The 72,089-nt window shown below is 34.8% G+C and overlaps 3 protein-coding genes across 4 annotated transcripts; all 3 read left to right on the forward strand.

The window, feature by feature from the left end:
• Window positions 1–12,632: 12,632 nt before the first annotated feature.
• On the forward strand, window positions 12,633–14,047 carry LOC132187979 (transcription factor MYB26-like). The gene is made up of 3 exons (XM_059602399.2): window positions 12,633–12,765; window positions 13,160–13,289; window positions 13,462–14,047. The coding sequence occupies exons 1-3, from the start codon at window positions 12,633–12,635 to the stop codon at window positions 14,045–14,047; spliced, it is 849 nt and encodes a 282-aa protein (XP_059458382.2).
• A 17,896-nt stretch (window positions 14,048–31,943) lies between these two features.
• Window positions 31,944–37,256, forward strand: LOC132188528 (uncharacterized). 2 transcript variants are annotated; one of them, XM_088517440.1, is made up of 8 exons: window positions 32,521–32,548; window positions 33,320–33,358; window positions 33,480–33,627; window positions 33,919–34,653; window positions 35,408–35,536; window positions 35,652–35,855; window positions 36,476–36,676; window positions 36,786–37,256. In XM_088517440.1, exons 3-8 carry the CDS (start codon window positions 33,511–33,513, stop codon window positions 36,906–36,908), a joined length of 1,509 nt encoding a protein of 502 aa, XP_088373566.1. In that variant the 5' UTR covers window positions 32,521–32,548; window positions 33,320–33,358; window positions 33,480–33,510; the 3' UTR covers window positions 36,909–37,256. The 2 variants fall into 2 exon arrangements, with proteins under 2 accessions (XP_059458995.2, XP_088373566.1); XM_059603012.2 differs by having other exon boundaries at window positions 31,944–32,548; window positions 33,320–33,627.
• A 24,530-nt stretch (window positions 37,257–61,786) lies between these two features.
• BOR4 (HCO3- transporter family) lies at window positions 61,787–67,171 on the forward strand. Its single transcript, XM_059601762.2, has 14 exons — window positions 61,787–61,853; window positions 62,921–63,027; window positions 63,147–63,229; window positions 63,430–63,622; window positions 63,698–63,836; window positions 63,917–64,082; window positions 64,166–64,332; window positions 64,453–64,626; window positions 64,724–64,819; window positions 64,916–65,032; window positions 65,168–65,490; window positions 65,966–66,245; window positions 66,325–66,462; window positions 66,608–67,171. Exons 2-14 carry the CDS (start codon window positions 62,924–62,926, stop codon window positions 66,635–66,637), a joined length of 2,010 nt encoding a protein of 669 aa, XP_059457745.2. The 5' UTR covers window positions 61,787–61,853; window positions 62,921–62,923; the 3' UTR covers window positions 66,638–67,171.
• Window positions 67,172–72,089: the final 4,918 nt, after the last annotated feature.

Below are 72,089 nucleotides of genomic sequence, written 5' to 3' on the forward strand. Positions count from 1 at the left end.
ACAGTTTTGAAACCACTCGCTTACCATGTTGACAAATATCCATATCTACCCATTTGAAAAACCCACATCCACGGTTGTCAGCATTCTACACAATCAAATCAACAAAAAATAAGATCTCTCACACAACTATTATGTACCATAAGCCACCAACACTATTTCTGGACAAAAATAGTGTATCTAACGTCAACCAAAAATGCTTCATTCTAAATCCTTCCTAGAGTTTCAAAATGAATCAAAATATATCACAACCAATTTCATGAATCAAATACCAAGCCAATCAAAAAAATTTCAGCAAATTCCCAGCTCAAATGCCTAGCGAAGTAAAAAAATTTCAGCAAATACCCAGCTCATTTACCCAGCCAACCAAAAAAATTTCAGCAAATACCCAGCTCATTTACTCGGCCAACCAAAAAAATTTCAGCAAATACCCAGCTCATTTATCCAGCCAACCAAAAAAATTTCACCAAATTCCCAACTCATTTACCCTAAACCAAAAAAAAATCAGCAACTACCCAGCGAACCAAAAAAATTGCAGCAAATCCCTAGCTCAAATACCCAGCGAAGCAAAAAAATCTCACCAATTTCATGAATCAAATACCCAACCAAGCAAAAAAATTCCACCAAATTCCGCTCAAATACCCAGCCAACCAAACCAAACAAATTTCAGCACAACACTCCGCTCACATTTTCGGCTAAGCAAAAAAATTGCACCAAATACACAGCTAAAAACTGTAACCATCCCCAACCGAATAAAAATGCCAAAATAAATCTTACCACGTAATTTGCACATGTATAAAACTTTTTACCGAAATTCGGTAGCGTGAATGCTGTTAAGATGCGTGATCTCCTCCCACATTTGCACATTGGATTGTTGGTTCCTATTCCTGTGTCGATCACTTCACTGACTTCACTCTTGGCTCGATCCATAATGGGTATCAAATGGGTATAACCAAGCAGAATGATGAAATGGTCAGCACGAAGAAGAAGAACAAGAAACGCGGGCCTGCTCGAAGAAGAAGAAAAATGTGGAACAAAAGTGGAACGAAAAAAGAAGAAGAAGATTTTGATTTAAATGGTGTAGAAACAAGGAAATAAAGAAGAGACTTCAGGGGTAAAACGGGGCTTTGAGTAATTTTTTCCCACGTGCACGGCACGTGCAACCCCTTCCGTTAGGACTTCACAGAAAATCCTAACGGAAGGGCCAAAGTGAACGAAACTCAAACTTTGATACATGATAAGCATCGAATGTTGCACATTCAAGCCCCTTAATTTGCATATGTTAATTCCTTAGCATTGTTATTTGTTTGATTTTGTTTTGTTTTTGTGTTTTCAGGTTATAAATCAAGATGCAATTAATTCCATTGATTTTGGCTTAAAAGCACACTCTGAGAAGACCTAGAAGATATGGTTAAACTTAACCAATCATGGTTAAGTTTAAATCAAATAAAGAAAATGATTAATTCGGAATTTCTCAAATTGGAGTCAAAATCGGATTGGATTCAAATTTGGATTCTGCATATGTCTCGGTATTTTAGCCATAACTTTCATTTCAAATATCCGATTGAGGTGATTCAAGCGGCACTAGAAAGCTAACTCAAATTGATACAAATCATTGTGAAATAGTATTTTCCTAATTCGGAGCGCCGCAATGCCAAAATCGCCCCGCAAGATAGGAATGCAATTTTGGGCGAATCCTATTCCGATTTGGACTTAGGTTTTCTTTATCCTAATTGGACTTGGACTTAAATCTCCGAAATTTCTAGGTTTCCTAGGGCTTCTAGGACTGGCTTGCTCCCTATAAATAGACCCTTAACCTTCAAGAGAAGGTGTGCTTAGTTTTAGATACAAAAATCTTCTTGGAGGCTTGACAAGTTGAAGAGGAGATAATCCATGGCAGGAGGCCATCCTAGCACCCCGATGAGCGGCTAATTCTGTAATAGGGTGTTGATGTAGCCCTTTCCAAGTAACAATGGTTTAATTGTATTTCTAGATTTTCAATTTATGCATGTTGATTGTATAACTGTGAGAATTGCTACCTTTTAATTATGTTCTTAATTATTAAATGCAATTGTTCTTAAATTCAAAAATCAATATTTGTGAAATTCTTCTCTTGTCTTAGAAAGTATTTTACTTTTATTGATCTCAAATCATTCTTATTTTCTGTGATCATGAGAATGACGGTTATACAATGGGTTTAATTGACATATGATCAATAAGAATTGATAGGCCATGCCTAGGGAAGACGGATTGTACTACACCCTAGTTTAGTGTAATTTAGGTAGACAGTCCGTGCCAACCGAAGATGAGTTACACTTATTCATTGATTGTATGTATCCTGTTATAGAATTTGATAATTCATACCTAGGAAATTTTAGCCATAACTTTCAGTTCAAATATCCGATTGAGGTAATTCAAGCGGCACTAGAAAGCTAACTCAAATTGCTACAAATCATTATGAAATAGTATTTTCCTAATTCGGAGCGCCGCAATGCCAAAATCGCCCCGCAAGATAGGAATGCAATTCTGGGCGAATCCTATTCCGATTTGAACTTAGGTTTTCTTTATCCTAATTGGATTTGGACTTAAATCTCCGAAATTTCTAGGTTTCCTAGGGCTTCTAGGACTGGCTTGCTCCCTATAAATAGACCCTTAACCTTCAAGAGAAGGTGTGCTTAGTTTTAGATACAAAAATCTTCTTGGAGGCTTGACAAGTTGAAAAGGAGATAATCCATGGCAGGAGGCCATCCTAGCACCCCGATGAGTGGCTAATTCTGTAATAGGGTGTTGATGTAACCCTATCCAAGCACAATGGTTTGATTGTATTTAATTTCTAGATTTTTAATTTATGCATGTTGATTGTATAACTATGAGGATTGCTACAATTGATTTATGTTCTTCATATTAAATGCAATTGTTCTTAAATTTCAATATCAATATTTGTGAAATTCTTCTCTTGTCTTAGAAAGTATTTTACTTTTATTGAAATCAAATCATTCTTGTTTTCTATGATTATGAGGATGATGGTTATACAATGGGTTTAATTGACATATGATCAATAGGATTTGATAGGCCATGCCTAGGGAAGACGGATTGTACTACACCCTAGTTTAGTGTAATTTAGGTAGACAATCTGTGCCAACCGAAGATGGGTTACACTTATTCATTGATTGTATGTATCCTGTTAATGAATTTGATAATTTATACCTAGGAAAGACGGGTCGTACCGCATCTTAGTGGTTAGGTGGACGATCCGTGCCAACCGAAGATAAATTATGCTTATTCTTTAATAAGGTAGTTTCTTGTTTATTTATAACATGCATAGAATGAATTTTTGGGATTAATTATCATTAACCATTGTTGTGCGGATAGAGGTAAAGTCAATACCCTACACTCTCTCTTATTTTAAATATCTTTTATTTTCATGCACTTTAGTTTTAAAGAAAATCAAATCAATTCTCTTTTCAAGTAAGTTAATTTTAATCTTTCGAATTTTGATAATAAAACCCCTGCAATCCTTGAGGTTCGACACCCTCAATATAGCCCTATCCTACAAGATTCGTCCTATTACGAGTGGTAATTTTTATTATTGATATTTTTTTGACACAAAAATATCAATTATAAAAATAACCACTCGCAATAAGACGAATCTTTGTAGGATACGACTATAAAGAGGGTGTCGAACCTCAAGGACTGCAGGGGTTTTGTTATCAAATTCGAAAGATTAAAATTAACTTAATTAAAAAGATAATTGATTTGATTTTCTTTAAAAGTACAGAGCATGAAAATAAAGATAAAAAGTATGAGAGATAGAATAGGGGATTGATTTCACCACTAACCGCATAACAATGGTCAATCAGATTTAATCCAAAAATTCATTCTATGCATGTTATAAATAAACAAGAAACTACCTTATTAAAGAATAAGTATAATCCATCTTCGGTTGGCACGAATCGTCCACCTAACCACTAAGATGCGGTACGACCCATCTTTCCTAGGTATGAATGATCAAATTCTATAACAGGATACATACAATCAATGAATAAGTGTAACCCATCTTCGGTTGGCACAGACTGTCTACCTAAATTACACTAAACTAGGGTGTAGTACAATCCGTCTTCCCTAGGCATGGCCTATCAAATCCTATTGATCATATGTCAATTAAACCCATTGTATAACGGTCATTCTCATGATCACAGAAAACAAGAATGATTTGAGATCAATAAAAGTAGAATACTTTCTAAGACAAGAGAAGAATTTCACAAATATTGATTTTTGAATTTAAGAACAATTGCATTTAATAATTAAGAACATAATCAAAAGGTAGCAATTCTCATAGTTATACAATCAACATGCATAAATTGAAAATCTAGAAATACAATTAAACCATTGTTACTTGGAAAGGGCTACATCAACACCCTATTACAGAATTAGCCACTCATCGGGGTGCTAGGATGGCCTCCTGCCATGGATTATCTCCTCTTCAACTTGTCAAGCCTCCAAGAAGATTTTTGTATCTAAAACTAAGCACACCTTCTCTTGAAGGTTAAGGGTCTATTTATAGGGAGCAAGCCAGTCCTAAAAGCCCTAGGAAACCTAGAAATTTCGGAGATTTAAGTCCAAGTCCAATTAGGATAAAGAAAACCTAAGTCCAAATCGGAATAGGATTCGCCCAGAATTGCATTCCTATGTTGCGGGGCGATTTTGGCATTGCGGCGCTCCGAATTAGGAAAATACTATTTCACAATGATTTGTAGCAATTTGAGTTAGCTTTCTAGTGCCACTTGAATCACCTCAATCGGATATTTGAACTGAAAGTTATGGCTAAAATACCGAGACATATGCAGAATCCAAATTTGAATCCAATCCGATTTTGACTCCAATTTGAGAAATTTCGAATTAATCATTTTCTTTATTTGATTTAAACTTAACCATGATTGGTTAAGTTTAACCATATCTTCTAGGTCTTCTCAGAGTGTGCTTTTAAGCCCAAAATCAATGGAATTAATTGCATCTTGATTTATAACCTGAAAACACAAAAACAAAACAAAATCAAACAAATAACAATGCTAAGGAATTAACATATGCAAATTAAGGGGCTTGAATGTGCAACATTCGACACTTATCAATACATCTAAGTAAGAGTTTTTGAACAATGGGGGGGTGTCTACAAAAAGCGCGAAAGTATTTGGGGTAAGTGAAGTTTCCCCTAAAAAAAATTTCTAAATTTTTTTTTTCAATTAAAAAATTTATTAATTTAAATTAATTTTCAATTATTATTATTTTTTTTTTTGGAATTCCTCTGCACGACAGCTCCCTCACGCTGCCATGCAAACCTGCGTTTCTCGATCTGCACCATGGTGCAGAGATCTCTGCACCATGAAACACATTTCTATGATGCAGAGATCTCAATTTTCTCTCTCTCTCTCTCTTCTTTTCTCCAGCTCTCACTTTTCTCTCTCTCTCTTCTAATCTTCTTATCTTCTCCTCTTCCTCTTCTTCTTCTCTTGTCCCTTTCTTTTTCTTCTGCAGCTTCTCTTCTTCTTCTCTTCTCCTTTTCTTTTTCTTCTCCTTCTTTTGCTTTCTTCAATCTGCCGTGAAGAGAAGGGAGATTGAGAGAGAAGAGAGAGAGAGAGTGGGAAAAAAAATGAGGAGGGAAGAATAAAAAGAGGAAAAAAGTTGAGGGAAAATAAGAAGAGGGAAAAATTTCAAAATTCCGGCCTTTTTTTTTTTTTTTTTTTTGACGCGCTATATTTAGCACGTCAGAATTTTCTGACGCGCCAGTTTGGCGCTTCAGAAATTTCGGACGCACCAGTTTAGAGATTCAGAATTTTCTGACGCGCCAAATTGGCGCGTTAGAAATTTCTGACGCCCCAATTTGGCGCGTCAGAAAATATTTTCTAACGTGGCATTTTTTGCCACGTCAAAAAATGCTGACGCGGCAAAAATCATGTATTGCCACGTCAGAAAATAGCAATTTGTTTTTTTGTAGTGGCAGTAGTGTGCATATGTGGGTGATGTGTGCTCGAGCGCGCACAAGGTGCGCTCGATCACACTAACAGATTGTACAAAGCCAAAAATTGATCACAGCGTTCAATCGCATACAGGTTGCAATTGATCGTAGTAATCGAATGTGAATTATTTTTTTTTTTTTAAACGCAAAATGTATAACAACACAAAAAATAAGTGAGAACACTACGAGTATGTCAGAAAAGTATGGAAATTGACATGATGGGAAACAAAGATGGCAAAGTGTACTGCCTTCAATGGCCTCAGTACCACTGTTCTGAGTAGATGCGCTTGAGCTCCTGAACCGCTCAATTGCTTCTACTTGTAGCTGTAGTGCTACTAGTGTGAAGAGCTGCACTTGAGCTCCACAAAATGTGGCTCAAGTGCCCTTGGTGGTGCACGGACAAGACTTTCTTTATAGGTCAACAATTTCAGTCCCCCATAGGACTCCTTCTTGACACGCTTTATGTGCTGATAGTCCTTGGGTCTTTTCTTGTAGAGCTTGGTGTCCTCATTTGCTTCATACCTCAATTTGTCCCGTTCATCCAGCTACAGCTTTCTCTTGGCACTTGAATATGGTGGGAAGGTTTTAAGGGGGTGTTTTGCTCCACTGATGTCTTCAGTAACATCTGCATAGACTGACCCAATGTCTTGCCTTGTGAACTTGTGAGTGAGGGAGGTCTTTACTGGATCTTTCTGTGGGTCCTGCAAAATTGGCTTACTAACACCTTGGATCATATAAACATCAAAACATTTAAAATCATCTTAAGGTAATTGCATTGTATCAAATATTTTGAACTCTTTTGTCTCACTATTCACCTTCATACTTACAGTACTCTTCTTCACACCTATTGTAGTATCAGCAGTTCTCATAAAGGGTCTTCCTAAGATGATAGGCAAAGGTGATGGCATAGGGGATTCTTCCACATCCAACACAATGAAATCAGCAGGTAAAATAAATGCACCTACCTTTACCAACACATTCTCAAGTATACATCTTGGTCTTTTGATGCTTCTGTCTGCCAATTGCAAGGTAATAGAGGTTGGTTAAAGATCCCCCAAATCCAGTTTTTCATATACCGTGTAAGGTAGTAAATTGACCCCTGCTCCTAGATCCAGTAATGCATGCTCAAAAAGATGGTCCCCTAACTTGCAAGGAATGATAAAACTACCTGGATTCGTTAGCTTTGGTGGTAATTTCCTTAACAAAACTACACTTACCTCCTCTGTTAGGGCCACTGTCTCATGCTCCTGAAACTTCATTTTGTTAGTGCAACAATCCTTTAAAAATTTAGCATATGAAGGAATCTATTTAATTGCATCTAATAAAGGAATGTTGATTTCTACTTTCCTCAAGGTCTCAAAAATATCCATAAGTTGCTTTTCTTTCTTTGGTTTGACTAACCTTTGAGGGAAGGGTGGTGCATTTACCTTCTCTATTTTGTTTACCTTGGAAGTTGATGCTTCATCTGGAGATGCTTGAGGTGGCTCTTCAGTTCCTATGACCTTGATATTTCAGAGAACTGTGACTGCTTTCAGCTGCTGATGACCCCTTGGATTGGGTATTGTTTGGGCTGGAAATTCTCCATGCTTTCTCTCATTCAGCTTTTTTGCCATTTGCCCCAATTGCACTTCCAGTCTTTGGATGGCTTGATCAGTTCTTTGGAACGCTTGATCTGCCCTTGTATTGAATTGTTTCTGATCAGTCATAAATTGTTGTTGTGTATTCACCAAGGTGTGTATCATATTCTCCAGTTGGTTCAACTTTTACTCTTGAGTTGGTTGGCTTACTTGTTGGGAACCCTTCTGCTGTCCTTGATTGTTACTCCATGAGAAATTGGGATGGTTGCACCATCCTGGATTGTAGGTGTTAGAGTACGGATTGTTCTTGTGGGGATAATTGTTTTGTCCCACATAATTCACCTCTTCTTGCTCTACAAATGGAGATAAAGGACATGTCTCAGTAGTGTGATCTAAATGGGAACATATAGCACATACCTGGACTTGTATGTCCTGTTGAAGGGGTGAAATTTTCTAAGCAGTCATGGCTTTGACAATCATATCTAACTTCTTTTCCACAGCAACCATCTGATTTGGAGATCCCCCATTGGAGTTCACTTCATACATGCCTTTGCTTTTTACTCCTCACCTTCCTCTAGAGCAGAATTGTCGGGAATGCTCACTTAACGTTTCAAAAAGCTCCACTGCTTCCTCACTACTCTTTTCCATAAGTGCTCCTCCACAAGCTGAATCAACCATCCCTTTGTTAGTATCATCTAGACCTTCATAGAAAATTTGTACCTGATAATCTTGAGGGATATTGTGATATGAGCACTTTATAAGCAGTGAATTGAAGTGATCTCATGCCTCAAAGAAGAGATCTTCACCTCTTTGTTGGAACATCTAAAGTTCCCTTTTAAGCTGTCTTGTCTTTTGAGCTGGGAAAATATTCTTCAGAAACTTGGTGGCTAATTCTTCCCAAGTATAGATAGAATCTGGAGGCAAAGAATTATTGCACAATTTAGCATTATCTTTCGAAGAGAATGGGAAGAGGACTAACCTGAGTCTCTCTAGAGTTAGGCCTTGGATGTGCTGCAACTTGCATAGATTAAAGAACTCCTTAAGATGCAAGTTATGATCCTCAATAGTTGTGCCCCTGAAATGAGTCAATGCATTGAAGATTTGAGAAGAAATATAATAGTTGTCTTCCACCTCCGGTTGATATGCAATACATGATGGTTGATTGAGGTTCGTTGGGACGAGTGCCTGCTTCATTGGTCTCTGCACCGGTGGAGAGTTTGCCTCTAGTGTTCTTGGCACTATTGGTGAATTTTCTTGCAAATCATCCATTGTATTCTCAAATTCTTCCTCTTCTTCTTTGTCTCTAGGTCTTTGTCGGATTGTCCGCCCAATTTTAGGATTGAGTGGAATGACGGTTGAATCTTGAAATCGACGACCTTGCATGAATTGAATTGCTTCTTCATTCAAAGCAGCTTCAATGCTGCTGGTCCAGATGCTCCCTGGAACTACGCTCAATCGCAATGCGCTCGATCGCATTTGGTTGACACTCGATCGCAGTAACAGAATGCTAGTCCGCAAACCTGAAACAGAAAACAGAAAAAGTTAAGAAAAAACGGAAAATATTTTTGATTTTTGATAAAAACAAAATTGAAAATTGAAAATTAAAATAACACAACTAAAGAAAAATAATTATAAACAAAATTCGCCGCAATCCCCGGCAACAGCGCCAAAAACTTGTTGTTACAAATATCTACCTAAATTAATAGGCAAATAATTGTATGTTTTACCCGCAAGTGCAAGAGGTCAACATAGTAGTATAGGGTGCAAGTACGAAGTCATTCCCACGAGTATTGCTAAATTTTGTCTAAAATAAATTTCCAAAAGTAAAACAAAACAAAGATTGGTTTTTTATTTGATAATAATAAAAAGGTAGGGCTTTGATATCCACCACTAATTATATTTAGATGATATATCGATATGCCAATGTTTTGATCATGTTATGTATATCTAATGCTTGTCAACCTAAGGGCATGGGTTTATACTCCTTAAGCTATTGATTTCCCTAAGCAACGAGTTAGGTATGGGTGTATACTAAGTTGTTCTTTAAGAAAGCATATATTCTGTGGAAATCGATAAACACATGAGGCCTAAGGCATGGGTGTATACTTCCGGTTCCCCATGTTGATTAACCCAAGAACCCGATGTGGATTTCTTTTGTTACTCTTATTAAACCCAGGAATCGGTCATCCAAATTGATTTAACTAACTAGTCCATACCACATGCATATATTGATTAGGTACACACATATGAGGAATTTATGGAAACAGGAATTAATCAAGTTAAATATCACAACATGATAATCACAAGGGCGCCAATATTGAATATTAACTAAACATGACTAGGGCTTCAATTTAGCCCTACTAAATACATTAGTTACATATAAGTTTGATGTTAAACATCTTCATAAAATAAAATAAAAGAAAGGAAAAGAATAAACCCGAAACTTGAACTTGAAGAGCTCAAATTCTTCTCCTTGGAAGTATATCTATTCTAGAGGCTTAATAGTCTATTTATAAGCCTTAGAAATACTCTAAAAACCCTAAAAATCATAGGGTTTGAGCCTTAGTTCGTACTAAGTTACAAAACCCTACAAGTTGCATTTTTCATAACAAGGCTGGCAGCTGACTTGGCCATCACGCACGGGTGCGCTCGATCACAGCCCGTGTGCGATCAATCGCAGGTCCTCTTTGTGCTGGCGCTCGATCGTAAGTGCCTTCCGCGTTGTGGTCCTCGCCTGTAGTGTGCTCGATCGCAGCTCCCCTGTGATTGATCACACTACCAGAGTCTTCCAATTTCCAAAATAGCTCTTTTTAAGTCCAAAACTTCTGAGATTGCTTCTTTTTCTTCCAATGACCTACAAAATCAAGGAAAACACAATAAGGAGCTAAAATGACATAAATTAACTAAAACTAAATAATTAAAACATGTAAGTTAAGGGCTAAAAATATGAATATTTTAGCACTTAATAGATCTCGTTATTATAAGGTGTGAAATAGCTTTAATGTAAGTTATTCATTTTATATTAATGACCCAAAAATTGCAACATGTTCTTAAAAAATTGTATATGAAAACATCACATCTCAGATCAAGGTAGCCTCGCCTTTTGCTCCTCCTCCATTTCCCTGCTATCGCTGAGCTCCTATCTTGTCAACTTCCTTATCGTCCTAAGTAATTTGGCTATCCCAACTAGGCTTTAGGGTGGCCGAACCATCCTCTTTGGCCCTTATGGTGGTTTAGTCAATCCCAACTAGCCTTTTCAGCTCCTCACTAACAATTGTCAACTCTATTGTATACTCGCCAACCTCGGAGCCATTTAGCAACCTCAACCTTTGAACCTCGAACACCTCAGACACACATCTAGCTGCCTCTACTCCTTCACCTCCTCCTCCTCCTCCTCATCCTCAACCACCTTTGAGCCCTTCACCTTGTACAACAAGGCAAAGAAAGACAAGTTAGAGGTGAACATGTCATAGTGGCCGTAGAACCCAGGGTAGTTGTTGCATATATTAATGGATTTTAGATTGAAGGCCTCAAAGGAGGTGCAAAATTGGTACGTGCGGTACTCATTAGTCGTGGATGGGGGACACAAGGAGGAAGAGGGCAAAGAAGGAGGAGACGAATTGGGAGATAAGAAACACGAACATAAAGAGGCAAATAGGCGAGCAGTAGTGAGAAGAGAACCACCCAAGTTAGAGGTGGCCAAACCATCCCACTGGCCAAAGTGGTTGGTTCAACCACACTCAAGGGCTAATTAGGGGTGGCAAGAACTTTCCCCTTTGACCACTAGGGTTAGTTCGGACAGCCTGCACGATGGGATGATGATGAGGGAGGTAGCCGGATAGAAGTTCAATGGTGGCGAGGAGGTGGCACTGTAGGTAAAGAAGAGGTTGGTTTGATAGCTCCTAAAGACTAGTTAAGGGTGGCAAAACTTCCTCCTTTGGCCACTGAGCGTGGTTTAATCACTTTGCACGACAAGATGACGATAAGAAAGGTGGAGCTATAGGAGCTCGATGGTGGGCGGAAAAGTGAGCTTTTCAAATATAAATTTTTTTTCTTAAATGACGTGACAATTTTTGAGTTGTTTATTTTAAATGAACAACTCATATTAGAACTATTGCGCCCCGTGTAATACCTTAGGTATTGCATGAGATTTTGAGCCTAAAAATTCACTCTTTAACCTGAAAAAGCCAATCGTGTGAACATTCGTGTATATATGTAAGAGTTAAAAGAAAAAAATTTGCATCACAGAACCACGCTTTATATATTGAACTTAAGTACTCTCATTATTATATCAAAATCTTATAAAACTAAATATTTTTGGCTGTCCTTGGAATTTTGGCAAATCATTTGTGAGCAATGACTAGGAACTATCATATGATAGTTACGTAAATTGTACAAAAGGTTGGCAAGTTAATAGTTGAATATCCAATCATGATTCTACAACATATTGCCAATTTCATGCAATCACAGCCATTGATCAGCTTTCTTTGCACTTAAATTCTCTCTATTGCCATGCATACTCGAAAAAAAGGAATAAGAAATGCATCCAAAAAATCATCATTGCCATCCTTAAAAAGCCTAGGCAAGGTGAAGTTGATGGTAAAGTATCGACAATAAACACTTCATCCAAAAAAGTTTGCTTGATCAATAATCCCAGAAATATGCAAATTGGGACCAGTCCGCACACATGGACCCACCATTCTACATGTGTGAAACGCTCACCGGCCACCCATCTCAGAGAAATAGGATCCATTATGAGCCATGCAGCTTCCACAGGAAGATGCTGAAACTTTTAGCTCTTTCCCACAAACCCTAATACAGCCACCAAGTAAAGACTTTACATATTATCCATTTCTCTGTTGTCTTCTCGTCACACTTTTCAAATTCTCTAAGTAGTACTCCTGTCCTAATTAGAGCTAGAGCTAGCCAGCCATCCTTTCTTTTATTCTCCCTTTCTCTATCTCTTTTTCGTTTTTGTAGATAATATCCAAAATTTAACTTGTTCCGCCGCTGGCTGGCTGCACTAGTGATTTTGGAGAAAGAAGATGGGGCATCACTCATGTTGCAACAAGCAAAAGGTTAAGAGGGGGCTCTGGTCACCAGAGGAGGATGAGAAACTCATCAACTACATTAAAACCAACGGCCATGGTAGTTGGAGCTCTGTTCCCAGACTTGCTGGTAACTAATTCACTTGCTCACTTATGATCTCTCTCTCTCTCTCTCTCTCTCTCAATATATATATATATATATATATATATATATATATATATATATATATATATATATATATATATATATATTTCTTTTGTCCTTTAGGCCTTTTAGAATATTTGCTTAGAAATTTTGTGTTTTTAATTTTAACCCTATGATACATACTTTTTCATGATTTGGTTATTGTTCATTTCCTTTTTGGGCTTTTCTCTCTTACCTTAATTTGCTGTCTTTGGGAGAATCAGCCTTAGGGTTGTTGAAACCCTAATTATTGATGATGATCTTCAGGGATCTCCCGAATTTCCTGACAACTTTTCCTTTTTTTCCTTTTACTTTTGGTTTGGAATTATGATGCATGCAGGTTTACAAAGATGTGGAAAGAGCTGCAGACTAAGATGGGTAAATTATCTGAGGCCAGATTTAAAACGTGGGAGCTTCTCCCCCCAAGAAGAAGCCTTAGTCATTGAGCTCCATAGCATTCTTGGTAACAGGTAAATTTTTATATATTCTTTATTGTTTTAGCCACCCTTTATCATGGTTACTGGTTTTTCATCCAAAAGCAACATTTTTGTTAAATTATCAATTATTCTAAAAGCTTAAGCCAATAAGAAGAGGTAATTAAATTTAATCACTTAATCATTAATTTGACAATTTTTTGAACAGATGGTCTCAGATAGCCAAGCACCTACCTGGAAGAACAGATAATGAGGTTAAGAACTTTTGGAACACAAGCATAAAGAAGAAGCTCATCATGTCCCATGATGCTGTTCCTGTTTTGTCAACCTTTCCTAGTACTGCTGGTTCAGAGGAAGGAAATTCAAACCCTAATTTGATCCTAAACTCTCAAGCACACCACCTACACCTCCCCCCTCCAATCACAATGCTGCAAGGTTTTGATCACACCACTCTAATCCCACCACCATCAGATTCATCTTCTTATGACACGCGGTCACTCGGCTATGATCAACCCCATCAACTTGAATATCCCAATCAACAAGTTCAAAATTACACCCAGCTGGGAGCAACTCCACATGATAATCAACTATTGGTGCCAAAAATGGCAGAACTCTATGAGATCATGATCAGTGGAAATGTTAGCAGCATGCTGCAGCAATATCCACCACCTCCTTTGCCAGAACTCTCATGCTGCTGGCCTTTTGGGTTTTATAATCCGCATTATTCACAAGTTCCAGCCATCCAAACAGATAACAGTGGCAACAATATCATATCATCACTGCCACCGCTATGAAGTGATCATCTAATCTTTCTTCAATCTGGGAACCCTAGACACGGTACCTAGCTTATATATAATATGTTAGGTATTATTGATGCAATTAAGCTTTCTTCAAATATATATGAATAAGAACCAAGTGGAATATGTATAGGAAAACTCAGCAATTTAACGAGTACTAGTACTGGTGCTCAAGTTCTATAATTGTGTCAAGGTTTTTTGACATATTTTTTTTACCGACATGGCTTATTTCCTAGTGATCATGTTACATAGCACCTGGTCCCCTATTCATGTTAGTTTCCTAGGGAGGGCCAAAAGGATACAATTTTTCAACGTTTCTGCTCTTTTTCTTTTTTTATAAATATAAATTTACTTGCCTACTTAAGGGAATTGAACCTCTTTATAAGCCGATCACCACATATTGCAGAAACTGGAGATGTCAATTTGCTAAAAGGCCATTGGAAAATATAGAAAGAATAACATAGGATGTTGAGATCGAGGTTTAAGCCATCACCACATGGTACATGCAAATGTATTAATGCATGTAATAGAATTAGTATTTTTGAAGTTTAAAAGATAGACAAGGTCCTGATGCTTAGGGTTTATGAATTGCTAGTGACTTTTTAAGAGAAGTATCAGTTTAACTTGTGAATTTCTATAATGGACAGCATTAGTATATATCTGTCATAATTTATAAGTCTGCTTCTTTGTCTTAATGTCATTCTACCTTTTTTGCGTCTTTTTGTGAAATATATTCTTCTTCTTCTCCTTTTTTTTTTTTTTTCTTCTTTATGGGCATATTGTACTGATAGAAGTGTTCAAAGAATGAAAATGATGAGATAAAGAAAAGAAAGAAAGAAAAAATGGTATAAAAGCCTTCAATCTCTCACGTACAAGAGCATTGAGTTGCTATGTAAATTCACTACAAAGAAAAATGGTCTTTAGTGACAACCAAAAGTGGTCGAAGGCCTATTAATGTTGCTACTAATAACTATTAGCTTGTTGCTAGGCTCGTCGCTGAAAAAAAAAAAAACTCATTAGCAACCGCAAATGTTGTCGCTGATAACATTACATGTCGTTGCTAAAAATGTCTCATCCTATTAACGACAATTCACAGATATTAATTCTTTTGGCAACAATGTTTTGTCCTCATTGATTATATACACACAAGATGATAATGATATCATGGTCGGCTAGACCACTAGGCGAGTGAGGTGCTCGCCTAGGACCCCCAGATTAATAAGGCCCAAAAAAATTTTTAACAATTTTTTTTTTTTAATTAGGCCTAAAAAAATTTTCTCATAAAAACTTAAGACCTCTAATCATGATAAGTAAGTAATTTAAAAAATGCTTCAATTTAATAAGGCTCCAATATAATAAGATCATGGTAAAATAAGACCAATTAACCCAGAAAAGCAAATATCATTATCTTAAAAATAGTCTATCTACATATGCATCTGAAATTATTTGATATTGAAAGATCATTTTAACACTACCTAACAGCCCACTTTATTTCCTTTCTTTTTCTTTCTCTCTTTTCTTCTCCCACTACCGACAGCCTCTTTTCTTATCTTCTTTTTTCGCTTTCCTTAATTTCACTCAAAACAGAATGTGATGGAGAGAGATGAAGCGAGAGAGAGAGAGAGAGAGAGAGAGAGGGTAGGCGAGAGAGAGAAACATTTGTATCAATGAGGTAATGATTCATAAAAAAAATTAAAATTAAAATTTTAAAATTTTTTTAAAAAAATGGTAATGTTTATTTCTGTGCTTGATTTTTCTTGTGAGTTTTGTATGAGTTTTTGTCAAATTTTTTTGTGGGTTTTGTTTGAAACAAGTGTATCAAAAAGGTAAGGATTCATGCAAAAAAAAAAAAAAAAATCTTTTGTAATGTTTATTTCTATACTTGATTTTTCTTGTGGGTTTTGTATTGGTTTTTGACAAAATTTTTGGTAAGTTTTGTTTAAAAGTTAAAACATAAGTGTATCAAAGAATCAAGTAAGGAAGTTACTGCGCAACAGTATATATATATAATTTTGTATGTGTTCTTGATATTATTTATGGTGGTTTTTTTTTTTTTTTGGGTTAGTTTGTTTTTGTGTGCTTCAGTTTTGGAATATGTGCTTAGCAGAGATTTGATGCAGTTCTTGGATTGATTCATTAAAAAAAAAAAAAAATTGATTTTTTTATTGTTGTGTTTATTGTTGTAAGGATTAATAAAAATAGAACTCTAAATATAATAAAAATATTAAAATAAATATTATTTAATTAATATATAAATATTGAAAGAAAAAAAAAAAGGCCCCATTTAAAAGTTTCCCCTAAGGCCCCAGAAAACATTGAGCCGGCCCTGAATGATGTATATGAACATCATTAGTGACGACTATACGTACGCAGTTGCCGCAAGTGATAACTATATATATATATATATATATATATATATATATATATCAATTGCTCTTTTTTCGGCCAATTCTTGTTTTATTTTGTTGGTATTAATTATCTAAATCACACTTAGGAAAAAAAAATCAACTACAATGAAATAAATAAAGCCAAAGCACTGAAAAAAGCATATAAATGGGAACAAGTGAGGCTAAGATTTAAGCAAAACAACCATTGTCTTAAGAAAGTTAGATAGGTAGAATCAACATCCCCTTTCCTCGGCACAAAAGAGAAGGATAAGCCGTGAAAAAACAAATGTGCTCACTTTTTTTCCTCAAATGTCCATTGATTCTCTCTGCAAACCTCCTTCTCTTCCTCTAGTGTGAAGTCAAATCGAGCAATCTCTTGAAGTAGTCACTGAAAATATAGAGGAAATAAAAACTTAAACAGCTAGCAACTTTATTGGTCCTTATTAAGACATTAGAAGATATTGTGCCACAATCCTCTCCTGCACTCACGATCACATCTGTCAAGGAGGACTCAACAAGGAAACATACAGCTGGAAGGAAATATCCAGCTCAAGTTATTGCGGCAGAAGCTTCTAAACATCATACAAGGAAACACACAGCTGGAGATTCATGCCAAGTCAAATACACCTTCATAAGGAAAACATTAAAAGACAAAACACTCCAGCAATTAACATAACACTCCTGTAATAAATTAGATTGTCAATCAGTAGAAATTTCCTTGTAAAAGTCATTCTCGTGGCTTGTATATAATGTACCACATACATTGGTTTTAAATCAACAAAGTGAGAAGATTATCTCCAAGAGAATTGTTTGTCATTATAGTCCTCCCCCGGGCCCATCCAACTCTTGCAAATCCACCAATAGCAATGCTCTTTGAGATAATAGTTTACTGTATAATATAAGCTAAAATAACATGCATTTCAAGACCTTTTTTATCAACACTTAAAACTTGAAAGGAAGCAAATTAAGCAAGAGCATTGTTACTACAACACAAACATAATGCCCCATGCACCAAACCATTTTGTCCTGTTTGCTAGAATCTTCAGTACAGAAACTAATAATTTCAAGAGCAGTAGTTTACAATCTAAAAAAAAACAAATTAAAGGAGAAAAGTTCAGGCTGGCACTGAAATAGCTAACATATTGTAAGGTATTTTTTCAATTGAAGAACAAAAAATGCCACATCACACATTTTGATATTAAAACCCCAACAGAAATATAACATATATATAAGTTATAAAACTGTGACGGGAACAAGAGGAAAATAAACTAATTAAACAGCAAAATAGCATTAAAGCATAAGAAAACATATCTAGAGAGAGAAGAAACGAGCAAAGAAATTCTCACTATATAGTCCAAACATATCTACGTACCACACAACCATCTTACCTGAAACATATAATCATTGTAAACGTGACCGTAGGAGATCGATCTGACACTTTGTTTCTTTCTGCATTTCCTCAAACCCAAGGGAATCTACTTCAATAAGTGCTGCCTCCTGCAATGATTACATAACACACATCAGCCCCCATAATTGATTAGCACTATATATATATATATATATATATATATATATAGAGAGAGAGAGAGAGAGAGAGAGAGAGAGAGCTTCAGATACTTATTCAGGTCCTTATTCCTTGTGTAAAGAACCACGTTTAGTATTCAACAGTTAAGAATACTTAAGCTCATTACATAATCCAGATTCATAACAATTTATTTACTAAGTCGTGGAGTCCTTTCTTCCACCCTGTCAAACATTTTGGCGTTTAATTATTAGGTAGCCAAGCTGTAGAGTGAAAAAAAATTGCTGGGATGAAGATGCCAAGTGAATGGCTCGCATTGCCAGGTTTGGTTGGATAAACGTGATTGATATCGTTATTATAATGTCTGTTTGGAAGCTCTGAGTCTATCTTAATAATGTAGGACACTACATCTGTTTCAACGTGACCCGAAGATGAAGATTTTATTTGATCTTTTTTTTTTTTTTTTTTCTACTATGATTATGTTTACTTTTACCATTAGGAGTATGTTTACTTTCTCTACAAGTATGTATTTTCTATATATATGTTAGTCTGTAATGTAAAAGACAACTTAATTGAATTATTATCAAATCTCTGAATTTTCTCAAAATGCTTTTCGAAGTTTATCGTTCTTTAATTCTGAGGCTTGTTTTATCTTTTTGGTCAGAAGATACAGAGACCTCGATCTGATTGTTGTTACCAAGTCTTCCACTACGCAATCACTTAATGACACATGATGTTATTTAAGGTTACTTGATAGTTGTCTCAAATCATTTGATTTCCGCTTTGGCATGTTCATACTATGATATAGAGTCCTACTTTGAGGAGCAGGGTGGATATTTAATTAAATTCAGAAAGGTTGCTGATCATGCAGGAAGAAGAATTAATTAGTTTTTAGATTTATTTAAGTTTTAGTGATCATTCAGGTTTTATATTGTAAGAGTTAAATGTATTTTGTAATTCAATAATGGGCTTGGCCGAGAGTCAGCAAAAATAGGGTTAGAGTTATTTTATAATTTATTAATGGGATTAGTCCAAAAGACAATCAAATTAAGATTAAGATTTTGTTAGTCTATTTAAGTAAACTCTTGTACTCCTATGGAGACAGATAATGATATTGAAAAAATGATGTTTTCTTCCTTCAGAGTTGTAATTGTTCTTTTTATGTGGTGAGACGCCAGTATTTTATCTTTATTTTATTTTTCATCCGTACTGCATCAATTGCTTAATTAGAGAGGGGCACAATCATATATCTATGAAGTCAGTAACCACCTCCTTAACCCCTTCACACACCAAGCACCAAAAGTGCTTTTTCAACTAATAAGGACATCAGAGCATTGATGCTATAACTACAATATACACATATAGTTCACTTAATTAAGACACGAACTTAATGAAGATAGAGAATCACAATGTGAAAAAAGTAACTTAAAGTACGCATGTAGTTCCATCAACTACAATAAAGGGCCTAAGCAATCCAGTCCAAAAGTAGAAACTACACATATAATTCCTTCAAATACGAAGAAAATGTCTCACACCCACCTCAGAATTAATGAGGGTAACTCGTAGCCTATAAGCTATACTAGTATAGTATAGCTTATAGGAAACAATTTTAATAAGAGCATTAGTACTAATGCTCTTATTATCTAGAAACGACTTTAATTTATACTATTCCTAACCATTCTAGTCGCCCTAAAAGAACTCCAAACACACCTAAACACACCTAAAAGAGGGGTTGAATAGGTGTTGATAATAAATGCGAAATATAAAAATTAACAACTATAACCAAACTCAATCATACAGCAAATTAGCTAGTAGAAAATTCTATAACAATGAAATAAAATCAAGCCACACAATATTTATCAATCACCACAAAATCAACACAGGAATTTTGGTGATGAAATGGAAACCTTTTGAAAAACTTTCAAAAGTAAAACCAATCTGAGGCAACTAAACCTAGGAAATCAATTCACTATAAAAGAATAATGATTACAAGAAGTTCATACTTACAAAACCTTTGAAGTTGACATTCTCTTGCACAAGACAAGTGACCAATTTGACTTCTATCGCAGTAGCTCTCCCATAACATCTAGAACAATTCTTCTACTTGGTCTCCTTTATCGGAACTCCGATAAACTTTAGTTGTTGTTGATAAATGTTTATGGTTTCCAACAAAGACGCTAAGAGAGAAACAATTGAAAGCATAAAAAACTAAACTTTATCTCTTAGCACATAAAGGAAAAAACTAATTTTTCTCGAAAAATATTGCCTCCCATCCTCACAAAATTCATGTTCTTAAAGTCCTTAAATATACTAAAGAAAGTAGCCCTAAATTCTGAAAGTTGGTGATCCAAATAGTGCAATTTCACGATTCTCATTCTAACTTGTAAGTGCCTCGTTCAAACCGAAGCATGTTTTTGCAATTCAGACTTGATCAGTCCTTTTCTTCACAGCTCGTTTTTACCCCTAAATTTTGGAATTGGAAAATTTTAATGAACTATCAAATTGTATAATTTTGGATTAGCTTTCCAAGGACACCAAGTTTTACTTCATGATTTTGAAATCAAAAAAAAAAAATTCAACCCTAGCTGTCCACTAGGTAGCTAGTAGGATTAACAATCTGACATTGCCGATCTATATCTCTTCTCTCTCCTACGAAACTGATAAATAAATAATTAAAGCATGTAACGCTTACAAAACACATCATCTCTACAGTTCTTTAGTTTATACTATAAACTACTCAATAATAAGTTTAAGTTTAGAAGAATAAGAGTAAAGTCTACACTCCTTGTTATTGTCATTAGTGAAAAGATCTGAATGTCTCATAATCTCTAATATCGCACATTCTTCACTAACGAGAAATGAGTAAATTAAATTTTGCCCAAAAGACATAGAGTGGTTGAATTCTTCAAGTAATTCTTGTTCAATAGTTTAATTTTAAATAGCATATTTCTTCACATGTTCTTCTTAAAGTTCGATCATGGTTTGAGAATCTTTATTTTTCGATGTGCAATCTTTGTTTTTGCAAACATATTTCCAGCAAGTGGTATCAAAGTGAACTTTATAGAAAACATGGTAAATAAAGTAGCTTATAGAAAACTGTACGTGTTTTCATGTTTTCTATTGATGTTGTTCGGGTTTGTACTGAACACCTTCAGCGACTCAAAAATTGTTCTGAAGCCCAAAACATGTTCATGTAGTGCTAGCTAGATCAGTTGTTTGTTTTTTATGAATATTATTTCTTTGAAAAAAAAATAGAAGAAGAGAGAAATGTGGTGGATTCAGACATAGAAATACAGGAAGAGAGAAAGAGAAGTGAATTGTTTTATTGAAAGATATAGTTTATGTTATTGAAATTTGTCTTCTTCTCTTTTTCTATTATTTTAGTGTGCTTTTTGTTTTTACTATGTTTGTGTTAAGTGCATGTGTCCTTGGTGTGTGAATAGTTTTGCAATAAGAAAATTGAAATAATGAAATTAATAAATTGTTCATAAATTCAAAACTTCTAACTTTATTATTTTATTTTGTATTTTTTTTCTTAGGACATCAACTAAGAAATTGAGTTTTCTCAAAAAAAAAAAAAAACAACCAAAATGTTTTTGTTGAAACAATTGAAACCTAATATGGATCTTTTTGAGCTAAGATAGTATCCTTCTTCTACTTCAACAATTTGAAGATTATTAATTAAGAAATGTACATATACTCCCGCTCACACTACGTACCACCTTATTTCCAATGTTCCTTCTAAACTATTGATTGAATCAATGTCTCTCCCAATAACAAAAATACCTCTCATAAAATTTAAATGTAAGAATTATATATAATAAAAAAATAAAAAATAAAAACACAAATTTTATTAAAAAAAAAAAATTGAAAAGTTAAGGAGGTAGTGGAACCACTTTCAAAGGCTATAAGGTTGGTTCGGTCATCTTATTTGGCCGAAAATGGAGATTAGTCCCCACCTAAACATTATGCAACATTAATGGTGTCCACTAGGATGCCTCCCCACCAGATGCTTTGGATTTTGACATTGAAAGGCCCAATGGTCAACAAAATAATTACCACTCCTTCAGAATCCAATTGTCCATCATTAACTTGCACCTACAAGACTAATAAATCATTTTCATCAAATCAAATCAAACAGGAAAAAAGAGCACAGAAAAGCTCTGGGCCACTCTTTTCTCAAAATAATGTATATACACTAACATTAAGTCTAATCTATAGATGTAATTGACATCTTATTGGAAATATTTTGTAATTTAATAATTCTATCTCAATCCAGTAAGACTGTTAATTAAAAAATTTAATTATGTTTAATAACTAAGAGGGGGTGAATGTGATGTCTTACATTGCCTAGGCATGAAAAATATGATGCGTTTATATGAAATATACTCTCTTTAAATGGTATGAGGCATTTTGGGAGTAAACCCAATAATAAAATCGTGCGGGTTTGATCCAAAGCGGACAATATCATACCACTTGAAGCAGGGGTGTTACACCTATTTTTGAGTAAATATGTTTCTTTCATTCCTTAGTCAAGAAAATAGAACAGATTGTTTGAATAAAACACAGATATAACTAGAATTCTTCCATCCAAACTTGATCTATGACTTGTTTTAGCCTTTGCTAAGCCATGTGCCGCAATATTTGCGACTATGCTAATATGACTAATCTCTCAGCTACACATCAAAGTTATAACCATGCGAGTTTCTTTCACTAGTTGTCTAAATTTACTCCAGTTCTGACTTGTAAAATTAACCACATTTACTGCTTGGAGCGCATCACCTTCCAAAATAATATGGACAGAAATTTCCTCCAAACTGATTTCCTTCAATCTAGTCTAATAATTGTCAAGTGTCATATGTCACATATGTTTTCTTTAATATTTTAACAGTCATTTATTGTCATTCCACCAATCTAGGAATCCAAACATTCAATTTTTTAGAAACTCAAAAATGTTGAATGACACTTGTGATCACTTATTAGAGTAGGTTGAAGGAAATTTTTTCTAAACTAATTCGGAAGAAATTTGTGTCCAAATAATATTTTGTAATCCAACTCTTTGCTAAAAGTAGGTGGCTGAAAAGCTACCAAAGCTTATGCCGCAACCGATTCTAAGTTTCCTAATCTGATGTTTGAAAAAAAAGAATCACTAAAAAAATTTTTAACTGTTCAAACGACACTAACAAAAATTTTAAAATTTGACGCTCAAAATTGCCCTAAGCGGGACATTTGATTCAAAAAAATTAAAAAATAGAGGTGGTCGCTGGCCACCTCCTCAGAGGAACTAACCACCCCCTCAAGGAAGCTAGCCACCCCAGAGGTGGCCGGGGGCCACCCCATATTTTTTTAATTTCGTTTGAATAGTATAAGTCACCTTATAAAAGGTGGCATATCATTGTTCTGGTGTCACCTTTTAGAAGGTGTTGTTTGAACAATGCAACTCACCATTTGGAAGGTGACGTGCGGCAAAAACCGACTTTAAATAGCATCGTTTGAACAGTAAACAACACTATTTAAAATTTCTCGACCCCATGTCTATGTTATTTAGCAATCATCATTATTCAAACGTCACTAAATGAATAATTACCTTTTTTGGGGGGCTTAAAACGTCATCTCTTGGGAGTCACTAATTGTGAATTGTTTTTGTAGTGAAGCACCCCAAACATCCATCACTGATGAACAACTCCATAGAATCTGATTGGTGCTTTCAACTTCTAATTCGCAAATTGGGCAATGAAGGTTCCTCGATTATACCTTGCTAAATTTTGGAATTTTATCCTTAGTTGGCAGTAAATTATGGCTCTCTCCACAAAACGTCTTCATGACATTAGGAATTTTCAATTTTTGTTTTGTTATCTACAGTAAATATTGGGTGTGTTTACTAACCCACTCTCTTTTTCCTTTCTCCTTTCTACTAAAGAAGTTAAAATATTACCAAACAACCTTTAACACAAAAAACTCAAAGCATCTTTCACATTTATATCACATTCTGTCAATCAAAATACAAAAATACCTCTTAAAAAGAGGTTATCAAATACACCCATCTATTCTTTGATAATGGAATTACTATAAAATTGACAGCCATCAATGCTCAGAAAGGAGGAAAAAAGAGAAAAGATCGTCATCACAATAAATGAAAGATTGATGATTAAGCTTCAATTGTCAAAATTTTCCCCTCTTTTCTCAATTTGTAGTAATCTTCACAATTGATGATATGAAAGTAGGTGAGAGAAAAAATGGTGAGATAGAAGAAAAAGCAGAAAGTGATTGCTCATTTTTCTTCAATCCGTAGCAATCTGTTTGTTCAAATGTTTTTGCTTGGGAAGGAACACAGAGGGCCCATGCAACATCAGCACCATTGTTGAATTGACAGGGGTGACTCACATTCCATGCTTTTCAGTTGCCTTTACGTCCCATTTTTCATGTTTTTGTCACCCTTTTCTGTCCAATAAACAAGCAGGGAAAAGTTTCCAGTTTTCCACTTTCCCAGCATACGCTGAACAATAAACAATTATTCAAGATCAAGAAAGAGACGACCACCACTGCCATACAAGATTTTCAATCAGCGGATTGAGATTCGATGCAATACTCTGTTTGGGCAAAGGCCAAAAATTGGTACGATACTATTACTAAAAAATTTATTTTTCACCATTTTTATTTTTTATTTTTTATATTATATTAATTACTATTTACTATTATTCAAATAAAAAAATTATTACAAAACAAAATTTTTTTCACTTTTTCATACCAAACATTTTTACTTTTTCTTGCATCATCAATCAATTTTTATACAGAAAAATGCAAAAAAAAAAAAAAAAAAAAAAAAACCTGAAGGCATTGCCAAACAGGGCCTAGGATATTGCACGTGTGCAATGCATTTTATCATTTTATTTATATCGTTCATTTTAAATAGCAAAATGTTAGATATTATAATTTTATTTAACATTCATTCAATTATACTGACATGACACTATTAATTAATTACTAAATTTTTTTATTTAATAAGAACTAATTCAATGATCAGTCAAAAGTGTCACATTAGCATTGTTGGATAAATGTTGGATATAATTCTAATATCTAGCATTACTCTTTTAAATAAACATTTCAAATCGTGACAAAAAAAAAACAAAAAAGTGATTTGGCTGACTGTTGAGGTGGCGACCGAACCACCTCTTTGGCCATGAGGGTAGTTCAAACCACCCACCAAATGGTTGGTTTTGGGGTGGCCGAGCCACTCGTTTGGACAAACGGGGTTGTTCTGCCATTCTTTTTTGGGTATTTATTGTCAAGACCTGAATTGTTTCTTTTTAAATAAATGGCCCATGTAATATATATTGTACCCGGTGCAATACCTATACCGGATCAAAATCCTCCCATCTCTACTCCTAAACTTCTATTCTCTATCTCTCTAGCTAATACATTTCTTGATTACTTTTTTTACTTTTTATGCTTCGAGTGGGCACATTCAAAGTCGTCAAATTGAATTTGCAACTTATTAGAATTAATTGATCTAATTCTATCACCACTTCTAATATCTCTACTAATAATTTATAAATGTAAAAGAGAAATGCTAAACATATTCTCAATTGCAAACTCATTGACTAAATAGTCAAAATAGGAATATATATATGTTTTACCCTCCGAGCTATTATTCATTTATCAATTACACCTCCAGACTTTAAAAAAGTGATATCGAGTCTCTAGTCTCCACATGTCAAATTAAATGCTTTTGCATTTTATTCTCTCCAAAATACGCTTAAAGTTATTAAAAAATAAAATTAAAAATATATAAAAATATCCATTTGAAAAGAAAAAATTGAGGAGGCTAAGATGAAAAGGATAACTCATTTTTGGTGTTTTCATTTTTTTTTTTTTTAATTTTTTAATAACTTTAAGGGTATTTTGGGTGAAAAATCTAATTTGACACGCCTTGGGCCACTTTTTAAAGTTAGGTATAAGTGCAAAAATGTCATAGTTAAAGGGGGTTAAAATGTATTTTTCTATAAATATTACCATTAGATTCAAAATCTAATTGTAATTTTCACTGTCATCTTAAAAAGAAAAATGTTTTGTTTGCATCTTTTGCCCGTCTTTTATCCATGTCCATACAAAAGATAAATAAATCTACTATTTAATCAATGAGACCTATATGTGTGGTCTTCCAGACTGAATGGTAAATTTGCAAAAAATAATAAGAGATGATTATATCACACTTCTCTTCTAAAATATATACACTTAAATTTACGATTAACCTATTTATAAGTTTAAACTATTAAAATAAAATCAAGAGATATGCTTTTTTTCAATCTACCCACCATCTCTTCTCTCTTTGCCTTTCTTTTTTTAAAAAAAGAAAAAAACAAAAAAAAATCAAGCCGATGAGGTGAAGAGATGGTGGGTAGAATACATTGTAAGCCAAATAAAGTATATATAACTATATTAATTTTTTTTTCCCTTGAAAATTGTCATAAGATGAGCGATTTTTCGAGGAAAGTCAAAAGCTACTATCCATATTCTGTATAAGTGTGCTACGGTCGCTGTCAACTGACATTTATTTACCTAATGCCTGAAAAAAAAATTCAGCCTCCTGTCTTCTGAAAATTGATGTGATATTATATTCTCAAAATTTCTTAAGAAAATATCTCTCAGGCCTCTGAAGAAGAACATGTCAATTTAAGCCCCCGTGATCTTGACTGACTTTTCATTACTACAGGCCCTTGCTCTACATAGTTTAATTACATTCTATAATATTTTCTAGGAAAATAAATTTTTGAAGGGGCAAAGTATTTTTGTTGATATTAAATTATAATAATTTGAAAATTAATAATAAAATAAATAGAGTATAAGAGATTAAAATTAAAGTAATAAAAGATTTCGTAATTCTATAGAATTATGTAAGAGCGTTATTTTTAAATGTTGATTTATATTTTCAGAGTATATAATTCGGTCTGAATAGATTTTTTGACATGCAATCTTTGAGAATTATACTATAATATTTATTTTTGTTGATGACGCACTTTCAAATACAAATATCAAAAGAATAACCCTTTTAATAAAGTGGATGATAAAATGCAATTGCAATAAAATTGTTGTTAGTGGGGTAAGAACAAAGAAAAATAATAGTTAAAAAAAAAACCTCAAAAACCGAATGTCTTTGGGCAAATACACCAAATGCATTTGAACCAAACGAGTGTTGATTAAAAAAATACTATTTTTGGTGACATTTATAAATAAACGTGTTGTACGTATAATAAGACAAAATAATGACCAAATGTCAACAGTCATAAAAGAATCAAAAGCCATCAACCAACCAACAGTCGTAAACGTAAAAAATAACTTGTTAAAAACGATTTTTTTTTTTTTTTTAATAACCAACGGCTAGGACGACATATATTTTTCGAATTATGATTTTTTTTAATTTATTTAAATTCGATAATATTTAGTTAGTTATATTTGAGGGATATTTTTGTTCATTTAAAAAGTGAAAAAACAAAAATAACCATAAGATATAACACTCTTTATAAAAAGTTATTCTCCATTTAAAATTGTATTATTTATTTATGATCAAAAGAATTATTTTTATTTTATTTATTAGTTTGTAAAATAATAATAATAATATTTTTTACACTTATTTCATATGGGCAGACTTTGGGTGTTTTAAGTAGAGTAAGGCTATATCTACAGGAACAGGATCCTTTCTAATCTATTATGGACTGAAGAATATTCAGTTTATGGTTAGGATTTCTTCTCAAAAATTCAATGACCATAAATAGAACACATATCTCACTAATAAAAATAATAATAAAATATTATTTTAAATTAAAAAACAAATTAATAAAAAAATAAAATAAAAGAAGGGGGTGGCTGGCCGATCACCCCCATTTTGGGTAGGGGGTGGCTCCCCCATAGGCCATGGGGGTGGTTCGGCCACCCCTGGCCGGCCATGGAGGTGGCCGAACCACCCCCTGGCCAGCAGCCACCCCCTACCCAAAATGTGGGTGGCCGGTCACCCCCTAGGGTGGCCAGCTACCCCCTTCTTTTTTCTTATTTTTTTATTAATTTGTTTTTTTTTTTTAATTTAAAATAATATTTTATTATTATTTTTATTAGTGGGATATGTGTCTTATTTGTGACTTTAAAAATCTTAACTATGAACTGGATATTCTCCAATTCATAATGGATTGGAGAGGATCCTGTTCCACATCTACAACTCTTTTACAAATTGTTCACACGTGTCAACATGTGAATAAAACCACATTAACCATTAATTTTTTTTAACATCATTTAAAACACGTCATGTTAGCCGATGTGAAATGAACGTGAAAAATAACTGTAAAGAAAGATATGCGTATAAGGCTATATAAGACAACTATAATCTAACCAATTTAATTAAACAGGTCAAATTCATCAGCCATAATCCTTTAATTTTGCATTGGGTTCAAATAAAGTTCATTGGTCTTGTCAAAAAAAAAAAATTGTCAGCTATTATGTCACGTGTCGGATTCAAGACGTATTGAAGTATGTATATAAGAGTATATAAATTAATGTTAACTCAAATAATTTAATTAAATAAATTAAACTCTTTAATCATAATTTTTTAATTTTGAATTAAGTCTGCGTCGATTGCAAAAATTCTGATTCACAGCACACACGGCGTGCTTAGCACGCCTGTGCAATTTATTTTTTTTTTAAATTTTTAATTAAAAAAAAAAATTTTGCACGAACACACCGCGTACTGTTTTTATTCATCGGATAAAATAGTAAATAAAGTCCTCCATTCGTAAGTCGGTAAGAGACTGGTAAACAAAAGGGAAAGAGGAAAGTGAAACCTGCCTAATCTGACAATTCATATGTAAGCCTCTAAAAATAGGCCCATCCTATTTTGCAAACTTTCTTTCTTTTACTTTTACGCCCCGAAACGTTTCACCCTACTATCCTTTTCGCCCCTAACCGCAACCTCCGATGTCAGCTAGTGCCGTACGGTCCACCCGGAAAAAAATTCGTTTTTTTAAAAATAAATTAATAATCCGACCGTTGCGACCTCCCACTCCCGTGGGTCCCACGAACAACAGTGTACATCCTTTTACAGTCTGTGCTGAGTTTGCTGTATTTGACACGTGGTGTGCAGGGAGAAGAGAACGCAGCCTGAGGTGGGGCCCGGGGGCTCTCTGACCAATGTGTGCGGTGATGGTGGTGATCATGACGTGACCCGCGGGTGAGGACTACAAACTTCTGATTGGGCGGGCCTTGTTTTTAGATTTCTGGTCCCGACCACGATCTCCTTCACCGTCTAACGGTCATGTTCTCGGACTTCTCGCTACTTTGAAATCTTCTAGTTTGTTGCTCGCCGCCCTGTTAAACAAAATAAATTATTTGTTGACTTTTTTTCCCTAATTGCCCTTCCACTCTATCAACGTAGGTTAAAAGGAAATTTCTATCCAACCATGATTGGAGGCTATTAAGTGCATATATATGAGGTTTAAATGAGTTTAACGAACCGATTGAGTTTATAGAGTATTATTCATGAGTTTAAAATCGAATTTCTTCAATTTCGGCTCATTTAATATTCAAGCAATAATTATTATTTGAACTCAACTAATTTATTAAATGATGAGCAATTATCAGTCTGAGCTGAAACGGTTCATGAAAAGCACAAGTTATATATTTATAGCCATAAAATATAACGTTATGTAGTTAATTATGTACAATCTCTGATTTTCATTTCTTTTACCTCTATTTTGTCACAAACAAGTTTTTCCTTTTTTTAATTTTTAATACTAATGAGGAGTTTAAAAGTACCCTTTAGGTGTATGTATTGCATGTAAATCCGATGATTATTATAAAAACATTTTTCCAATTCAAAAGAGTATTGTTGCCCAAACGAAAAAATAAAGGGCTAACCTTTTGAAGGTTCTCTAAGAACTCTAATAGGATAAATAAGTAACCACATCCTAGTTTTTTTATTAGTAAAATGACTTGTGATCAAACCAAAGCTGTGGAAGGGAATGATCTATGGAAGTATCAGATTCAAAGCCTTGTTTGGCGCGCGCACAACAAAGAAAGTCAAAATAGCTAAAAGGGACTATTATAAAAATGAGAAAAAAAAAATTAAAAGAATTAATGAGAACCATTAACTTTCTTTCTTTATTTTTTTTAGCAAAGTTAAGATGATAACATTTATTTGATCCATGGCACCCTTGGATTACTATTGTCCCTGCAATATGGAATGTATTTTTTGCAATATGGTATAATAATTGGGTTAAGGTTTTAAGTTTCAGTGCAAAAAAGAGTTGAATCATAATGGTAGAAATAAACAAGGGAAACTTCACGACTTTAATCGTAACTTCAAAGTATCAAAGCTTGCAACATTGGTATCCCATATTTTAACCTATTTATTTATTTAAAAAAAAATTATCTATGGTCGTGGTTCAGTTTAGATTTTTTTTAAAAAAAAAAAAAAATTGAGAGTAAATTTGTTGTTTTTATAAATTTTACAAGAGTATAAACGAGATTTTACCTATTTGCCGTTTGATTTAACCCTAAACCTTAACAGTATGAGTGAAATTAAAAAGAGTTGAAATATAAGATACTGACGTTGTAAATTTTGATAATTTAAAGTTACAATTGCAAAACCCTTAACTTTTTTTTTTTAATTTTAAAAAGAAGTTGTAACTTTATTTTAATCAGTCGAAAAAAGAGCTTGTAGCTCCCTAAAAAATACAATTAGGAATTTCTCCCACCATGTATTATCAATGACATGTTGAACAGCTGCCTTAGCCAACCTATGCGCAATAACATTGGCCTTTCGTCTCACATGGCGGCAACTCCACTCCAGCAACATTTGCAAGACAATTTTTGTATAAGCCACCAAATGCCCAAAATGGCTCCAACTCTGTTCTGATGAATTAACTGTAGTTACCACTTGCAAAGCATCCCCTTCCAAGATGATAGGCTTTCCATCTAGATCTTTACAGTGACAAGCCGCATGATATAATGCTAGTGTTTCCTCAGCCAATATTGGTGTAAGAGGTCCACCCTGGGTGAGACACCTTGCTGCAATGAGTACTATCATGCTAATCCCTACCCGTCTAGTGAGCTTATCAATGGCGACATCCCAATTTGCTTTATACCATCCCACTGGCGGCGATGTCCACGTTACTCTGTCACGCTCCATCCCCGCAAGGCGGTGCCTCTCCATGGACGTCCATACTTGTTTGTATTCCTCTATAGACACTGTCGCTTCTTGGATGAGCACTTTTAAGGGTGGGTGAAGTTTCCCCAAAGAAATACTTAATTTTTTCCTAAGTTTATGGTTACAAATTCAGACAACGTTTTGAGGATATAAATTTAGTGTTTTTACAACTCGATCTCTAAAAAGTGACATGTTTTTTTAGCGTGTGAGAAACATTTAAAAAAAAAAAAATTAATCACATGTTAAAAGACACACATGCGGGATAATTTGTAAGAAATTTGTGTCTATGTTTTAATTTAAAAAAAAAAACAAAAAACCTTATTTCAAAGGAAAGAAAGGAATTTCTTTACGTTTGTCATGGGCGGGCATTTCAAATGAAATCCCAATTTTCTTTTTTCTGGGTCAATGAAACTATACTTGGTAATTACAGAGAGCACCCCCCCATCTTTCCACTGTTAAAAAAAAAAAAAAAAAAAAAAATTCCATCTTTCCAGAAAAGGAAAACAAATTAAGGATAATCAGGTCAATTTTTTGAAAAACAAAAATAGGTCGTGCCCCCGTAATCAGGGGTAATTATGTCAACAAAAGAAGTGTGACAGGTGTGCACCAGGCTGAATCAAGCGGTCGTCAGATGAGTGATTCCAATTGGGCAAGGATTTCGTCTCTGCCAATACAGTTTTTAACTTTTGTTTAACGGCGAAAACAAAGAAATTAAATTTAAAAAAAAAAAAAGAAAAGAAATATAAAATAATATAAAATAAACAGAGAAACATAAAAAGAGAGCAAACGGAATTCAAAACTTTCAAAAACACCAACCAAGTCTTTGAATTTTTGTGTTCAAGGGCTCTCTCTCTCTCCTGTGTCTCTCTCTGAGAGACCTGTGGAACCCTAGGCCCCCCAATCCCTCCATGAATCTCTGAAATTACCATTTAGACCCCTGCTCTCGCCGGAGAAACTGCGGGAATGGCCGAGAAGCCGGCGCCGGTGGATTACCTTCTTCTTCTTCTATCGGCTAGGGTTTCAGCGCGCTCTATGAGCCCCACATAGAGCAACCACAACCGTGGGATCAAACTGAGAGAGAGAGAATTGTACATAGCATTATAGATACGTACATTTGTTGAGGACCGTCTGATTGGTTATGGCGAAGGGAGGGTTGGAGAGGCTTAGGAGGATCGTGCGGACGCTGTTCTTCATGGTGGCGATGGTGGCGTCTCTGCTCGTTTCGTCGCTGGCGGTGCTGGTGGCCGTAGGGGACGTGCTCGTGCCCTGCGTTCTGATCTCGAGCTTTACGTGTGTGGGGTGCTACGGCTTCAAGGAGCACTTGCGTCGATACGCGTTCAAGAGTTCCTTGACCGATATTCCTCTCGTCTCCGTTGTCAGATCTCTCATCATTATCTGTATGCTTCTCTATTTTCTTCGCCTCTTTTGCCTTTCTATATTTTATATATATAATTTTTTTTTTCGAAGGAATTAATTCTGATCTTCATTTTGTTGGTTGTTCAAGGAATTATGATATTCATTTTCTGTCCTATCATGTATATTCAGGCTATGATTTATTTTTTTCTTCAGAAACTTGTTTAGGATAGTAGATGAAAGAGAGAGGAACAACAAGCTTTTGTGGACTTCTTCTTGCTTTCTTTCTTTTTAGTTTTTTTGGTCTGCTTGATCCAGAAAAAAAAAAAAAAAAGCTCATTTAAAGCGAGCTAGAACTGTTTTTAACCTTTTTCATCTTTTCTTTTATGTAAAATACATCTTCAATTTTTTAATCATATATAGCTTCGGTGGGGTTTTTGTTTTTGTTTTGGTTTGTTTTTCTTAATTTTTAGTTGATCATTGAAGATTCAAAATAACGTAAACTATAAGATTCTTTTTCTTTTTCTTTTTTTCAATTTAATTTTTAATTTCTCGTTTTCTGAATGCTCCATGCGAACTTATGAATGAAAACTTCATATTCTCGGGGAGAGGTGAATGGAACCTGATTTTTTTAATACCGTCCTCAATTTTCTTTTTTAGTGTAACTTTACAGGATGTTTCCGGGACCAAATCTCATAGATTTCATACATAGAATGAAAGAGAAACTGATGGAACCCGTACCATTTCTGATTTTTGTTTTGGTTATTTTTTATCTGCGTTTTATGTGCTTACCCTGCTGTGTTTTGTGACTGCAGGTGTTTATTCGATGTGTGATGCCCCTGCTCTCTCCCACGGTCCATACCTTGGAACTGTGACCCTGTGTTCATTTCTTTCAATTCTTCTACTTTCAGTTAAGGCCTGTGTTTTCACTGTGAATTCTCAAATTGAGGCTGAAGCCTCGTCTTCCCTTTCTAGGCAGAAGCTTCATTTGAAGAAGTCATGGGGAATGCCCGTCTTGTTTCTCTCATCCGTAGTCTTTGCCCTTGGCCATACCGTGGTTGCATACAGAACAAGCTGCAGAGCACGGAGAAAGCTCCTGTTTCACCGAGTTGACCCAGAAGCAGTAAGTTTGCGTAGTTAATTTTATCTTGTGTTTTCTTTAATTTCAAAGTGTATGTGCTTATAGAAGAGTATAGAAGAGTAATATACTTGTGGAAAATGTTGTAGATGTTCAGTCCTATAAGCAATTATATGAGTATGCTTTCTTTCCTGCTAGACCTTTAAGTTGGTGCATGTGCTTGCTTCTATAAAACTACTTTATTTATGCCAACTATGTTCTCTTAATTGTCGTCAATTTTTCAATGGCCTCTTTATGGATATATATCGCCTGACCACTCTTTGTGTCAATTAACAGGTTCTTTCATGTAAAAATGTTTTCTCTGGCTTCCAGAAGGTACCGCGATCTCCCACTCCCTCTGGAGGGAAGACCCCAAAGAGTGATAGTGAAATGAGGCGAAAGCCTTTAGGCTCAGCTCGTGATGAAGGGGAACTTCCAATCAGATTACTTTCCGACATTGATAGTTTATTCATGATATGCCGAGGGCTTACACTGCATTACAAGCTCAGCTTGCCAGGTTCTCCACCTCGTTCGTTATCCTCCATGGCCTTTCTTGAGCCAAGTCCTAGCTGCAGCTCCCCAAAAATGACCATGGGAAGGCCAAAACTCGAGAGGCATCCATTAAGTGCGTTGTCGAAAAGCCATTATCAGCCACTTCACAGGAGCTGTAGCAATCAATTTCACAGCTCTTCACTATATGCTCCATTATTGGATGGTTCCTCAACTCCTGTTCTTTCTGAAGAAATCCCTGTCTTGAGCCTAGATGACGTTGGCGAGGAGGGTGAAGCTAGCAAAGTGAACTCTGGGATTTTAGAGAAGGATTTGCAGGCAAATGGCCAGTTTGGAGTTGTTCTAGTGCATGGATTCGGGGGTGGGGTCTTCTCGTGGAGGCATGTGATGGGGGTGCTGGCTAGGCAGGTTGGTTGCACGGTTGCTGCTTTTGATCGGCCTGGATGGGGATTAACTTCGAGAATGCGCCGGGAGGATTGGGAGGAAAAAGAATTGTCTAATCCTTATAAGCTTGATACTCAGGTGCTTGCATGCTATTAATTATTTTTTTCTTTTCCTGATAATCATACTCATATCCTACCCAATGGGGTAAGTGCCCCATTATTTATGGTTTCTACTTGAATATCTCTCTTTTGGAAGGGGAAGAGATACACTGAGGTTACACATGCTGGTTGTACGGGTCTACTCTTAATAGATGTTATTTTATTGTTGTTTATAGTAGTGCTGTATGGGAAAGATGGGAAGTTAAATCAAATGTCCCCGATGCTGGCTTTGTCAGCATATTTGGAGTTTTGGGATTGGACTTGGATGCAATTAGAGTCCTCGCATCGTGGTATATTAGTCTCCAGTATCAAATCCAAAGCCTTTATTTCCTCTTGCCAAATGCAGCATGAAGTGTGCTGGGTTGAGTGGTCTATTTGAAGTAAATTCAAAGCTCCTTTGAATTGTACTGTGGGCTTTTCCACTATGTTGATCTATTGATCCTTTTGTGGTTGCTGTTATGGTCGTTTTGAAACTCTGATGCCAAATGCATCAGAGTTTGGCATGCAGTTTCAAATCCAAAGCCTTTATTTCCTGCTGCCAAATGCAGCTTGAAGTGTGCTGGGTTGAGTGATCCATTTGAAGTAAAATCAAAGCCCATTTGAATTGAACTGTGGGCATTTCCACTATGTTCAACTATTGGCCCTGTTGTGGTTGTTTTTATGATCTTTTTCTCCACACATTTTTGTAGGGGTTATCTTTGAAATTCTGAATTTATTATGATTTGATGTGTCAGGTAGACCTGCTTCTTTCTTTCTGCTCTGAGATGGGGTTTTCTTCAGTAGTTCTTGTTGGGCATGATGACGGAGGCCTACTTGCTTTAAAGGCTGCACAAAGAGTCCAAGCGTCATTGAATTCTTTCAATGTGAGTACCATCCTTCCTTTCCTATGCCACTTTTGTTTGAGTCATTTGGTACAAATATCTTAAAACTTTAAATGGAGTCCTGAAACTTCTCCTTGTCGGCTTTTTTATCGTTCAGGTTGTGATTCAAGGGGTAGTATTGCTTAGTGTTAGTTTGACAAGAGAAGTGGTTCCAGCCTTTGCAAGGATTCTTATGCGCACTTCACTTGGGAAGAAGCACTTGGTTCGTTCTTTACTGCGTACAGAAATCACTCAAGTGATTAATCGGCGTGCATGGTATGATTCTTCCAAGTTAACAACAGAGATCTTAAGCCTCCATAAGGTATGTCTGCACCTCCTTAAATCATAGCACAGTTTTAAATGCACATCTTACTGTCTTAAAAATGGTAGAATAACATAATGTGGTTTAAGCAGTATTATAAACGTATTATGTGGCAAAGAAAATCTGAATACACTTGGCTATTCAAGATTGGTAGAATTGTTTTGATAGTTTTCATTTGGATGTAGGAAAGTAGTGTGGGGAATATATGTAGGAAACGAAAGTAAATTATTGGGGAAGGAATTTTTTATGAAGATTTATACATTTGATGTTGTTTACTTTTTCATCAAAGCTATCTAGGTTTTTGGGAATCTCTTCCTCACAGATTACTTATGGGTTTAAAGAGAAATATAAGCCATTAGTATATTATTTTCTATACATCAATCCTAAATTTGGCCAATTTTTGGTTTCATTTCCTGCAATTCCCACCTTGTTGTGGCTATTCCAGATGCAGTTTGTTGAAGGACTACTGTCTTCCCGTCCTGTTTTATGGTTTCTTGTTTTGAATATCTTCATAGGTTGAGTGATAAGTTTAATTTGGAAAAACTTATGTTTCTTTTGTATATGAGAAATTGTGCATTTCAGAAGATTCATAGTTGGACAACTGCTTTTTATGCAAACAGGCACCCCTATGTGTAGAAGGTTGGGATGAAGCACTCCATGAGATAGGAAGATTGTCATCTGAGACGGTCCTTTCACCACAAAATTCAGAATCATTGCTAAAAGCAGTAGAAGCCATACCCGTGTTGGTTATCACCGGAGCTGAAGATGCCTTTGTCACTCTCAAATCTTCTCAAGTCATGGCTTCAAAATTTGTAAATTCTGTAAGTATCTTTCTTTCTACTATTTCCTTGTTCTATTATTACTTCACCAATATTAAAGTCAACCAAATGAAAGAGTAAGATAAGAATAATTACCTCTTTTGCCATGCAGAGACTGGTTGCTATATCTGGTTGTGGGCATCTTCCACATGAGGAGTGCCCCAAGGCATTGCTAGCAGCTATATCACCCTTCATAAGCAGACTCTTATCTAATCCAGACTCGCAAAACCAATAGGAAAACGTTTTTAACTTGTAATAGGGTCTCGCTATTTGTTTTTGGGGCTTTCCTTTTCTTTTGTTTTTTTTGTTTTTTCTTTTTTTTTAATCTTTTCTTTTTTTTTTTCAATCAATTTACCCCAAGAGAAAGGGCAAAATGCTATCTCTTCTTTTGGGTATTTTTGATGCGCTAGTTGTCCCCGGGGGGTTTTTTGGGGCTCTCTCACCTGTATTTTTCATATCTTTTCTTTTTTTGGTCCATAAATGATGGTTTGAACAGATGTTTATTTTCCACTGAAAAGGAGTGGAGGATAGCATATATTTGTACATGTAATCACATTGGGAATTCATGCATTTGAGCATGGTTTTGTCTCACAAACTCTCTCGATCTCTCTCTCTAATTATTTTTGCTCATGGGCTTAGAATTTGACATGGTGGTTGAGGGGGGTTATGGCCATTACGTTGGTTCCAGCCTCTAAATTAGCCAGCACACTCCATACCAATAATCCCAAAAAGAAACAAAAAAGTGACAGATCATTGTCCAGCTCCTTGGCAACGTTTAAGATGAATAAACTATGAACAAAACCCACAGAGGCGTTCACGTTGTATGACGGTGCAAATAGAAAGTTCTATCAATTAAATAATAACTTTTCTTCGGTATTCTTTTGTACATGTTTGTAAGGACAGTCATTCTTTTAATTTTAATCCATTTGTTTGTTATGCTTTGTTTTTTGTTTTTCCTGCTCGGTTATGCTTTGATTGACTCGGGCTCAAGTGTGATAAAAAATAAAGAAGACCTGATTTGTCATTATGAAATAAAACAAATGAGTGGAATAGGAATATTCAAAGCTAATAAGTTTTTTTTGAACTCCTGAATTTTCATAAAAATAAAAAATAAAAAAAAAATCCTTTGAATTATCATTATTTTTTGCAATGTCTCTCCTAAAGTTCAATTTCTTTCAATTTAGTGTATTCATCTTTCAATTGTTTGCAATCTCACCCCTTTTGTTAATTTTTCCCAAAATACTTTCATTTGTTTTAGGGGAAAAAAAAAAGAAAGAGAAAATTGCAAAGATTAAGGCATTGATCCAAATTTAATAGTATTTGCAAAAATACCCATGTCTCAATCTTTGTAAAAAATTTTAAACTTTGGAAAATTCTAATGGAAAATTTACCCATGGGATTTAATGGAAAATTCTAACGGTAACATTGGAAAAAATTAAAAGTTTAATACACTAAATTAATATGTTTTGAACTTTAAGGGAACATTATAAAAGGGGAGACAATTCATGAGTAAGTGAAGTTTTCCCTAATTATCAATGTTCCAAAAGAAAATTTTAACTTGTGTAATATAAATATTGGATTTTACTATCAATTTTCTATGAGATCTACTGTTGTAAATACGGTAGAGTATTACTCCTTGGGTAATGAATAGTTCTTCTTGGTGGCTAAAATATTTCCGGAGAAATACTTTCTTGAGGATTCTTTCCTGGACTCGGCATTGGGTTCTAAACCATCCTATGCTTGGCGGAGCATTTGGAACTCTAAGAAGCTTCTCAAGGAAGGGTTGATGTGGAGAGTGTGTAATGGGCAGTCCTTTAAAATTTGGGGGATTGTTGGATTCCTTCACTACACACTTTTCTATCCATCTCCCATTCGAATCCTTCATATAGAGGAAAAGGTCAGTGCAAGGCAAACGGATTATCTTGTGTGGGCAAGAACTAAAAATGGGGATTTTTCAGTACGTAGTGCATATCATCTTGCAAAATCCATTGTGGAGAGTGGGATTGGGCTTGCTCGAATGAAAATATCATTGCTAGCATATGGAGGAAGGTTTGGAATGTTAGGGGACCTAAAGTGGTGCAAATGTTCTTGTGGAAGGCTTGCAAAATCATTCTGCCGACCAAAGAACGTCTTCACAGATGAAGCATAGTTTATGACCCACTTTGTCAAATTTGTGGATAGGAGATGGAAACTTTAACGACCTAGATTTTAAAACTCTTATTTAAATAATATTAAATAGCTTAAAAGAATAATAAATAAATTAGAACAATGATATGTGGATTAATGATATTAAATAACAATTTAGTGTTAAATGTATATTACATTAATTTTGACCTCTTTTGTATATCACATCAATTCTAAAATTTAGCTTCACTAATATGTTTATGGGCATAATTAAACTCAATTTAGTAAATAAATTATTTATAGGTGTTTAGTGAAGTCAGAAATTAATTTGAAGATTTTCAGTGTTTAGCCTAAGAAACAGTGTCTTAATTTTCATATTGTCTAATGAGATTAAAATTGTTAAAGAAATATACCAAGGCTAACCACCTTTGTTGAAAGCTTAAAGTCTTATAGTAATAAGGGTTATGGGAAATATCATGATAATAATAATTTAATAAGGCAAATGGCCAAGTTGGAATGCAAGTAGTTAAAGTCAAAATTGAATCAAAAACTTTGTACAAGCCAAAAATAGACTCAAAGGAACTCGGATGGAGTCGAACCAAAAATGTAAAATGTTCGTCTCAGTGTCCTCTATCTATGCTCAAAATTTCATATCAATCGGAATGAGTTTTGACATTGAAAAATGGATCAGGGTATACTGCCCCCATTTTGGATAAAAATGCTAATTGGTATAGATCATGAAATATGGACTAGGTTCATTCTTTTGGTTAAATATATCTCAACCCTTGGATTAAAAGTGTGAAAATGAATCCTAGCCATTCATTCTCTAATAAATAGTGCCTAAGCTAAGTCACTTTCACTTGAGCTTTTCATTTACAATCTTAGAACAAGTAAAATTGTTTGCTCCTCCTTTCATTCTATTTCTTAGTTCTAAACCAAAAACCATTTGGCCTAAAGATCTTTCTTGTAGTGTTCAAGTGTTCTTATTTTCCTAAACTAGCTACATAGAGAAGATTGGTTGGAGTTTTACTTCTAAAAGATTATCGGGTAAGAGTTTATTGTATAAATATCATGATTCATTATTTGTATCATTTAGTTATTATCTAATTGTTTAAGACCCAATAAGCTTATGATGTAAAATCGAGTAATGGATACAAGTGAATTAATAATAATGAGTTAGTGGACAAAATCGATTAAGGGCTCATGATATTATCTATATTTATTACATATAGTATTTACATTTTAGTTATTCATTTTATTGTCATTTAAATTTTAGTTCATATTTTTGGTGGTAACAGATCATTGGTCTCATCCCCGAAATATGAATGCAGTATTTACATTCAGTCATTTCTTTTATTGCCATTTAAATTTTGATTTATACTTAGGTAGGTATGGACCATTGGTCTTACCTTCGAAGTATGAGTCATGCTTTATATAATAATAATAATAATAATAATAATAATAATAATAATAATACTGGTTTGTATTTAGTGGTACTGGCCATTAGCCTCGTCACAAAAAATGAAAACGAATTCATGCATAAAGCTATTTATAAGTGACTATCTCAGATTAATATAATAAAATGAGTGAGTAAAGATGAAGTGATAGATAATAAATAAATATAAAAAGATGAAGGTCATTAAATAATGATATTATTTGAGAATGAACTAATATGTATATATTGTTTGTATGTATGTATTTATATGCAGAAGTGGAGCATAATTCTTCACTAAGGAGAGTAAGTATGGATATACTTACTGAGTATTAGCTTTGTTTTATTGTTATAGGAATTCTTATTTGGTCTTATTAATATAATTTTGCAATACAATTGCTGCATAATGTGTCGAATAAAATGGGCTAATAAGATAGCCACCTTAAGAAGAAGCTGGGTGGATTGCAGCGAGGAATTGTTGGTATCTTAGTGGATGGGGGTATATAACCGTCCAATTGGCCTAATATATAACTAAGCTGAGGCGGTGTAATTGATAGCACCAAACAAGTAAACCTCTAAAATGTGAGGGACATAATGAACGTGAATGGGCTGAGAGCTCATGACGAAAGGTCTGAAGAAAGATTATCATAAAATATAGGGTTAATAACTTTTTTGGTACCTAAGTTTACACTTTTTTATTTTTTCCTCCTTGAGTTTTAAAACAATGCAAATCTAGTACCCAACCTATGAGAAAAGATAGAATCAGTACCTCTGCCAGTTCAGTCAACGAAATTAGCATGTGTTACTCCCTTTCACTTCCTTAATACGCCACGTGGCGTAAAAAATTAAAAATAATAATTAAAAAAAAAAAGAAAAAGAAAAAAGAAAAAAAGAAAAAAAGAAAACCATTTGGGGGTGGCTCCATTTGGGGGTGGCTTTGGCCATGGGTGTGGCCAGGCCACCCCCATCTGATTGGATGGGGGTGGTCGAGCCATCCCCTTGGCGCCACCCTCATCTGGCCGGATGGGGGTGGCCGAGCCACCCCCTTTGTTCCAGGGGGGGGGGGGGGGGGTAGCGAAACCACCCCCAATTGGTACTAGGGGTGGCTAGGCCACCCCCTTGGCTCCATGGGGGTGGCTGAGAGGGGGGGGGGGGGGGGTGTCTCAGCCACCCCCATGGAGCCAAGGGGGTGGCCTAGCCACCCCTAGTACCAATTGGGGGTGGTTTCGCTACCCCCCCCCCCCCCTACCCACTGGGGGTGGTTTGGGCCCCCTCCCCCCCTTGGCACCAAGGAGTGGCTCGGCCACCCTCAAATGGCCAAGAGCTACCCCCAATTTTTTTTTTTAAAAAAATTATTATTTTATTATTTTTAATTTTTTACGCCACATGGGGTATTATGGGAGTGACATGTGCTAATTTCGTTGACTGAACTGACGAAGTTACTAATTCTGTCTTTTCTCATAGGTTGGGTATTAGATTTGCACGGTTTTTAAAATCATTGAGGAAAAAATAAAAAAGTGTAAATTCAGGTACCAAAAAAGTTATTAACCCTAAAATATAAATTAATCAGTCATTATGCCGCATTCGCAACTCATTCATTATTATATATATATATTAGTCATAAATCTTACTTTTTTTTCAAACAGTCTTTCCAGTTTTTATCTTTAGGAAAATAGATTACTCACTTGTTTGTCTATGTAAACATGATAACGTCATCTTTACATAGACCTTGATGCAGGAATAGAAAGTGAGGATGATGGTCCCTTTATTGGTTTTGATGGTTGATAGACTATCTGCTGCAGGATTGATGCTTACTCTAAGGAGCAAGTCTCATTTATAATAATCGCTTTTATTACGTATGGTGATGTGTGTGAACTTGATAAATTTTACTATATTAATTTGGTACCGTCTGTGGCATATATTTAGTACACACAGTGTGTACATATGTTGTAATAAAAACCAAATTTCTATTTTGTTAAATAATATATCACATCGAGGTATCTCAGTCAGCTCAATTATGTTGTGCAAGTTATTCCTAGGTCATAAAAAAAGAAGAAAAAATATACATACTCCGCTGTAAGATTGTATTTCTAAAGTAGCAGCGTCACGACTTTGATATTTGCTAGATCAAATATTAGGGCGTTATAGAAACATTGGGAACATATTCTTTGGAGTTGCGCATCCAATAAGAAGTTACAAAAGTGACTATGAGAATATCTTAGGTGTTTAAAAAGAAAAAAAAGAATTATCTATTGTAATAGAGATAACATAAATTATTATAATTGTTAGTCACAAATTTTGGAGAAGAAATGGTACGCCATTGATGGTGCGTGTTGAGGCGTGGGTGTGAAAAAGAGAATGTGCTTATATAGAGTATGCTCTCTCTAATCAGTATGAGGCATTTTAGAATAAACCCAATAACAAAATCGTGCAGACTTGGCCTAAATCGGACAATATCATATTATTTCGGGTGGTGTGTTACATATGGCATTGTGGAAGAGGGAAAGAAGAGAGAGTTTACATTAGATTTGAACATAAAACAATGCACATGTGAAAACTAGAAAATAACCATACTATTAATAAGCAACATACTCAAATCCAAAACACACTTCACATTTCATCGTATCTACATACCCAAATTTTCTTAATTTCTCTAATGCTTTTATTTCCATTTGCTTATCCTTAAATCACTTGTTATACTCTGAGTTTCATCGTCACGACGGATTAACGGACTTGGAAATAACATTATTTCAATCGTTGCAGTCATCAAGTTGCCTCTATAAACAAGTACTTTTTGTATTTATAACCCAAAACTCTATGAAGCATAGAGGTACCTTTAATTATGCACCGTCTCATTCTTAATGTTTTGGCATGTCATTTGCACAAAAGTAAAAATGCTTTGAAGTAACTCTCTCTTGTACAATATACTATGAGCTTCTTTGAGTTTGCACTTGAGTGTGGGCTGCTTCACCAATTTCATGGGTAAGCAATAGTATTGAAGTTCAAATCCCAATGTGCTAGAAGCTATTAACCCCCTTTGTAATGAATAACACGTCTAACATAGAAAAATTACATTTTGGATTTTTTAGGGAGAAAAGGAGGGGTTACAAAAGCATGCGATTTTTGTTTAATTAGTGAACCCATTAAATTTTTTTTTTTTTTTTTTTTTAAAAATGTAAGAAAGAGAAGTCAGTGCTGGAGATTTGGGGAGGACAACCCATGTCACATAGGGTTGGGCATGAGCCTAAAGCCCCATCTTTTTAGCCGTGGGCCTAGCTAGGTCATTATCTTAGGCGGTGGGTAGCCATGTGCATTAATTCATCATGTTTTTAATCTTATTTTAAACTCATATTAATCCTTATTATTCCAACCATATATATATATATATAGGATCCTCGATTACCTCAAAAAATAGTTTTTCTATACTTCACTTTTATCTTAAACACACTTTAGCAACATAACCTTTTTTTTGGGTGGCTCTCATGAAAATAATATTTAAATACTATTTTCCCACGCTAAGTATATTAATATAGCTACTCACATGGCTATAATAATTTCAACATTACGATTATGACATTATATTATAATAAAAGTATCTATAATGCCATCCGAGCATTACCTCTCTCCTCATATGATTTTCCTTTTTCCACCAAATTTTTATGAAATTTAAAATTCTTTTGCACGTTAGTTTTGGGTATATATATATCTTCTTGTTTGTTTACTGAAGCTACAATCTTTATAGATTCGAATATATGACTTAGAAATTATCATCATATGGTCCATCTCCTTGTTGTACTTGTGATTATATTCACTATTTTTTTTTTCTTCCTATTTGATAATTTTAAAGCCCTATTTCTGAAAAACCCAATGGGCCATGTCAATTCTTTTTTATGAATCGAACTTTTCTTTCAAGAAATGCACACACATATATATGCATGCTTGGAAGTTGGAAGAGAGACAAATGTAAGCAATCACAACTTGGATTTTAGTTGGAATAAAAAGTTAAAAGATATTGGTGTTTGGCTAGAGGCACCAGTTATTAGGTGGTGATATAGGCTTGGAAAATTGCAGTTCACACTTAGAATTAACATTTTGTTTGCCTAAATATATTTATTTTAGTCCATGAATCATGATATCATGTGTTGTGTTTTCTAGTACGAATGTGTTGTATTTCTAGTATACGTGCTAGATAAAATGAGGGCCACACATTAGCTTAATTTTCAAGAGATTAAGGATCGCAAAAATTAAGGTTGACCAATTTCTTCTTCCCTTTTTTTTGTTGCAAACCAATCAAAAACATTGACCACAAAAATCAAATTAATCTTCAGTTATTTTCTTACAACCGCATACCCACTTAATTCTTTTTTTTTTATTTAAATAATAGACTAAAATTATCATTAATAAAATTAAAATTACATCACGGGTATTCTCTGGAGAATCCTCCAACCAAACTTTATTCATGAAAGAGTGTTTTGCCATTTGGGCTAGCTGATGGGTTGCTGTATTAGCATCTCTACCAATGTGTACCCATTTCCATCCTCGATCTGAAAGATTTGAGAATCTGTTGTGTATCTCAAACTATATGCCCATATCGAGTCAAGTTTCCCTCCATAGAATAGATTGCCACCACCATAATTTTTGCATCACCCTCCAAAACCATGTTCTGCAAGCCTATTTCTTGAAAAAAAAAAATAGTGACAAAAAAATAGCTTCATAGAAAGTAGCATGAACCACAAGCTCTCTCAACTGCATCCCAATCATGCTTGTCTTATATATATATATATATATATATAAAAGGCACCTAAACTACCCGCCGTTTGCAATATACCCCTACAATATTCAAAAGGTACTAAAGTAACATCCTAAACAACCAAATTGTATAACAAAGGCCACTTATTTTTTTATATTCCTATAATTCCCCAATTCTTTTAACAAATAAAATAATAAAATAATTGTAAAAAAAAAAATTGATTTTACTTTAATACGACATGAAGCAATTTGTAATTTAAGCTAACTACAGTGACTAATTATTTATTTATATAAAAAAAAACTTTTTTTTTTTTTTTTGTATTTATTTGTCCATTGGTTTTTTTTTTTTTTAGTTTTTAAAAATTGTATTTTTTTTACAATTATTTTATTATTTTATTTGTTAAAAGAGTAGGGGTATTATAGGAATATAAAAAAATAAGTGGCCTTTTCGATACAATTTGGTAGTTTGGAGGCTACTTTAGTACATTTTAAACATTGGGGGACTATATTGCAAACAACTGATAATTTGGAAAGCTTTTTTATATTTTTCCCATATATATAAATTCAAAAGTATGTTTTCCTTTTTTTTTTTTTTATATATATATTTTTATTTTGGGGATTAAGCAATGAAAGTATATATAAGGAAATAATTTTCTCTCAATTTTAAGACCTAGCCCTTTTTTTTATTCCAATTTGTTGTCAAATTGCCTTTTATTTTAATTCTCATGATAGATTGATTAGCTAGGAAATTATCATATTTAGTTTGCCTTGCCTCTTTGGAGATTAGGTTTCACATTAGTTGATTGTTTCCATCTTAAAAGGATTCAATTATCTTTTAAATTTTATTTTTCCAACTTTAAGAAATTTATCATCTTTAGACTTCCCTAGTGAAGACTTAGGAGAATGCTCACATTTAGATTTATTTCTTTCTTTTTGTAGTTTTGTATTTCTTTTTCTTTTTTTTTGTATTTTTTTTTTACTATAAAAGAGAACTGATCGATGTAATGAAAAAAAAAAAAAAAAAAAAAGGACGTAGAAGATTATTTTCTTTACCACGTACGCTTCTTGTGCTGCATTCGAATGCATGCGCAGCCAACAAAGCTAGTTGTAGTGACCTATTGTGAGATATTGTGAGCTCAGCTGAAGGCATTATATGAAAATGATTATATTTTTTATATTTTTATTTATAATCATGTTATTTTAATTCAATAAAGACATCAAAAACAAGATGAGAATTTCCTTTCAAATTTTTTTCTTTTTTGTTTCAGAAATAGTAAACATCTCGATAATAGGCCCATACTGTCTCTTAGTTGAGGAGCACACATATTTCTGAAGTGAAAGTAGTTTCAACCATCATTGACTCTACCCATGAATCATATATCGTCACTAAATTAAAGAATATGAATTATTATTTTATTTTAATTTATTATATTTTCAGTATTAATTATTCTTATTCTTAAAACAATGATTATTTCGTGTATCAAACGTGCCCTTAATATTATGGTAAATGTCTTAATATCTCACCCATATTGTCTCGTAGTTGAGGCTCACACGTATTTCTAAAGTGAAGTAATTTCAACCACATGGATAGTTTGGAAATCATCATTGACTCTAACCATAGTTTGAATGGGTAAGGTTCCACAACTTCCCAAGCCCAACTTCGTGGAAACTCTTTAGTCTTCTTTATGTATCGTTTTCTTTGAATTTTGCATTCTAGGTATATTTCACATGCGCACGCCACATATGACCATCACCTTAATTCAAATGTGTGCATGCCTACACCTTTCATGAGAAAGACAAATTTAATTTTCCTACTAATAGTAGTAGCTTGACAATCCAAATAACTCCAATAAATAGTGATATTATTTGGCCACTTGTACATCACGGTCAGTTTGAATTATTAAAATATTGATTAAATGATTAAATTTATTCATTATTATTAGTTTAAGCTTTTGAAATAAGTGATAATAATTAATGTAAAACCAGAGGTGCTGAGTTTCACCCTAATTTAATTAAAATATTTTACTTGTTGGCTAAGAAATGTTGAGCCTACATGTGAATGAAAGTATTAAAATATTAATTAAATAATTGAATTTATCTATTTTTATCTACCTTAAGTGTTAAGACCGCTAAAGGTGTAAATCCCACTTGCACAATCACTATTGCTGTCTATAATAAATTAAAACAAAAGGTGAATGATTCAAAAAATCAATTATTGAATTAATACTTTTTCTATGGCGAAAGAAAGCAAAGCAACATATATTTGTGGAGTTTGCTGAGTTCTACATCCAACGACCTAAAATTTACAACATTAATACTTCTGTTATTATCAAAAAAAAAAAAAAACTCATAGTAGCAAACTCTGTTTGGACACATGTTATTTTTATATACTGGATTGAAGGAAATTCCTCCAATCCAGTTTGGAGGAAAACTTTGTTCCCTTTAAAATATGAGACATATTTTTCCTCCAAACTGGGTTGGAGGAACTTCCTCCTACTCAGTCCATAAAAATAACATGTGTCATTTAAACATGTGAGATACACATGTTTTTTTTATAATAGGGATAAAGTTGGACTAAATAATATTAAAGATTAATGTGCATCTCACATGTTATTAAAAAAAATGGACATATATCATTTTTATAGACTGAGTTGGAGGAAGTTCCTCCAACCCAATTTGGAGGAAAACTCTGTCATAAAATATAGGTTATGCTTTATTTATTTATTTATGGTTTTAATTTTAAAACCATAAAAAATATTTTCATTCTAGCAAGATCTTATTTAGCTAACAGTTTACGAAAGGATCCCGAAATATGTTTCTAAATCCTAAATTCCGCAAAATGCTAAAGAAACGGAAAATCCAACGTGATCCATTTTTGCAAATCTTGAAACCAGGTTTCTAATGAAAACATTGAGAAATCCATCAGAATGAGACTTAATTGCTCCATTAAATGCACAATGATTAGAAATATTTAAGGAATAGGATCCTCTCCATTTCAAAATCCCTCCATTTCCTCCATTTAGTGCATTTTGAAGGGTATTGCATTTAATGCATTACCCTTATTAAAACTTTTGAACAACACTACCCTTCAAAATGCACTAAATGGAGGAAATGGAGTGATTTTGAAATGGAGAGGATCCTTTTCCCTATTTTAAGGGTCTCTAGATTTCACTGGATCAGAATTCTTCTCTCCCCGATAAGTTGATTTGATTTGGATTTAGTTATTGGATTTCCTAGCAGAGACCGCCGTCGGAGGGGGCCTTGTTCTTCCCCTCCTCCCCCTTATCGTCTTCTCCCCTCGACTTAGAGTTAGCCTATTTACTTGATGTCCTTTGCTCTTTGGACGTTTTCTTCCTCTCCACTCATTTTCTGATTTTAGGGTTTTTTGGAGGCCGATCTTCCTCCCTTCTTCATCAGCTGTGCCTATTACTAGGTCAGGTTTTGCTCCGGTTCGTGTCCTGCCTGATCGACCGCCTGTCGCCTGGTCCACCTCGACGCGTGCTCCACCACCTTGCTACCTAGATCCGCCAGTGCCCATCACACCTTTCGCACTGAATCCGGCTCTCCGGATGTGGTTTGATTTCGGTTCTCTCCAGCTGTTTTTTTTTATTTCTTTTCTGGTTGTTTTATTTCCTTTCCTTTATGTCTATCTTTCGCCATGTATTTTGGTGTGTTGTTTTTGTTGCCTTTCCTGTTTGTCACACTTTGTAGGTGATACTCTTGGGGGGGTTCACTCAAACTCCCCCTAGTTTATTTTGTGTGCGACACCGATCTTCTCCACGCCCGCTCTGCCGCCCATCGTCTGCTTTCAGGTCTTTCCTCGTGTCCCCTCGCGATGAGCTCCAACGCCACCTTCCGCGTCGGTTTCCGGCCAGCACACGATCGACTTGCTTTCGGCTGCCGTTTCCCTCTTTATGTGATTTTCCAGTTTGTTCCCTGTTCTGTTGGTTTCCATTTGTTGTTTGTCCGATTTTTTCTATTATGTTTGTATTTCTGTTTTAGTCCCTTTATTTCCCTGTACGCTTTTATTTCCTGTTTTTTGCTTGTAATAAGGCTCTTTCCCCTCTTGATCTATATGCGTGATGCCCTCTGGATTATTTGCTATGGTCTAGACCTTTGGGTTGTTGATGTGAACGTTATTCTGGCTTTCAGGTCGAGGAGGAAGAGTTTTGGTTGGGGGTTTGTCTACCCTCAATTCTGAGGAATAAACACTACTTATGCATTAGTTTGAGTCTGGTTGGCACATATATGTTTTTTCATATGTAGCTTAGTCATGGGAGTGGATTGGTTTTGGGTCTGGAATGTAATACGTCATCTGTGACGCTTGTAACCTCGTAGCTTTGGCTATGGTTGCTTGTAAGAGCTTTATGCTCATGATGATTTCTATGGATGAGATTGATATGGATTCCCTTGAGCTTTTCATTCGCATTGTGCTCCATCAAAACAAGTTAAGCTCATGTCTCATATCATCCACTAGAAGCCCCGTTCTGCTCCAGTCCATCCCTAAAGAGTTCACCGCATTTATCACAACTTGTGCATCTTTTTCAAAATGTACGTTCCTTAAGCCCAACTCCTTACACATTTTAATCACTATCAACGTCACTCAAGCCTCAGCCACCGACGGGTCATGACACCCCAAGAACGCTTTACAGAGTGCTGCAACCACTTTTCCCTTCTCATCCTGCACCATTACCCCAAATAGATGGTCTTTGTTTTTTTGGTCTTTATTTTTTTAATGAATGACTTAATGCTTGTTGACGTCGCATTACATTCGAGTGTTTATAACGTATCAAATAAGACATGTGATAAATGACAAACCGTTAACTTTGACGATAAACTAATAGAGTGAGTTATTTTAATTTGGGCAAAATCTAAGGACCGTATACTTAAAATAAAAAATTGAAGAAATAAATTCAAATCAAATGAAAAATTAGAAGTTATATATAATTCTTTCCAAAAATTTAAAACATTTGAAAAAGCATTAATAAAAAAAAAAAAATGCATGTTGTAACACCGTTTGGCCCGTTAGAACTAGGTTTGTTTACTTCTAGTTTTCAAAGATCCAAAGGATTACAAGATCAACCGGAGCAATATTCTAGAAGAATCCAAATAAATGCATGAAAATAGATGACATTTATTCTAAGTCAAATAATGTGGAGACTTAGGGTCAAGGATCTAAATAAATAAGATATGGTTTATTAAAAAATAAATTCATTGTGGACTTGGCACTTATTTCATAAAAACTTATCATGGAACAAATCATTGAGAAGGGAGCCAGCCCTAGGTTTTCGCTCTAGACTGCTCCCTCCTCCTTTCCCTCTCCACTACTCTCTTCTTCTTTCCTTCCCCTCCCTTTCTTGTTTTTTTACTTTTTTTTTTTTTTTTTTTTTTTTTTCAGTTTTTCCAACCAATTCAGTTGTTCCACCCATTCCTTTACTTATGCTGCACTGCCTCCATCCACCCTCCATCGTGCTATGCCGCTCTTCACCTCCCTGAAATTGGTTGGGCTTTTCGCCTTTCTCGCCTTGGTTGTTGTAGTTGTTTGCTAGTTTTTTTTTTTTTTTTTTGAATAAGGTTTTGACTTCTCCTTAGAGTTTTTGTCTTGGCCTTTGGGTCGAGGAGGATTAGTTTTGATGGGAAGGTTTTGCTTTTATGGCCGAAAAAATAAAAGTTGAGAATATGGGTTACCTATGTATTAGATTGAGTCTATCACATGGGTTAGCGGATGTTGAAGTCATAGATAGGACTTAATTGTAAGATTTTATGTTTGTCTCTATGGCATTATAACCTCATAGCTTTGGCTATAATTTATCAAAACTTTATGCTCTCTGGTATAAGGGTAGCCTCGGCAAAGTATTGCATCTGATGAGGCTTGTAACGCCATGTGAGCTTGGTAAGTCCCTAAATGGTCTGATGCATCTTTGCTCCCGTTGTAACGGTCCAGATGCGGCAGCTTGAACTTAGAGGGCAAATTGGCCTCAACTACCTTTTTGGTGAACAGCAGGTCTGTCCCATGAAAACTGTTGTTGGCTGTGGCGTGAAATCTATTCAATTGCTGCGTTATATTATCCAGCTTAGCTTGGAACTTAGCTTGGAAGGCATCCATTCTAGCATCTGTTGACTCATCTTTTCCTTTCGTTCCAGGCAGCTTTTTAGGTCCGTTGGATGTCTCAGGTTGAAATTTTGCATCTGATGAGTCTTTCTTCCTATGCTAATTCTTGAAACTCCTTTGCAACAGTAACTCCATTGTTTCTGAAATATGTCCAAGCTGGAACTCCAACTCCAGTTGGCAAGTGCGGCCCAAAGACGAAGGGTGTTGTTGGACTTTCATCAGTTTTAATGTCGCTTGCATCATGTTGGTTGGTGTTTTTTGGTGGTGAGGAAGAAAATTGGTCATGCTGAGGGTATCTTCGGTTTGGCCTTGAGATCTTGTAGCTACCATTTGTGAATTTGTCCTATTTGAACTTTGGATCGTTTAAATGATCCTTGTTCCCACAGACGACACCAACTGTTGAGACAGTTGTCAACCCTGGTAGCAACTTGATTCTAAAGCCTGCTAAGAATAAAAAATTGATCAGTGATGGAAGGCCACAAAGTGGGGGGTGTGGCGGCCGTTGCACCTTTGATGCCGATGTTAGAATTATAGAGAATGAAAGTCTAACAATAGAGTAATGATAATGAAATTAGAGTAGTAGAGATAAAATTCATTGTCCTTGGTATTGTGGTGTGCTGTTCCTTTTATAGATGGAGTTTGAGAGTGAGAGTCCTCACAGGACTCTCAATTGCTTTCCTCAGATACTGGTAACCACCATCGGAAAGTGAGATGTAGTTGTTTTGATAATATATTTTGTTGGAGCTATTTCGGTGGGATTGAGATTAGAATGCAACGTGACTTAGTGGACTGCAGCAAAGAATATCAATAAGCAGCGAATATGTACTTCTAGATCTTGTGAATATCAAGGGATCTAAGAAATCTTCTTCATAAAAGATAGATACTCTCTAGTTTTTGAAGGAAAACAAAGAAGAAACTCAACTCTAAGTAATTCTTATTAAACAAACTCAATAATAATCCAAATTTGCGTTTTTGGAGGCTATAAGCATGTATTTATAGACCCCTAAAACCCTAAACCTAATAAAACATAAAATAAATTCGGTTATTGTAACTATATGGGTCCAATCTGGACGAGACTTATGGCCGTCCAGACGGCCACAACTTAAAACCTAAAATATGACGAAGCTACGGCGCTCGTCCAGACGGGACTTAGAGTCGTCCGAACGGCCACTGACATAAACCCTAAAAAAACAGCAAAATAACATAAGCGTCCAGACTTGTGGCAGACGAGGCTTCAGACAAGGACTCTCATGTTGGGCTCCGTCCAAACGGGCTGCAGACAGGATTGCATATGAGGCATTCCGATCTACATCATTCTCCTCAAGTTGGAGAGAATTCATCCTCAAATTCGGCCGGTTCTTTCCGCGGTCCTTCGAGTATGAAAGATTCCCCTAAAAATAAAAAATAAAAAATAAAATAAAAACTTATCATGTGGTCAGGGGCAAAACTAGAACTTTTAGTTTTGGGGGTAAATTTTTTTAAAAAATTATTGGAGGGGCAAAATTTAATTTTTAAATATCTATTTTTTTTAATAAAAAAAAATATATATTTTTTTGGGGACCACCTTATGGTCCCAAGCCATAGGGTGATTCTGTCAGCTTGTTGATGACCTTCTAATGACTACTCACATCCTGGCCAATTTCCTTTTTTTTTTTTTTTTTTTATCTTTTGTTGAATATGGGAAAATAGTTATAAGGAAGGATCGTTTTCGTTATTAATTCGAAAGAAAGAGAGTAAAGGATCCTAAAACTGAAAAAATAGTGAACTCCCTAACAACAAACCAGAACAGTTTAAAAATACATCCAGGCCACTTAACTCAAAAAGTCATCGATCATGACCTAAAAACAACACTAAAGGGGTGAGTGGAAAGGCTTTTAGTGGGGATATTCATGTAAGGCCAATGACTCCCGCCCATCTTATTTGCAAAAAGAAAACAAAAAAGGACGCCGTTTATTATCAACGACGACAAAGTATCATTGCTAATATGGATTTTAAATAATATTATTATTTTTATACACCATTGAAAAAGTAAAATTTAGTGACTACATACTCGTCTTGAGAATGACACATATTACTGTTAATGCAATTTTTGAAATTCGAATTAGTGATCTTTGCTTTATAAGATGTTGTAACAGTATGATTTCTATTTTAGATACCATATTAGTGACGATTGTTGTATCATAACTAATATATTCCTACCAGTGACGACATGTATATTCCTATCAGTAGAGGACAAAACTAGAGGTGGCAAAATAGGTACCTGACACGACCCGATTACGACCCGCGGATACCCGTTACACGATTAACCTATATCCAGACACGACCCGTTTAGCTAAACGGGTAATCGGGTTTGACACGATTATGACACGAAAATAGCCGGGGTAACCCGACACGACCCGATTACCCTAAACTATAAAATTAAAAAAATAATTAAAAAAAAATTCAAAATTGTAATAATAATACTAATACAATAATACATCAATATAGTCAATGCAAAAAATTGAGTTGCAAGAGATTAAAGGCTTTAATAAAGGATAAGAAAAAAATATATATATTGGAAAGTGACTGTAATTCACAAATTGTACTCCAAAAGAAATTACTAAACTCATAATTTCACATAAAGTTAAAAGTTAAAAGTTAAAACAAGTAAGTTCATTTATTAAAATAGTCCACTTATTATTTAGTCCCACATGTAACAAAAGTGTTAAAAAATCAATTTAAACAATGAAAATCACAGTTTTCTTGTTGGCTTTCTCTTTTGTTGGTAATTATGTATTAACTTATTTTTTCTTGAAGTGGGCTTCCTTGTCCTCAAAGGCTGAAAATGGTAAAGTAAGTCTGAATTTCTTAAAGTCTGTACTTAAAAAAAAAAAAAAAAAAAAAAAAAAAAAAAAAATCCGGGTCTAGCCGCTGGCGGGTCGCAAGGCAAAAAAAACCAAGAGAGAGAGAGAGAGAGAGAAAAAAAAAAAAAGCCTTAAAGTCTGTAAGTATACGTGAGGAGTCCGCAAGGCAGAAAAAAGAAAAAAAAAAATCGGGTCTAGCGGGTCGACCCGCCAGACCCGGAACTATGCGGGTCTGACGGGTCGACCCGCCAGACCCGCACAGTAATCATGTCTAGCAGGTCGACCCGCCAGACACAAAATTTTCGGGTCTTAATCGGGTAGACCCGATTACGACCCGAACCCGATTAGCCCAAACCCAATACCTGTTTTTTCGTATCGTGTTCGTGTCGGATTCGCGAGTCGTGTCAAAATTGCCGGCCCTAGGCAAAACTAGTATTTAGAGCTAAGTAATGCTAGAAGTCACTCTTGTGTCACTTTAAGAATTGTGGATTCAGATTTTTTCCAATCCATTATGAACGGGAGAGCATTCAGTTGATGGCTGGGATTTCTTAAGATTTCTTTTAAGAAATCCTAAGACTACAAATATGACATATGTTCGCGTAATAAAAAAATAATAAATTATTATTTAAATTTAAAAAATTAAAATTAAAATATAAAATATAAATAAATAATGAATTGGGTGGCCACCCCATTTTTGCCCTAGGGTAGCCGGTCACCCCCAAAGGCAAACCCTATAATTTTATTTTTATTTTTTTATCATTTTCATTTTCATTTGGCCCCAACCACCCACAAGGGGCAAGGGCCATGGGTGGCATCGACTACCCATTAAGACAAAAATGGGGTGGCCAGTCACCCCATTATTTTTTTATTATTTTATTAAAAAAAAACTTTAAATAATAACTTATTATTTTTTTTATTATAAAGACATGTGTCATATTTGTGGCCTCTAGCCATTAAGTGTATATTCTCTCCAGTCCATTTTGGACTAGAGAGCATCCGAATCCAAGAATTATGTCACTCTAGGAATGATTTGCCTTTTAAAATTATCATTAGCCATATGATTGATCATTATTGAATTTTGATCAAATAGTAATTTTAAAAGCCATTTTTTTTCATAGAGGGACACAATAAAAACTTTTAGGATTTCTTTTTAGTGTTCAAGGTAAAAAAAAAATAAATAAATAAATAAAAAAAGTAAATTCTAAATTAAAAAAATTATGTTTTAATATTTTTTAAAAGAAAACATGGTGTATTGGAGGCTTGAACGAAACATTTAGTCGTTAGTGTGAAAATGTTGTGGCTAATAGCTTTCCACGATATACCACGCGTGAAAAAAAAAAAAAAAAAAAAATAATAATAATAATAATAATAATAATAATTTAATAGCAACCACATATCAGTGAAAAAGTTACAATTATGGCTAATAGAAAATTGTTTATAGCTAATCTTGTGTTTAATTCGATGGCTAAAAGGACCAATTTCTTGTAGAGAATTTGTGTTCATGTATCTAATCTTTTTTTTATTACTTTTAGATGGATGGTCTCACACGGAAAACAAAGACTACTCGAGTGGCACAAAACCCACTTTTAATTTACTTTAGTGTATGTTTGGAATTACAATTTTCACATATAAAATGTGTTCGATTTGGTGGCTCATATTAATATCAGTAGAAGATCAAGTAGATGGGAGCGGAGTGAACGTCGCACTAGCGACGTTCATGGAGTGGGTGTATTTTGGAGATTTCCTTAATAAGTCCGTACAAGTAAGGTTTAAGGTTTTTTTCTCTCTCTCTCTCTCTCTCTCTCTCTCTCTATATATATATATATATATATATAATATAACTCTGAATCATTAAGAGTAAAAATACAGTAAAAATACAGCTGCCTTTTTGTGGACGTAAACAAATTGTCGAACCACGTAAATCTGTGTGTCAACTCTCTCTCTTAATCTCTTTCTTTTTGATTTTATATTGTTCATTAATTATTGTGCACGGTAACAATAAAATGTGTGATTTAAGTCAAATTACAAAAAATAAATAGTTTAAAAATTCTATTTTTATAAAATTGTGATTTGAAAATGTCAAATTGCAACTAAGGGATTACGTATCAGAGCCGAACTTACCACAATATATATATATATATATATATATATTGTAATTGTAAATATATGATATTAAAAAGGATAAAACAAAATTCAAGAGATCAAATTTTTAAAAAATATTAACACATAATCAAACATTAAACAAACCCATTAAGGAATATATAGTAAATTAATAATGAGTTTTAGCGGAGAGTGGAGTCTGTTAAGTATCGTATCGCATCCTACTATGCTTATCCACTCGAGAATGGCCTAATATTCTGCATTTGGTTAATTCATCTCAACTCCTAATGCAGAATATTAGGTACTACTTTGAGCACGGATGGTTGATGCCAAGGACTTAAATTGGATGCGATCCAATCTTGGTTAAAACTCATTATTAATTAATTAATTAATTATTTGTTGATGGAGCCACTAAATGAGAGTGAAAGGCTAAACAAAAACAACCACTAAATAGTATAATGAGATAAATTCTTGCATTCTTACTTGTTACCTTAAAAGGGCATCCGGAAAGAGAAAAAAAGGCACCACCACTAGCTACCATAGATCAGATTTACCTTTAGTTTTGCTTAAATAAAGAATTGTGAATTATTCATCAAGAGTTTGAAGCACCATCAATCATTCTAATCAATGAACGCAATGCTCATTTGATACCCACATGTTTTTTGGTTTTTTCTTTTTCCCTAATCAATGCAAGAGGGGGCGGGGGGGCCGCGGAGGAGATCATATGATCAATGATAATATAAATTAAGAGAGGGGGGATCATATGATCAACGATAATATAATCTAAGTATTATCATTAGGTTCTTAATTAGGAGTTAGGCCGGACAAATTCGGTCCACTCTTATTTATTATAGAAATATCATATCATATGATATGATTTATAGTTCATAAGTATAATATTATAGCCACATAATGCCATATAAGTATACAAATTAATACTAATACAATATATAATTTATTCTGTACTAATAAAATGTATGTAACAATGGCAGCGTAATTCATATAATCCTAAATGAAATGATTATTATTAGTATTGGAATTATCAATGTGTTTGTTATTATTATTATTTTGAAAAAAGTTTAATCTCATTCATTGATAAACAAGCATAGAGCTCAAACAATACAGAGCAAAGCTCTGAAGCAATCATAACCGAAGCTATGAAGTTACAAGCGTCAAAGATGACGTATTACATTCCAGACTCATACAAAATTCGCTAACCTATGGCTAATTTTCAAATTAAACAGCAGATCTGCGTCAAATAAACTCAAATCAATGCATAGGTAGCTCTTATTCCTCGGCATTGAGGGCAGAGAACCCCAAGTCAAAACTCATCCTCTTCGACCCAAAAGCCAGGATAACGTTCACATCCACAACCCAAAAGTTTGGACCAAAACAACTACCCCGAAGGGCATCAGACGGGCAGATCGAGAGAGAGGATCGAGCATTATTACTAGCAAAAACAAAACTGATACAGGAAAACAAAATAAGATAGAAAGAACAAAAAAGAAAAGAAAAGGAGAGACAGACAAAATTACAAGGAAATAACCAACAGAGAAAAGCGCAATAAAAGGATGACAACAGCTGGAAAGAAGAGTTGATCACGCCCTCACCGGAAACCGAAAATGGAAGGGGGCGTTAGAAGATCATCGCGATGGGGGGCGCGAGAAAAAGGCCTAGCAAAGGATGGTGGGCGGTGGAGCAGGCGTGGAGGAGATCATTCGAGCACTCAAACGGAGGGGGAAGTTTGAGTGAAACCCCATAGCATCACCCACAAAGAGTACCTAAACAAGCAAAAACAAAAAGAAACAAACACAAACTCTAACAAAAAAACAAGAAAATAAGAGAATACAAGAAAATAAAACAAAGAAACAAGAAACCCAAAACAGAAACCACGTCGGGGAGGAAGGTTGCCAAGGGAAAATGGCCGGAATGAGAAAAACCCAGACGGAGCCGAAGAGGACAAGCGGAGGGGCGAGCGATGACGTGGGTTCGACAAGGCCAATAGATCAGGCACAGAATGGTCGATCCAAAAGCCTAAAGCAAAAAAAAGGGATCAAAGGAGGGGGAAGAGGCAGAGAGAAAGGGAAAGAGAAAAATTACACAAAGAGATAGGGGCATTAGGTAAATAGGCTAGCTCGCTAAGAGAAAGAGGGCGATGAAGGGGAGGGGGGAGGCAGAAGAGGGAGAGGGGAGGGGGCCCGGAGGGAGAGTTGCTAGAGATGAAACCCTAGCAAAGAGGGGAGGGGGAAAGACGGATCTTGTATTACTTATAATCACAAATCAAGTATTACCATTAAAATTTATATGGTATGATTATATAATCTTATGAATTATCATTGGAATTTAAATCACATGATCATATGATCTAACATTGTGCCATATGATATGATCATCTAATCATTAGATCATATGGTTATAGGATATAACAATATTGTACCATGTAATCATTATATTATATGAGTATGATCATATGATATAAGTATTGTCATTAGATACTTAGGAATCGTTAGATAATATGATCATATTGTTCCACCAAAGTTGACACAAATACATGATGAAGCAAAATTGGAGACTGAGTTAATTCTGGTGATACTATAATTTAAGGCAATTCGTGTTTGGAAGTGGGCTTGCAATTGAAAAAATAAATCTAAGCCTTAGATTGCTAGTTATACTCTCGCAAGAGATTTTCTTTAGATTACCTTGGCATTCTCCTCGGCAAAAAAGTAACAAACTTACATGATTAATGAGGTCACAAACTCAAACCAACCAACAACCATTTAACAAATGTAATCAATAGCCAAACACTCGAATTCCTATTATATTCATCCCTATAACTTCATCCAAGCCTCCCACTTGCTATTTTTTACTGTACTTCAATAAGATTGATGATACAAACTTTGGGTAGAACTCACCATTAACAATCGGCTTGCAAAGGAAGGGTGCACAATAGCTTATATACACATGGTCAAAATTAGACTTAACCCATGTGGGACACTAAGATCGTAACATACCACCACGCTTCTATCGTCGACGTCTACGGCGGCCCATTCTATCAACATTGACCCGATTGTAGCAATTTCTCTTTTGGCGGCTCCATTCACTTATCAGCAATTTAATTTAGCCCATAGATCACCCACTCCGATCCGTGACTTGAGCCTCTTGACATGGTAACTAGCTTTGATACCAATTGAAATAACTTACCGTCACTTGAGTCCTTTAGCTCTATAATTTCTTTTATATCTTTTTCTCTTGCATCTGCGTACACTTATAAATGAAATAGCGTAATATAATTTTATTCCCTTGCATTGTTGGGTCGCCACTAATTGTAGTTTATAAGAGATGACTTTCATTTGTCGACCCTAATAATTAGTGTTTTTTTTTTTTTTTTTAGTAGTTTCATATATAGGTTTGTTGATCTTTTAATAATATATATTTATATATTTATCTATGACTATTTCCATATCTTTTTTTTTTCTGAATTATAATTTGCTCTTATATATATATATATATATATATATATATATATATATATATTCTAACCAATGTCTAGATCTCTGTATTTTTTTTTTTTTTTAATAGAGTATTTTGGTAATTTTGTCACTCCTTAGTTAAGATTTAACAGAAAAATTTAAAGGATAAGTGACATTATAAAAAATTAAAAATTTAATACATTAAATTGAAAGTTTTTAAACTTTGAGAGAGTAATTAAAAAAGTTAAAAAGAATTAAATAAAGTTAAAAAAAAAAAAAATGATATGAAGGTAAAGACGGTAAATATCGAGAGGGAAAGACAAGTAGTATACGGGGCACTACTGTACGTCAACTTACAAAACCTGTGGACGGTGGTGTGAACCGTGTGACTTTAATTTTTCTATTTGGTGGTGTGAAGTTTGAAAGGTCAAGACTCAAGAGATTAACAACTAGAAAAGAGAAATAGTTATATATTGTTACACGTCACATGACTTTTTGGTAAATTGCGTCATGTTTGCATCTCCATTATCTGGATCTTTTAAAATTATTCTACATGTAACGTATCACAAGTATAGTCCCCCTAATTCTATATTAATTAGCTAATTAAGGCATGATAATATAATATGGTATGCAAAGGATATTGAGGACCAGGTTACAATTTTCAAATTAATTTGCCTCATTGGTAGGATTTGCCGATTTGGGATAACCGTACAGCCGTGGACAAACTTTTTGCGACCAAATTTGCATATATATATATATATATAGACTATAGTTTCCATGGAGGATGGTTAGGATGGAATATAATCTTTATGTTATATTAATAAATATATAATAAATATAGTATTACTGCAAGATGACCCATCAATTGACTGAAAGTTCAGAGCATACTAGACATTTTCTATTGATCATAATGCAGCCGGCCCTTTCACTCTTTAATTGTATGAATTTATGCAATTAGACGACTCCGGTCACATTCCAGCTCAGACAGAAATCTTGTGTGCTGTACATTAATTAATTGCCCACTTTAAAACGGGAGACTGGCCTAAGAAAACACGGATTCAGATCTTATGGAATTCTTAAGAAAATTTCAGTTTCAGAAACTTTAAATTCAAGTTATTTATTTTCCCCTAAGATTTATTATCTTGTTGCGTGTCCCACTATTAATAAAATAATAAAATAATGATGATTATTAATATCATTAAAAATTTATTATTATTTTATTAGTAGTAAAATACGTGGATAATGACTCTTAGATAAAAATGAATGATCTGGATCTAAAATTTCAGAAACTAAAATTTCCCTAAAAAGTTTAGGGGATCTAGATCCAGAAAACACTCCTTTTAGCTGCCTCCATTTTTGTGATTTTTTTTTGTTGACATGTTTGCACAAGAGGGGAGAGAGTGATTCGAACTAATGATCTCCGTTTGATTAGGCGTGGTCCCAACTGAGCTACCTCTTGGAGACCATTTTTGTGATTTTAAATTGTTTAATATTGCATCATTATTGTTAAAAAAAAATGTTAAATATGTAATGAGAGTCCATTCTATTAGGATGTGGTGTAAAACTTTTTTTTACAACACCAAATATAATGAAGATAAAAACACTGTATCTTTAATTCAAATAAATCTCATAGACTTTTTCATTCGTTTTAAACCAATACCCACCACCCACCACCAAACTACCACCCACCTTCAAACCCTAAACACCGGAGTCTTCAAGACCAAACAAGGCGGCGGCACTCATGCTTTTATCGATGAGTATTTTTTGATGAGGTATTTTGCCCATAGAAGGAAAATTATTTGGTGTGAAGTTGAGGCCTTCTGCTTCTTATTATTTCGTAATGTTTCAAGTTAAAGTGTCTAGAAGGTGCAAAATACTGAGTTTACACTATGTCCTGATTGAGATTATACTTATATATAAATATATTTTTTAAAATTAAAAGTTAAAAAGGAATTGTATATGCATAGCATTATTCTAATTCTAATTGTTATACATGGGAGGAGAGGAGATATTAGTCTGAAAATTTTCGAATAAGACTCAAAAATCCAATTTACAAGAAAATCCAAAGAAAAAAAAAAAAAAAGAATCGAAAATAATATTCCAGTAAGCGCTCCAATGATATTGTTTGTAGACGGCGGTCAGACCTTTAGACGAACTGAACAAAGAAAATTGACGAGGAAAAGAACACGAGCACAGGTTGCAGCCATGGACTGTGGACCCTCGCGGGTCTTTTAAAAACCCATTGGGCTCTGCGTCTTCTTCACCTCCAACAACAAAGCCGGGCACTGAAGACTCAAGGACGCACGGCTCTTCAGTTTCCCGTTGCTTTTCCGGCCATCCCGCCGGCAATGTAAACCTCTCTTCTCTGTTTCATCAAATCTGCTTGCCCCATTTACTTTTTTTGTTTCTCAAATCATTTTCCTTTTGTGTGCGAGCAAGCTCTTTGTGTGCATGGCGGTGTCACATGGTATATTCTGTTGTTGAGTTCCGGGTTTGTGGGATTCTGTTCTTTAATCCGAGAACGTGAAAATTAGTAGGAAAAAGATTGACGTGTTTGGTTGTCAGGAAAATGTTTGAGAAGAAATGAAACGTTTTTTTGCTTCTTTTTGTTGTTGTTGCGAGAAGCGTGGCAACTGGCAAGAGAACTCTACTGAGCGTAATAGAACTAGCTCTCTCTCTTGGTATTTTGTTGAGTTTTTTATGTTTTGGAAAGCAGAGTTACAGAAGATGAAAAAGAAAGGGAAAAAAAAAAAAACTCTTGTTTTTGTCTTCTCCTTTCCTCTCTTCTACCAAACGGACCATTATGGATCTTGTACGCATTATAAGAAAATAAAAAATTCCTGTCAAATTACTTGGAGGAGTGAAAGAGTGATTTGTTTTAAAATTTTTAATGCACCAGGAAAAAAAATCTTTGCTTGATATAGCTTTTGAATGCGATTGTTCCTTTTTTTTTTTTTGTTCTTATCAAATTGTACATGTAATTTTAATTTGTAAAGCTGTTTCGTGTTGTTCTCGATTTGATTAGCTTGATTTTTTATTTATTTTTATATATTTTGCTTGTATTTTCAACTTTGCTGCAAAGTTTCTGATGTTTATATTTCTATTTATTGTCAATTCAAAACCAGAAATTTTCTCAATTCTAGATACTTACAGTCATAATCTTTTAGAACTTTTGAGTTGTTGTCTCTTCGGTTTCTGTTTTTAATCTATTTTTTTGAGGGACCATATGTTTTGCAGTCATTTCCTCTGTTTCTTCACAACCTCTGCTATTTTCTTTCTTTTCTTGGTCAATTATTTCTCAAGTTTTCTAATTTTCTTACATTTAACATTTCCTCATTTGTTTGATGCGTATTCAAATTTCAAAAGCTCTATCAACATTTTTTTTGTCTTCAATGTTTAATTGTGGGAATTTTTCAGAAAATGGAGAACTTCAAAGCTCCTTTCAAGGGAATTGCAAATGATTTCAGAGGAAGAGCTCAGTGTTACAAGCAAGATTGGATTGGAGGGCATCTTTCAGGAATCGGGTAAAAACTCTTATGCCCATTATACATATACAGTTGGGAATGCATTATATTGTCACAAAGCTTTGCTTTTTTTTTTTTTTTTTTTTTTTTAAATTCAATGTTCTTTTCATTTGTAATAGGATATTAGCTCCAACCACCTATATCTTCTTTGCTTCTGCTCTTCCTGTCATTGCCTTCGGCGAGCAACTAAGCAGAGATACAGGTTAGTCATCTGTTCTTTAGTGCTCTATTCATAGTATAAAGGAAAAGATTAACTGACATATTAAGCTTTTTTATTATTTTCATTTTACTTTCTTATCCATTAGTTTCTTGGCGACCAAAATGAAGCTTCAATGAAAAATTTGGAGCTATCCTCAGTTTCTTTATGAATTTGAAAGTAATGTAAATATTCCTTTTATTTAGATGGAAGTTTGAGCGCCGTGGAAACTTTAGCCTCTACTGCTATTTGCGGTATCATACACGCAATTTTCGGCGGACAACCACTTCTGATATTGGGAGTTGCAGAACCAACTGTTATTATGTACACCTATTTGTACAACTTTGCTAAAGGAAGGCCGGATTTGGGACGTGAACTCTTCTTGGCTTGGGCTGGATGGTAAGAGGAATTGACCTTTCTGCTGTTTCTAAATTGTGCTATTTGATTTTGATATTTGTGATATAACTTCTGCAGGGTTTGCGTTTGGACAGCTCTCTTGCTGTTTCTTCTTGCAATATTCAATGCTTGCACTGTTATCAATAAATTTACGAGGATTGCAGGTGAACTTTTTGGCATGTTGATTGCGGTTCTCTTTATTCAAGAGGCCATCAAGGTAACTTCAGTCAAGAAAATCAATGAATTTGAGGATTGTAAGTTGTAATACAGCATTTTGAGAAATGTAAATGGTGACAGGGAATAGTCAGTGAGTTTGAAATTCCCAAAGCTGAGGACCTGAAGTTAGAGAAGTATCAATTTCAGTGGCTTTATACAAATGGATTACTTGGGATCATATTCACTTTCGGCCTTCTCTTCACTGCTTTGAAGAGCAGAAAGGCAAGGTCTTGGTGGTATGGCACAGGTTTGTCAAGTGAAATTCGAGCTCTTCGCAGTTACTAGAATAGGTTGCGTGTTGATTCTGAAACTTGTTCCTTGCTTCCACAGGATGGTTTAGAAGTTTTGTTGCAGACTATGGAGTTCCTTTAATGGTTTTAGTGTGGACAGCACTGTCATTCAGTGTCCCAAGCAAAGTTCCATCTGGTGTTCCCAGAAGGCTCTATAGCCCTCTCGCTTGGGAATCTACCTCTGTACATCATTGGTCTGTTGTAAAGGTAAACTATTTCCTGTCAATAGTTCTAACAAATTTGGCATACCCTCCAACGAGTTGCAAGATAGGTGTGTGTTTCTCTCTGTGTATGTGTTCAAAATATACTGATGCATATTTGCTATAGGACATGGGAAAGGTTTCTCCGGCATACATCTTCGGAGCCTTTATTCCTGCTGTGATGATTGCGGGGCTTTACTTCTTTGACCACAGTGTTGCTTCGCAGCTGGCGCAGCAAAAGGAGTTCAATCTTAAGAAGCCTTCTGCTTATCATTATGATATCATGTTGCTGGGATTTATGGTATGTATGATGTATCACTACCAATTTGTGTTGCTGGTCATTTTCTTTTCACATTTTATTAAGACTTTAGCTCTATATTTGAAATATATGGTCCCAGACACTGCTTTGCGGATTGATTGGGCTACCTCCTTCAAATGGTGTCCTGCCACAGTCCCCAATGCACACTAAGAGCCTTGCCGTTCTCAAGAGGCAGGTGGGTTTATAGACAATCATAGGACTTTTTCATGATGTAGATGGTAATTGAGCTGGTATATGTAGACAATTAATTCACTGGATCCATGGGTTGCAGTTGATGCGAAGGAAGATGGTGGAGAGTGCCAAGGAAAGTATAAAGCAGAAGGCTAGCAACTCTGAAATCTATGGAAAGATGCAAGCTGTGTTCATAGAAATGGATGGCAGTCCAGTCGTATGTCCTCTGTTTTACCAATAAAATAAAATATATGTTTTCATGGAATCCCTCCTTTAACAGTGTTGTTTCACCCACTTATGCATTTCTCTATATCTTTTTAACTTCCTGAATTCTGAATCGCTTGTGTTGCAGACTACTTCAGTTGTTAAAGAGCTGGAAGACTTGAAGGAAGCAGTAATGAAAGGTGAAAATAAAGAGGAAAATGCAAAGGAAACATTCGAACCCGAGAAGCACATTGATGCTTACCTGCCTGTTCGAGTTAACGAGCAAAGAGTGAGCAATCTCTTACAGTCACTCCTTGTGGCACTATCAGTTTATGCTGTGCCTGCAATAAAGAAGATACCTACTTCAGTTCTTTGGGGATACTTTGCTTACATGGCTATTGACAGTCTTCCTGGGAACCAGTTCTGGGAAAGGATGCTACTTCTCTTCATAACACCTGGCCGGCGTTACAAGTAAGTCAATACTTCTTTTCAAGTAGCACGATTGTAAAACACAGTTTAGTCAATTTTGCTTTAGATGCATCCCGTAGGCCGTAACTGTGTGAAATTCGGAACAATGTAGCTATTGTTTTCAGTATTTGAATACACACAGAAAGGATTTATTTCTCTAGAAGGATATGGAGTTGTTCAATAACATGAAGGAACTTAAAAAGGGAACAGACTCAAATTCTGATGATTTGTCGTCCTAATTGAACAAAATTAACATTCTGGTATTCAAGGGTGTTCTAAAAGGCTCCAAAGAAAATAGTACTTCCATCATTTAGCTGCCAATTATTTAACAAGTCCTCCTGTGGCTGTGTGGTATATTGAATTCCTAATATTCCCCTGCTGGAGATTACCCTTTATCTTCATGACAAAATTGTATAAATATTGGTTGCCAACTATTTTACTAATACACTGTTATGCTGTGATGGATGTCTTATGGCAGGGTCTTGGAAAGGGTTCATGCTTCCTTTGTGGATTTAGTACCCTTTAAATACATAGCCACATTTACAATCTTCCAATTTGTATATTTGCTGGCCTGTTTTGGCATTACTTGGATTCCTATCGCCGGAATCTTGTTCCCGCTGCCGTTCTTCATTCTCATAAGCATAAGACAGCATATTCTTCCCAAGCTGTTTGCATCACGTCATTTGCAGGAACTGGATGCTGCTGAATATGAGGAAGTCACTGGTGCCCCAAGAGCTTCCATGAGCGTATCTTTCAACGTATGTTTCACCCGTTGCTCATTGTTGACGATGTTCTGTTTCATTAACCTGAAAAGCTCTTCTTAATATACTATTTCAGGAAAGGGAAGCCCCACATCTTGAAAATGGTGAAGGTGGAGTGGAAATGTGTGATGCTGAGATATTAGATGAGCTGACAACAAGCAGAGGGGAGTTGAAAGTTAGAAATGTAAGCTTTAGTGAAGAGAAATGCGGCCAGGTAAAGCTATTTATTGCTTTTATATCTCTCTTTTGGCATTACCATGAAATTATTTCATGATGCACATGAATGCATTCTCACATGGGATTTGAATATTGTACATATTTGACTGCAAAAATCACTGATATATATTGTGTTCTTTCAGGTTTATCCGGAGGATGTCCAATCAGAGTGAGATGCTTTCGATTGCCATGAAAATGGGAAAAAGTTGATGATGACGATAGTGAAACTACAAACTACTTCAATCCTTAGTTTTCGGATTTGAAGAAAATCATTATTAATTTCATAGAGAGAGAGAGAGAGGCTGCTAAGTGAGAAATTATGTCGAAAATTGAAAATTCTTGGGGGTTCAATGAGCTGCAGCCCGTCCATCTGTACATTGAAAAACTAGTATGTAAAGGACGAAGCGTCCTATAGGCAAATAATCAGCATTCATAGTGTGTTATTTGGTTATCCCCACTTTCATTAGAGAATTCAAATCATTTTCTGCAGCTAGTACTGTTAGCATTGATGGTGATGATGCAATTGATCGTACGGTCAACCTTGAACGACAGACGTCTACAAGAGAGAGCGAGAAAAGTAGGAAACTTGACAGGAGATCTCGGCGGGAAATATTTCTAATGCTTAACAAGGATGACAGGCGGGTTTCTTTTTTGAAAACGAGAGCTAGAAGAGAGTGCAATACGAATGGTAATGTGTATGTACTTGAATAGGTTGCATGTCCCATTTTCTGTGAAATTGCCTGCAAACGGTCGGGTGTTCTCTATTGATAGGGTACAACCTTGACAAGGCGTGGTATCAAATTTATGTGTCCTAGCGAGGTATGCCTTTGGCCAAGTGTCGTCTACTAATGTTGTATCGTCATGGTAGATTGTGGTGCTGAATTACTTGCATGCTGTTAAGCTGCAACCGTTATCAGGGTGTTGTGCCGGATTGTGTGCTCACAGGTAGGCTAAGGACATCGCTCAGTGAACTACAATTAGAACATTGCAAATAAACAAAGGAAAAAAAAAAAAAAAAGCGCACACACACAAAACGACGATTATCTTTGATAAATTTTAACCAGGACAACGCCTAGGGGAATTTGCATGGTTGATTCTCCAATGTCTTTTTTTTTTTTTTTTTTGGGTTAAGAAATTTTTTGGTACCTTGGTTTTAATGTTTTTTATTTTTTCTCTTTAGGTTTAAAAAGACAAATCTAGTACCTCAAATTTTGGAAAAGACCGAATTACCACCTCTAATTTAAAAAATTCTATGGGGGTGGCCGGCTCCCTGGCCACCACCAGTTTGACCTTAGGGGTGATTGAGCCACCCCCAAGGCTGGTCTTGAGGGAGGGTGGTTCGGCCATCCCTAATGGCCAAAAAGGGGGTGGCCGAAACCACCCTAATGGCCCGAGCCACCCCTAGACCGGCCTTGGGGGTGGCTGAGCCACTCCTAAGGTCAAACTGGGGGTAGCCGGCCATCCCTAAGGTCAAATTGGGGTTGGGTGATGGTTAAGCCACCCCTATAGATTTTTTCAAACTGGAGGTGTGATTTGGTCTTTTCCAAAATCTAAGGTACTAGTTTTGTCATATTTTAAAACCTAGGAAAAAAAATTAAAAACGTCAAAACCCAAGTACCAAAAAAGCTATTAACCCTTTTTTTTTTTTTTTTTTTTTTCATTTCCTTTTCTTGATTTTGGAATATCAAAATATTAATGGGCATGTTTGTTTTCGAAGAGTGCATCCAAAAGGAAGCTATGGTCCCCTCATTTTGATAACCACTGACTTGTTTGTTTATCAGGGTATCTGATGATAATTAATGTAGCAGTCAAGAATATATATATATATATATATATATATATATATATATATATATATATATATGTTGATTTCCCAGGTCAACGTCTCTCCTTGTTTTTTCCTTTTGTGTGTGTGTGTGTGTGCAAGTAGTCCACAAATCGTTCTCCGCTCCATATCTCTCTTCGTTCATTAATTTTTCAACCACACAAATTTATGTACTACTTGCACACACACACACACAAAAGGAAATAAAAGGAGAGACGTAGACCTGGGAAATCCACATACATATATATATATATATATATATATATATATATATATATATAACGATAATAGAAGGCCACACAAACCGAAAGTACCTTTCTCTTTCTTGAATCCCTGTTGTTGTATGGATTATTGACGGAAAACCACACGGTTACGGTGATTGTTTGGGTGAAATAATTCTCCACTTCGAATACGAGAATATCACAAAAGCTTCTTTCTGGCCATTCAGGGCGGGAGAATATTCCACAATTTGCTATATAATGATAAGATTTCAAATAAACTCTAATTCAAATTTTAAGGAATCTAATCCTAATAAGTCAACTTGATTTATCTCATTCTAATCTCATCCCTTTCAATTATACCTTACATTTTTTTTGCAATCACAATATAAGATTATTGTTAGGGGTGTTCATGTGGTTTTTATTAACCGCTAAACGCTAACCGCTTTTTTAATATATATATATATATATATATATATATAGAAGACCAAATGGTGATGGAAGTAGAATTGAATATGTTTATGTTTGTATTCCTTGTTTCGGATATCTACTCTAAGGCTTTTTAACAACTGGGTTTTCCTTGATTTTCATATTTGTATTACTTTGGGTTAAAAATTTGACCATCCTAACTATTTTTTTATATTTTATTTTATTTTGTTTATTTTGTTTTATTATTATTATTATTTTATGCCGATAGCATTTGGGTTTTTTTAGGTACCCTTTACATTTTTTTTTATATGGGCTCATTTTGGAGCAAGCTCAATGTGATCTATCGCAACCTATATGTTTGTTAAATAGTACATATTTTGATGCCAAAAAAGCACATAAAAGGCCAAAAAGAGCAAAATAAGCCCAAAACTAAAAATTGGATCAAAAGGCAAAAAATTTAAAGTGAACCCAAAAAAAGCTTAATTCTCAAATTCGACAAAAAAAAAAAAAGCCTAAGAAAAGCCCAAAAAAGCGGTTAGTAAAAAAAGTGATTAGCCGGATGCAGTTAACCGCTAACCGCCTAGCGGTTAGTAAAATGTAATGCTTAAGCGGTTGGGATTAGCGGTTTTAGCCACTAATCGCTAACCGCAACCTCATGTTCACCCCTAATTATTAAATACGTGAACAAAATCTAACTATGATAGTTTGGAATTCAATATAATCTGTGATTAGTTGCCTACAAAGAATTTTTTTTTCTCATTATCCTAAAAGAGTAGTTGCCTTAAAAAATAAAATAAATAAAAAATAAAATAAAATAAAATAATAAATAAATAAAAAACACAGGTGTGGGTATTCGAGTAATTTGGCTTTTAATGAGAACTGTCTCAACCGTCATGGGCTTGGATTATCACTATTGGGCTCATAGGCTTCCTTTCCATAGCGTCTCTATGGATGTTGCCCAATGAATAAGTAGTGCAGAATCTTTGAAATTAAAAATGCAGTCCATATTTTCTAAAAATAATTCTCTATGGCTTTAAATCAAGTTTGAGCCAATCTGAAAGCATATTACACTACTTGAATTTTCGATATAGATGTAGATTGAAAATTTGTAGTTACTATTCATACATCACTATACATCACTATTCGCGCATGGATAGTTAGATGTGAATAGTAAGTTACTATTTATATGTCATTATTTGAGCATGAATAGTATTTTACTATTCACACATCATTATTGGCATGTGAATAATGACGTGTAAATAGTAAAACGTCTCAAAATTTGAAAATATTCATGCCCAAGGTTTGCTTTTAAAACAATCACCTATACTCAAAAACTTCAAAAAAATTCACTTTCACCTTCACATAAAACTTTTTTAAAAAACATAAAATAAAATAAAAAACACTGCAAAACCCGCAGCCACACCTAGTGAAGGGGTCGCCCGAGGGCCACCCCATAAGTCCCTGGGGTGGTGTGTGATTTTTTTTGTTTTAGAAGGTGACGTGCATTGTTCACACGTCACCTTCTAAAAGGTGCCGTTTTGTACAAAATGTAGTCATTTAATGCCATTTTTACTGTTCAAACGACATTACTTCAAAGATAATAACTTCTATAGGGTTTTGACACAAACCAAGGTCTTTATGCCCTCCAATAAGAAGTCGACACATCAGTGTGAAACACTATAACAAAAATATGGTGTTCCACCTAATCTTTTTTTAAGAATACCTAAAACAAAACACCTTCTAGAATAAACATTTTCATATTTTTCTCTAAAATCACCCCAGCCACCAACCTGCCACCGGAGACGACGTCGGGTATGCTAATTTTGCTCTCATTTTTCCTGAAAAGGAATATTAAAGGTTGATTATCACTAAGAATGAACTCACACCCAAATTTATTTATTTATTTATTTATTTTTCCATTATTTATTCACATTGTATTGGCAAAAAGGAAAGGGAAGGGAAGGGAGAATGAAACAAAAAAGAAAGAAAAAAAAAAATTAGAAACATGAGCTGATCATATGCATATTCACAAATCTCTCCGGCACACGTTTCTCTCGCCCTCCTTTCCTATCTTCTCTTTTTCTTGCCCAAAACTACAAGAGAAATTAATATATTAATATAGTTCTTTCTTCTTCTTATTTTGGTTATAGGAATATCTTCGGCAAATAACACAGCTTTGCGCATAAAAATCCCCCTACTGATCGGAAAAATTAATCATAACTCCAATCTCCGATTTTCTCTATCGTCGCCGGCGTTGTCTTCTGCGGTGTCTCCAGCTGTAGGTTGGTGGCTGGGGTGGTTTTGGAGAAAAATATGAAAAGGTTATTCTAGAAGGTGTTTTATTTTAAGTATTCTAGAAAAAAGATTAATTGGAACACCATATTTTTCTTATAGTGTTCTAGGCTGATGTGTCACCTTTTTATTAGAGTGCGCAAAGGCCTTGGTTTGTGCCAAGACCCCATAGAAGTTATTCTGTACTTCAAATTTCAGTCTATGCACTTTTTGTCATTTTGAAAAAGTCACTATTTGAATATCACTAGCTTAATAATGACCTTTTTTTGGGCAAAAAATGTTATTATTAATGAGTCATTAATTGTGAAAATTTTTGTAGTAGGAGAGAGGAGATTCGAACTAGTAACTTCCGTTTCATGAGACATAATTTTCAGCTGTTTAAGTTATCCCTTAAAGACATCCCTTGAAGACAACAACTAAATTTCTTAAGAGTACTAGTATAATCAAAATCTTATACTATGCATGAACCTATGTAAAATATGAAATGTTATAAACAAAGTGACAACCTTCTGTTTAATGACACTCTAAAAGTCCTCCATTCAAGCTCTCATATATAGGGAAGCCAATCACTCGAGGTTTTTCTGCCTATTTTCTAATTTTTCTTAATAATTATTTGGGTGCACAAAATATTTAGTACATTGGCCTCTTCTTCTACATTGATCTGGAGCCCGGCCCCAAAGGGCATGGCCTTGAGAATGAATATTGCATCATGCTTTTCCTTTGACCTGAGGAACCGTGACTTGTCACTCTAAGATTAAACTAAGGGTTTGCTCAGGATTTCATTATAAAGCTTAAAAAACATTTTTAATATTTAAAAAGTTAAGTCAAATAAAAGTTGGCATATTTGGTAAGAAATTTTCA

This window comes from Corylus avellana, chromosome 6 (assembly GCF_965113065.1).
Source record: "Corylus avellana chromosome 6, dhCorAvel1.hap1.2, whole genome shotgun sequence".
NCBI classification, from domain to species: Eukaryota; Viridiplantae; Streptophyta; class Magnoliopsida; order Fagales; family Betulaceae; genus Corylus; species Corylus avellana.

Excerpts from the sequence above, each read along its gene's own strand:
- LOC132187979 (XM_059602399.2), top strand. The coding sequence starts at position 12,633 with ATGGGGCATCACTCATGTTGCAACAAGCAAAAGGTTAAGAGGGGGCTC. Across the intron at positions 12,766-13,159 it reads CTCTGTTCCCAGACTTGCTG|GTTTACAAAGATGTGGAAAG; the intron begins GTAACTAATTCA and ends TGATGCATGCAG. Across the intron at positions 13,290-13,461 it reads CATAGCATTCTTGGTAACAG|ATGGTCTCAGATAGCCAAGC; the intron begins GTAAATTTTTAT and ends TTTTTTGAACAG.
- LOC132188528 (XM_059603012.2), top strand. The coding sequence starts at position 32,290 with ATGGCGAAGGGAGGGTTGGAGAGGCTTAGGAGGATCGTGCGGACGCTG. Across the intron at positions 33,628-33,918 it reads ACCGAGTTGACCCAGAAGCA|GTTCTTTCATGTAAAAATGT; the intron begins GTAAGTTTGCGT and ends GTCAATTAACAG. Across the intron at positions 36,677-36,785 it reads CTTCAAAATTTGTAAATTCT|AGACTGGTTGCTATATCTGG; the intron begins GTAAGTATCTTT and ends TTTGCCATGCAG.
- BOR4 (XM_059601762.2), top strand. The coding sequence starts at position 62,924 with ATGGAGAACTTCAAAGCTCCTTTCAAGGGAATTGCAAATGATTTCAGA. Across the intron at positions 63,623-63,697 it reads TTCTTGGCTTGGGCTGGATG|GGTTTGCGTTTGGACAGCTC; the intron begins GTAAGAGGAATT and ends TAACTTCTGCAG. Across the intron at positions 66,463-66,607 it reads GTGAAGAGAAATGCGGCCAG|GTTTATCCGGAGGATGTCCA; the intron begins GTAAAGCTATTT and ends GTGTTCTTTCAG.